At 38.1% G+C, this 72,089-nt stretch overlaps 4 protein-coding genes across 4 annotated transcripts; 2 read left to right on the top strand and 2 right to left on the bottom strand.

The window, feature by feature from the left end:
• The first annotated feature begins 32,729 nt into the window (after positions 1 to 32,729).
• LOC109190879 lies at positions 32,730 to 34,758 on the top strand. The gene is made up of 2 exons (XM_019341481.1): positions 32,730 to 33,107; positions 34,457 to 34,758. The coding sequence occupies exons 1-2, from the start codon at positions 32,816 to 32,818 to the stop codon at positions 34,600 to 34,602; spliced, it is 438 nt and encodes a 145-aa protein (XP_019197026.1). The 5' UTR covers positions 32,730 to 32,815; the 3' UTR covers positions 34,603 to 34,758.
• Positions 34,759 to 39,771: 5,013 nt separating this feature from the next.
• On the top strand, positions 39,772 to 41,128 carry LOC109190886. The gene is made up of 3 exons (XM_019341487.1): positions 39,772 to 40,450; positions 40,548 to 40,720; positions 40,798 to 41,128. Exons 1-3 carry the CDS (start codon positions 39,851 to 39,853, stop codon positions 40,952 to 40,954), a joined length of 930 nt encoding a protein of 309 aa, XP_019197032.1. The 5' UTR covers positions 39,772 to 39,850; the 3' UTR covers positions 40,955 to 41,128.
• Positions 41,129 to 42,715: 1,587 nt separating this feature from the next.
• LOC109190882 (uncharacterized mitochondrial protein AtMg00810-like) lies at positions 42,716 to 43,501 on the bottom strand. The gene has a single exon (XM_019341483.1). The coding sequence runs from the start codon at positions 43,499 to 43,501 to the stop codon at positions 42,716 to 42,718; it is 786 nt and encodes a 261-aa protein (XP_019197028.1).
• An 11,175-nt stretch (positions 43,502 to 54,676) lies between these two features.
• LOC109190881 (RNA-directed DNA polymerase homolog) lies at positions 54,677 to 55,376 on the bottom strand. The gene is made up of 2 exons (XM_019341482.1): positions 55,148 to 55,376; positions 54,677 to 55,104 (listed from the first exon to the last, which is right to left on the bottom strand). Exons 1-2 carry the CDS (start codon positions 55,374 to 55,376, stop codon positions 54,677 to 54,679), a joined length of 657 nt encoding a protein of 218 aa, XP_019197027.1.
• Between the last annotated feature and the right edge of the window lie 16,713 nt (positions 55,377 to 72,089).

Raw genomic sequence — 72,089 nt, 5'->3', positions numbered from 1 at the left:
CGGGGAGAGCCCTACCCGCCGCCCACCCGCCGGTACACGGGAATGTGGGTGTTGTACCCGCGGGCAGAACCACGGGTAGGGGCCTACCCGTGGGTCCACCCGCGGGGAACACGTTGGAGTTGAGATGGGATTTGTTCCCCGTGTTTCGTTTGTCTCGGTCTTTGATCTTTTGGCCTCCCGTTGTTCTTTTGTGGAACTATTTGAGCGTCTTCTTGATGTTTCGTAGGTCTAGAGCTTTATGGTAGGTATCCATGTAGGATCTTTGGTGTTGTGTATCGTGCTAAGTGTTCAACATTGTGTTTCGTTGAACCGTGTGGTGTCTTGTGTGTTCCTCGGAACTATCTTGAGTTTCCTCGTTGTTGAGCTTGCTAGTTATAATCTTAATGCTAGCGTCGTTGTTGTCGATGGGTGGTGACCTGTCTCTTGATTGAGTATGTTTCATACCTTCTTTTGCAATCCGTTGCTTGTTTCGTGTGAGTGGTGGTGCGTGTGTGGCTTTACCTGGATTGCACGATTAGTGGTATGGGACGCTAGTCACCAAGGTATTGCAGCGGTCCTCGTGGTGGCCGTGCCGTGATTTCATGGAGTTGTGGCTGAGTCCACGTGTTTGGGGGATAACATTGTGTTATCCGGGCATGTGTTGCCGTGAATTGGTGGATTTTCGTTGGTGGTTATAGGTGGGGGACGACGGTCCCGGAGGAATAAGGTTGGATTTGGCTGTACAGGGGCTTTCTGGAGGTAATGGTTGGCACCGAAAGTACAAGGTTGGGGGTAGCCATAAGGTTGGAACAGGGCATAAGGAAGGCATATCAACTCGTGATGGGTGATGTCACGAGGGCTTGTGAAGCCGTTGTTGTGGTGAGTTCTCTTCTCTCGTGACGTGTGTAGTCACGGAGGCTTGTGGTGTTTTGGCATGTGTTGCCGTTGGGTGAGTCTTTATCCTTGTGTGTGGTTAACCTTTGTGGTTTGGGATGTGTTCCCGGTTTTATCGTTGTGAGTGGTGAGTCTTGTGTTGTCTTTTGATCTTGGCTTTTGACTTATATATATGTATTCCGTTTCGAAAATGGTTTTTATATTATATATCTACCTATTTATGATACTTAACGGTATTGGTGGGTTACCAGCATCTTTCGCTGACCGGGCGTCGCCCCGATGTTTATCTTTGTATCTTTCAGGTGATGCGTAGTCGAGCGCGATGTCTAGAGTCGGTAGCTTAGCACCTGTATCTTTAGACAGTGTTGTTGAGGCCTGTGTGCCAATGTATTTAGATTGTTCTAGTTTGGTTATTTTTGGGATAGTGTTACACTTGCAGATTGTCGCCGTAGCGTATACCTAGTGTGGTATACGTGGCATAACACCCCGTTTTGGATTCTTTTTATCCAGTTATCTTTTTATCTTCCGCTGTTCTAGTTTTGTGCTTGATCTGCAGGTGTTAAGACTCGTTTTAAGTAGTCTTGTTTTTGGGGGGTGTTACATTCAGTCCAACCAGACCACTTAATAAGCCTAGTAAACTTGCACCACTTAATTAAGGCCCTAATATATAATATAATATATATATTATTAGGGAAAATCTTACATACTATAGTAAATAAATCATTAGACAATTATATTGTAGTTGTTTAGGACAAAAGACATTTAAGTACCTTAACTAATTACATGATTTCACTAAACATTGGAATGAACTTAATTTTGTATATAATATGACTTATAAAATAGAATATTATACATTATTCGTTTTAGTCTTGTTGGTTCTTTCCTCATACCAATAAAAACAGCTGCAGTGCTCACATGTATCATTTGGATCTCCAAAATCTATGTATTGAACTGAAGTTTAAAACAGTTTGTTACAATTTTGGCTACAATAATTTCATTAGAAATTATAAAAAATGTAAACTAACCACCATTAACATTTGTTGTGTTTCTCTGCTGGCTACGGACCCCCCCCCCCCCCCCCTCCCCCCAATTTCTTCGATCATACAATTAAACGTGCTAAGGAATGACACGTTATCTTCACCATTGTTTTGTAGATACATGCGCATTGAATTACAAATACCATTATCAACACCTAAGGAAGAAATTTTTTGATTAAATGTGCTACTAATATAGTAATCATTATTTTTACTTTTTCTTTGATCTATATTATTGATACTTACAATTGAGCATGTTTGATGTAGTTGCATTGCTTACTAAAAAATGAAAAAGTACTATAAGTATTATGCAAGCTAAAATAAATATATACAGGCCAATCTTTGAACAGTTTCCTGTTCAAATATTTAAAAAAGAAGGTATATGAGGCGAGCGACATATATTAACAATCTATATTAATTCGCTTTTTTTTTTAGTATTCACAAATGTCATTACTTTGCATAAAAACTAATATATGAAATCTATACAAACACCAAAGTAATTTTTTCACACCAACAAAATATATTTAAAAATTACAAATGTAACAAAAAATAATAATTTAACGATGTTTCATAGTCAAATACAAATTAGTTTATAAAACATAAAAAAAGGTTCAAGCTCATTTATAACAACAATAATATTTGTAAATAAGAATATAGTAAATTATATAATTTAATGCCTCACCAGAAAAAATTACACTTAGAGGTGTAGATAGTGATGCTTGGAATACAGCGTATACATAATTTTTTGATGTACTATCAACCAAAATATCCCCTGATGCTGTCTTTTTTATCTTAGCACTTAATAAACTTTGATTTTCTAAAAAATCAGTAATAGTATATATCGACAAAAAATAGAACTCCACATAGCATGGTATTGCACATTTACACATTAATAATAATACTAATATTTTATTAACACATTAATACTAATAATATTATCAACACATTTGGACCACAATACTCTTACTAATAATATTATTACTAATAATAATAATAATATTATTATTATTACTTTAAATTTTAAAAATTACAACTGGGTATAATAATAATATTACCAATAATAATAATAATAATAATAATAATAATAATAATAATAATAATAATAATAATAAAATTTCTATATGTTGGAATATATTAAGTAGGTCGGGGCTACGAGCTGGGGCCCGGCGACAAACATAGCTGGTTAGGGCTTCCTGGCTGTTAGCGAACCTTCCGATAGAGCCAATTTTTGTGCAGGCTGCTCCTTTGGCCTCTGCTACATCGCCGGAGGAGGTTGAGGGTGATGTCGTTTTGCATGGTGAAAACAAACGGAGAACGGAGGAGCCCACCGGTGCGGGGGGTAGTGTAGGCAGAGATATTACGATGACGGAGGCGACAAAAAACATGCTATTGGCGGGTCCGGAGTGCCAGCTCACGCCGCACAATGAGCATCATAAGCTGGAACTGCCGGGGTTTGGGTAGCCCCCGGTCGGTTCGTGAATTACTGGACTTGGCGTCTAGACAGCGACCCAACTTAGTCTTTGTAATGGAGACCAAATCGTGTAATATGCAGATGGAACGAGTTCGAGTGAGAATGGGTTTTGATGGTATGCTGGCTGTTGACAATGGGTGGTGGCTTGGTGCTATTCTGAAGAGAAAAGGATATGGAAACTGTACTGGGATATTCTGTGAATCATATCAACGTTTCTGTGCACTTTCCAGAGAAAATTCCGTACAGACTCACATGCTTTTATGGATACCTGGAGCTAGCAAGGAGACAGCAGTCATGGAGCCTACTGCGAGGTCTTAAACCGAACACTGCCATACCTTGGGTTGTGATCGGGGACTTCAACAACATCACCAGCCCTAGTGAGAAAAAGGGCGTGATCTCACACCCTGACGGGCTTATCCGTGGCTTTAATGACGCATTAACTTTCTGTGAGTTGTGCGATTTAGGGATAGTTGGCTACCAGTTCACCTAGGATAGAGGACGGGGCATAGATCACTGGGTGGAGGAGCGGTTAGACAGAGTGGTAGGCAATGTGGAATGGTGCGATGCGTTCCCAGAGGCCACTGTGAGGAATATTCTAATGCTGAATTCGGATCATAGCGCTCTCTTCCTAGACCCTAACGGAAGTCCAGTGCGTAAGGTGCGCAGAAAGTTTAGGTTCGAGGCTGCATGGTTATTGGATGAGGAATGCATGCAGATTGTGGAAAGGGTTTGGGGTCGGTACAATGGACAACCTCTCCAGGCAAAGGTTACTAACTGTGGACAGGAGCTTTGGCGGTGGGGTGGCATGTTATATAAGAAGTTTGGCAGGAGAATGCGGAAACTGCGTGATATGCTGGAGAGATTGCGTGGTGGCAGAGATGCCGCAGCTGTTGCCCAGTTCTGTGACGCTGAGAGTGAGTTGCCGCGGCTGCCGGCTCAGGAGGAGCTGTTTTGGCGGCAACGTTCAAAGCAGTTATGGCTGAAAGACGGGGACCTAAATACCAAATATTTTCACAGGTGTGCGACGACTCGCCGGAGGAACAACCTGCTGCAACGGTTGCAGGACAGCACAGGTTCGTGGGTTGATGGCACGGCTATGAACCAAGAGGTCATGAGGTATTATCGTGATATTTTTACATCTAATATGTTACATGATGTGCCTAGTCGTATCACTCCTGAGTGCAATGTGCAATTGTTAAAGCCCGTGGAGTCTAATAAGGTGAAAATAGCTCTGTTCTCAATGGCTTCTGATAAGGCCCCGAGGCCGGATGGTATGACAACTGCTTTTTATTAATCGTTCTGGAATATTGTAGGACCGGACTTGTGTGATTTTGTTAAAGCAAGTTTGGAGAGTTGCAGTTTACCGCCAGGTATGAATGACACCAATGTAGTCTTAATACCGAAAAAGAAAGAACTGGTAAAGGCTACGGATTTGAGGCCGATAGCGCTGTGTAATGTGGCATATAAGGTGTTACGAAAGTTGTTGCGAACCGAATGAAATTGGTGTTGGACTCTGTTATTTCACCGTCTCAAAGTGTTTTTGTCCCTAACCGTCTCACTACAGATAACATTATTGTCCAGGCAATGCCAATTTTTTCGATGTCAGTTTTTCTGCTGCCTAGGGGGGTATGTACTTTGATAGAGAATGTTATGAACAGGTTCTGGTGGCAACATAGCGGTGCGACCGAGACGGGGCGTGGTATCCATTGGTGTAGCTGGGCTAGAATGGGTCGTGCCAAAGGCGAATGGAGGTCTTGGCTTCAAGTGTCTACATGAATTCAACGTGACATTGCTGGCCAAGTAGCCAAACAAGGATGGCGTATTTTGACAACCCCCGACTCTTTGATGTGCAAAATACTAAAGGTCAGGTATTTCCCCCGTGACTGTTTTTTAAATGCTAAACTGGGTTCTAACCCGAGTTACCTTTGGCGGAGCATCCTTGCGGGGCAGCCATTACTCCGCCATGGTGTTGTGGGTGATGGGTTAGACACACTCGTGTGGGGTTGGCTGATCATTCGAACCCCAACCTGGAAACTGCATGTATTGAAGAATTAAAGCACTCCAAAGTCTCTAATCTCCTAACTGATGCAAGTGTTTTGGATGAAGAAGTCATTACTGACTTGTTCATGCCAGTCTCCTTAAGCTATGTTGATTCCTGGTCTTGGAAGGGTGCCGTGCGTGGGCAGTATACGGTAAGTAATGGCTATCGAATGCTTATGAGTACTGATTCGTTTGTTTCCACCGGGGTTTTTGCTGAATGGAAACAGTTATGGAAACTATCGGTTCCACCCAAAGTTAAGAACTTTTTGTTGCGGTGCATGCGACACATTTTGCCCGTGAAGGATGTGTTACGTTCTAAGCACCTATGGGTGGGAGGGGGCTGCCAGTTTTTCTCTTCAGTCCGAGACTATTTCTCATATACTTTGTGATTGCATTATGGCTAAGCAGGTGTGGGGCACTAATGAGATCTTGCATGATACGAACCCGTATCAAGCCGGCACCACTTTGAGTGGATGCAGACTCCAAAGATGGAATTAGGGGAGGGGAATATCCGAGAGAGAGAGGGAGAGAGAGGGAGAGAGATTTCAGAGAAGGAAGATGATAGTAGAGAAGAAAAAGATAATAATAATTCGCATGTCTTTCCCCCTAGCATGCAGGGTGATTATATACTAAGTTACTCCTATTATGCTTAGGACTATGATTCCTAATTAATATGATATAATAATGTATTAGGACTAAACTAATGTATCCTATTACGAATAAACTTAGTCTAACAAATGTAATCAACCATCCATGCCGGTTTCCTTCGCTTTCTCCTTGGCATAGTAGCATGAGTTGTTTCTTTTCTTTCTCCCAATTCTTGATTTTCACCTTCTTCTACTGTGGATATACTCGTATCACTCCCCTTCCCTTCGACGACCACCTTGTCCTCAAGGTGGAGATTCAGGTACCATCGTTCCATTTCCTCGGCAGCTTCCCAAGTGGCATTTTCTGGACTACTATTTAACCATTACACTAAGACTTGGCGTTGTATTTTTCCATTTTTTTAGAATATTCTGTTCCCCATAGAGTGCTAGTAGAGCTGAAATTGGTGATCGGCCCACAATTTCTTCTGGTAATTGGACCTCTATATTTTCTTCAGTTCCTATGTGTTTCTTGAGTTGTGAGACATGGAATACTGAATGAATTCTTGCATGTGGTAGTAGCTCGAGGCGGTATGCAACTTCCCATATTTTTTCCAAGATGTTGAATGGACCATAATAGCGTCGTGCTAGTTTGTTAGAGCTTCTACGTGGTACTGATATCTGTCTATATAGTTGTAGACGAAGCCAAACCTTATCTCCTACTGAAAATTTCATTTTGCTTTTTTTGGCATTGGCTTTTTGGGCCATGCAATGCTGAGCTTCCCGAAGATTGTGTTTTAGTGGCCTTATCAATCTGTCACGATCCAACAATAATTCATCTAGTGCTTGCACTGTTGGTGTGTCTTTTGTATACGGTGCTAAGGTGGGTGGTGGTCTTGTATATAGTGCTTGAAATGGAGTCATTTTAATGCTGTTGTGGTAGCTTGTATTAGCGCAAAATTCTGCCCATCCCAAGTATGACGTCCAATTGGTTGGTTTGATGTGAGTAAAAGCCCTTAAGTATTGCTCTAAGCCTTGATTCATTACTTCTGTATGCCCGTCAGTCTGTGGATGGTATGATGTGCTTCTCTTCAGTGTTGTGCCACTTAGTGTGACCTTCAAAGTATGTAACTGTAATTGCTCAGCAATTTTGGGTTGCACAAAGTTGTGGGTGCTGCCACTATCTATTAAAATCTGGAACTTTCGGCCATTAACTTCTCCCAAAAGTTTAAGTGATCTGGGATTACCCGGGCCTGCCAATGAGTTTAGACTGGAAATATCTCCTGCGATTATGTCATCTTGCTCATGCACTATGGTTTCTTCTTCTAAGATTGGATCTTCTGTGGTTTGCTGTGTCAATTTTGACAATTTTTCGTGGGAATCCTCAAAACGAGACTCGCCGAACCGCTTTGTGATATTCTGTAAAAATTCCTTCCATGTAGTTAACATTCCATTCCTTTTCATCCATTGATACCACCCAGAAGCAATCCCTTCCATTGTGAATCCCGATATTCGCAATCGATGTGTGTCGGGTGTATCATAAAAATCAAAATATTCTTGAATTCTAAATATCCAACCATGAGGGTCTGAGCCATCAAAGCGAGGTAACTCAAGTTTCATACGAAATCGTTGAGTCCCTTGGCCACTCTCCGGTTGCAAAGATGGTTGTAGATGATTATCAGGTGGAGGCCCTAAAATTCCATGTGTTTGAGGTTGCACTTCTGCATTTTAATTTTTTGTTACCATCGTTTCGAACCGTGACACGGAGGTAATGAGTTGTTGAATGAGTTGGTGATTTGTAACAGTTTGTCTATCAAAATTTTTTTGAAATTCGGCAATTGCCTGCTCCCAAGGACGAGTTGATGTAGATTGGATGTCTGACATAATGAAGTAAGATTACAGTTTTGAGTGTGTAAAAGAACAAGAAAGATGAGTTCGATGCAATGAAAGCACCAATTGATACGAACCCGTATCAAGCCGGCACCGCTTTGAGTGGATGCAGACTCCAAAGATGGAATTAGGGGAGGGGAAAATCCGAGGGAGAGAGAGGGAGAGAGATTTCAGAGAAGGAAGATGATAGTAGAGAAGAAAAAGATAATAATAATTCGCATGTCTTTCCCCCTAGCATAAGTTATTCCTATTATGCTTAGGACTATGATTCCTAATTAATATGATATAATAATGTATTAGGACTAAACTAATGTATCCTATTACGAATAAACTTAGTCTAACAAATGTAATCAACCATCCATGCCGGTTTCCTTCGTTTTCTCCTTGGCCTAGTAGCATGGGTTGTTTCTTTTCTTTCTCCCAATTCTTGATTTTCACCTTCTTCTACTGTGGATATACTCGTATCATTGCATGGGAAAACTTTCAATTCTTTCGTTGAGGGTATCTTACGCAAAGGGGATGTGGATGAGGCGGTGTATATGGCGGCAAGGTTCTGTGTTGTATGGTTGGTTCGCAACGACAGTGTATGGCATGGGAAGGAATGGTATGTGGTAGCAATGATCAACATGGTATGCTCTATGGTAGAAGAGCGGAGAGTCTTGAGGCCTACTTCAATGCAAACGCACCGGTCGAATTCAGGGCCATTAGTGACGAACCTCCCATCACCGGGGATAATTTTGTGTAATGTCAACGCTGCGGTAACCGGGGGAATGGCAACGTTCAGGGCTGTTATCCGAGACCATGGTGGTCGCTTTGTGGCCGCCCGAAGTGGTACGTTGCTGTGTGGAGATGACCCATATCTGGCAAAAGCTTTGGCTATTAAGGAGGCTCTAACGTGGATCAAAGACCGTCCAGCACAGGGCTACATTATTCAGTCGGACTGTTTGAACTTTTGTAATAGCTTTAATTCTCCAAAACCTGATTTTTCTTATGTTGGTTTGACTGTTAAGCAGTGTCTTTTGACTGCTAGTGGCATTGGGAACATCTGTGTTCGCCATGTCAGAAGGTCAGCGAATCAGATTGCTCACACGCTAGCGCAGGTAACTGGTTCATCGTCTGTCCTTGGAGAGTGGCTAATAACACCTCCAAATTGTATTTCGGATCAATTCTAATATATCGGTCTCGTTTGCTTTCAAAATAAAGTAAGCCGGTCAACCCCTTCCCCATCTATGTATTCACTCTTCAATCCAGAAGCTTCCCCATTATCCGTTTCGCCAGTTCGTAGCATTTTAGCCAGAAGATTACTCTGCGCATTCCGTTTCTCCATTTCGAAGGGATGTCACGTGATCTTCAGCATTATTTTGTAGATACATCCGCATTGAATTACAAATACCATTATGAACACCTAAGGAAGAAATTTTCGGATTAAATGTGCTACTAATGTAGGTTTTTTTATTATAAAGTAACATATAGTAATCATTATTTTTACTTTTTCTTAGACCGATATTATTGATGCTTACAATTGAGCGTGTTTAATGTAGTTGCTTGAAAGTCACTCACTTTATCAAATTCAGAATTTAGATTGACATTATGACATTGAGTTAAATCTATTCACCCAACCATTATTAAAATTCCTTTGTTTAAAATGGTCATTCGCATCGCAATCTAAAAAATGAAAAAGTATTATAAGTATTATGCAAGCTAAAATAAATATATACGGACAAATCTTTAAACAGTTAACTATATAGTGAATATATAGTAATACTCGAACGTGGATTATTAGTCGACACTGTATGTAAAACCTCAGTCACTGTACCTAAATCTGTGACCTTGAGTGTTGACCTTGGAAGATAACCTGTAACTACGTTAAAAATCTGGCATTACATATTTGTTTACTAATTGTATTCCATCTTAAATACACTACAGTATTGCGATTACCATTAGTTAGGAGACTAATTTTTTTCAGATGCCATATTGTTCTCTATGCTTGACCTAGCACAACTGGCTGCAGGAGCGGAGTAGTTATTCTCAGTAATTTCATGCCTTTCACCTGTAAAAAGAATATTAATATTCAAAGATTATAAACCCATAACATTGAATATAAAGAAATATTTTAAATGTTAACAAACAAAATTAAATAGTAAGTGTGGCAATGCAACTTACAATTATTAATCAGCAAGTGGTGTAAGTTGTTCCTCTTGATTATTCCTCCTCCAATCTGATGTACGGTTCGGTGACGTATAATATGTGTCACCTATTGTTGTATTTATTAATGTACGTTCTAAAAAAAAAGTATTAGCACTATTAATCTACAAATAAGAATTTAGTAAATTATACAGTTTAATACCTCACCAGAAGAAATTACACTAAGGGGTGTAGATAGAAATGTTTGGAATACACCGTATACATGATTTTTAGATGTACTATCGACCAAAATACCCCTTGATGTTGTCTTTTTTATCTTAGCACATGATAAATTTTGATTTTTTGAAAATCAATAATAATATATATTATAAAAAAAATAAGACTCCACATATACATATTTTAACATTGAACATAAATAAATCCATAATTAAGACTCTAATTATGTGTATGAATATATTCAACAATAATTACAACCATACAAAATAAAGAAGTATTGTTGATTGGTCAATACAATTTAGCCGTTGAAAATTGATCTAAAATATATTTATTTAAACCTTTCAATATACATATTCTAATTTATTTTAATTTGAATTATACGCTGTTCTGTCCCCTAAAAAAAAAAAGATAAAAAAAGTATATGTTGCTCTGTCTCTCTCCAAAATGTTCTTCTCAGCCTTCATTCTCCGACATCTCTCTAAATCTCTAAATCTCATTTATGAAAACTGTAGTGACACTGATTTTGCAGCGGTGGATGTCGCCAGATTATTCATCGGAGAATAGCTCTTCGACAGATAAAAGCAACCAGTGGTCTCTCTGACCGTCAATGACGGTAACTGTTTGTTTCTACAAATTTTGGTTTGTTTTTTCTCTACAAATTTAGTGTAAGATTTGAACATGCATAGTTGTATACTGCAAAAAAAAAAAAAAAAAAAAAAAAAAAAAATTATCCTAAAACATAAGTATCACGGGTCTCCAGTCTTTTGTTCTCTGTTTGGTTCTTAAAGGACTATAATTTTTCAATCTATGTTTATAAATTTTATTTTTCAAATTTTATGCTTTTTGTCGAATTTAGAACCGTTTTTCACTAATGGGTTGTTTCCTAGGACCACCGTTGTTCGTCTGAGCTCCAATCTATGTTTGGTAGGTTAGATTGTTAAAATTTGTTTGTTCTAACACTGATTTTACAGCGGCTGGGGTCATCGGATTATTCATCGGAGAAGAGCTCTCCGACATATGAAGGCAACCCGTTGATTCTCTGACCATTAATTATGGTAACTATTTGTTTCTACAAATTGTGATTTTTTTATCATAAATATTCTACTAATTCAGGTCGTATTTATTTAATAATGATCTATTTAGTGTAAGATTTGAACATGCATGGTTATATATTGCAAAATAATTTATCCAAAAACATAAGTATGGCGGGTCTCTAGTCTTTCGTTTATTCTATGAACTTTATTTTTTTAATTTTAAGCTTTCTGTCAAATTTACTCTATGAATATGATTTTTGAAATATTAAGCTTTATGTCAGATTTTGTAAAATTATGTTTACTCTATGAATTTTATTTTTCTTGTTCTTCTACGTATTGAATCCAAAAATGAATTACATAAGTGTTCAACAAACTTTTAAAATGATATTTCAAGTCTTATGGATATTAAGATGCTTTTTACAATGGCAAACAAAGTTATAATAGAATTACATATGTCATCCTCAGCTTGTCTCCTTTTTGATCCTATATGTATTCTCCATGTGAGTTTCTTCGTCTCTACTATACAGTGATGGATTCATGTATTATTAATACAGATGCTTTTGATTGCACGTTTTTTTGTTCTGGATTCAGACAACTCATACGTGTGCTGATAAAGATGGATTTGAGACCCAAGAACAAAGTGGCTAGACATCAAGCTTCAATTGTTGGGCTTTATAGTTGAACAACCTCAGCACTCGTTTTTTTGTTTCCTTGTAACCCTTTTCTATATATAAGCAAAGGTTTATGTGTTTGTAAATTGTAAAACATGATGCTGTGTAGATGATTACCAAAGGTTCACGCCAACTCTGACAAAAAAAACAATGGCTCAAAAGTCAAAACATTGGGAATGGGTATATGAAAACCACACGTTACATTGATATTTAATAGGAAAAAGTACAAAATACTCAACCACTCAGCAATAAGAATGGCTAAAAAATAGTCTAAAAGTTAATAGCCATGAGAATAGATAAACGATGACGTTTTCACCTGTTTCCCATGGGCGGGAAAACAATTTTTTTTTTTTTTATTTACCAAAAATGTTTGGCTTTATTATAGTAGAGATTCCTTCACTACTAACCTTAATCATTATCATATCATAATACAATCTTCCCTATAAATTTTTCGACCTTAACAGATTTACTTTCTCAAGACTTTAATCTTACTCAAACCAAACAATCCGTCTTGAAAACCAATAGTTCGTGTCCTGAAAACTTGGAGTCCCAACACTTCTTCTCGATAACATAGCGACGCTACAGAAACCGCCTCTAATTACTAACGATTGCATACCGCAATCCTATTCTACAACCTTATACACATAAAAAGGCATACGAACACATACCAACATATAATTCTCTAATTCACATGTATTCCTATCCAAATTGCATATTAAGCAAGAAAAACACAACTTGCCTAAGAGGCAACGACTCACCAATTAGATGCACACCTTTTGGGTGCAAAAACCACAAGCTACAAAATCAATACAAGGCATATATATATATATATATATATATATGAATCAACAAGCATGCGCAAATAACTCATCACCTCACTGCGTTTCCTAAAGATATTTAGAAACCCCCAAAGAAATCATAAAACTTAAAGGAATCTTAAACATTAAGGTCTCAAACTGAAGGGTTTATCAAGTCGACTTTCCTAGACTCATATATTCAATCCTTAACTAGCCTAGGACTTCAACCTAGAGCTCTGATACAAACTGTAACACCCCCACTTTTCAAACACTTGAGCCTAGTATTAATCACTCTTAAAGGGGTAGAGTTGCGGAATAAAGAAAGGGGTAAAAGACTATTTACCCACACATACAACCAAAAGGGGATGCTACTCTGTAGCTACCCTCAATAGAGTAACTATACGGAAAGAACTAACTAATCATAACATAACCTCATCATCATAAAACATCATATAGGCCCACATATCCAAACATCTAGAGTCTAAGCTCGAAACAAAAGATATGGCTCACAAGCCTAATTGTCAACGCACTTCAAAACATAAGAGGGTAGTTTGAACTACACAAGGTCTAACATCATGATAAGTCTAAGAGGTTTGACAAATAGCTAGGAACTAGCATCAAAACTCTATACTATACTAGCCCCTTCTAAACGCGCTCAACAATCATCTGTCATACCTGAAAGGGGGTTAAATAAAAAGTGAACAAAAATAACCCGTTAGCACGAATGCTAAGTATAAACCACTCAATCCTGTAAAATACGTATAGATATAGATTGGGAAATGGTTTGTTTTACACATAACACGTTAGCCAATCAAGTCATAGATATACGTCAAATAGGTTCACGAGTGTATAGATATACATATACAATAACAATACTCATCTTATGAGTATAAAGTTCATATGCAAGTGAAATCCATATTCAGCGTAATTATGCAATTCATTCTCAAGAACATATATGCTAAACAATTATAACAAGACGTGAATCTAGTTGACCCAATAATTCAAGAATAGATTAAATGTCATGTAATCATGCGAACAACCAAATTAATAAAGAAGATAATTCCGGGAGTGTTCCACCGAGTCTCATCACAATATAATTCCGGGAGTATTCCACCAGGTCTCATCACAACATAACATTTCCAGGAGTGTTCCACCGGGTCTCATCACAACATAACATTTCCGAGAGTGTACCACCGGGTCTCATCACAACAAAACATTTCCGAGAAGGTTCCACCGGCTCTCATTACTTCCCCACATAATAGTATATCACAACATAGCACACAAGCGGCATAATATTTCAAAATGGGCTTCATTTAAAAAGGCATGCTAAAACCACATTCAAGCTACAAATCACGCTCAACACTTATAACACGTTCAAGGTTGATTGATACATCAAATAAGTCGATACATCATTATTTTGTTGGTAAAATCATTTTTGGACAAGTAGTACATAACACATAGTACTTTAGAACAACTCCCCGAGTCCCACGGATCACGAAAACCCGCAAGACGCCAAGTGGCCGGACCCGCGGTAGTGTACACTGCCGCAGGGGCCCCTAGGCCATGCGGGCTAGGCGGCGGGTCTTGCGAGACCTGCCGCGCCAACCACGCGGCTTGGGCGAAGTGGCAGGCTGCAAGGGGCCTGCTACCAGGCACGCAGGCCTGCCGGCGGGTCTCCCGGGACCCGCGAAAAGGCCTGAGCGCCTTCGATGAGGGACGAGGCAATCGCCTCGTCTCTTTGTTTCCTTCATCCTTTGGGCATTTTGCCCACTTCCAGACCTGATGCAATACCCCAAACACCACTCACAGCAAGATATCAACAATACAACATTATTCAACACATTCCACACATTAAACACAATAATAATATTATTATAAAGGCACATTCACCATCAACAACACCAAATAGACATATATTACACACTTAACAGGAAATGGAAGGAAAATAGATATATTTTAGATGTCCATGGGTTATACCTCAAACTTTTCAACCTCAAGAGTCCTTATATCTCCATTCTCAAGCTAAACCTTCTCCTTCACAATCTTCTAAGACTCCAGCCAACAACATAAACATACATACATAAGCACAAGAAATGTTCAAATACCACATTTATTCCAGCTAAGGAGATGAGAGAAAATGATGGGAAATCTTGGAAATGGAATAGAACATGAAGAGTCTTACCATTGGTGTTGCTCTCTTTCCTCTTAGCTCTCTCAATAGAAGGAAAAATGAAATGTGATGGAATGGAGAGGCAAGGCAATGGAATAGTGAACATTTATACTTAGGGCACAAAACCCTAGGACATATAATCAACCCACTATCACGCCAAAATGAAGGGTAAAATTGGGAATTTGGGTTTTGAACTTTGGGTTATAATTTTGGGTCAAAATTTGGGTTAAATTCGGACTAAGATACAATATAAAAAATATAGAAATAAGATAGGTTTATTTTGAAATCCAGTTTTGAAAGAAACTTGGCTATCAGGTTCACAGGTTCCTCTCAGATTGACTTTTGGATAAAAGAATTTGTTTCCCTATATATATATATATATATATATATATATATATATATATATATATATATATATATATATATATATATAGCATTCATTCATTCTTGGCATTTAAACTCTGTCTGTAACCTTCAAAACTGAAATTAATTCTGTAACTGAAGTAATCCTCCCAACAGGAGGGAACGTACCGCGCGCGGCGCACTATACCTACCGGTGGGTGCTCATTGGAAAAGCCGGCGTACACAAGTTTAAGCCTAAGCGCACTATACCGGGGGTGCTCATTGGAAAAGCCGGCGTACACAAGTTTAAGCCTAAGTCAAGCCTTCTCAGGCTCACTTAGGGATTTGATGCTTAAAATACCATTTTATGCCAATCTCTTCGTCTCACTACGAAGAACCCGAATCCACTTTGACCCGACCCAAATCAGATGTGGACACACTAATATTTATACCACAAAATAGATGCTTAAAATACCATTTTATGCCAATTTTATGCTATTTTTTCCAACAATCCCCCACATGAATGAAAAATTGATTTTCAGGGTATTTTAAAATCAGAAACAACTGTGTTCAACGGTCGATCCCAGCATAGGATAGGTAGGGGTCACCCTTTGAACCTTCCCTTGTGAAGATATGTTTACTCTATTGGATGTACGGTAGAACGCGATGTCTTTGAACCGGCTGTCGTTTGTGTAGACGATGACATATTTCACATAGGAACCTCCCAACCATCCTATGTTCTCATGACTGTGCCCGTTTTGGTCGTGGGTCACCGTTCCTGGTTCTGTAAGAGTTTCTAAAGAATTTAGCCCATAAATTCTCCTCTGAAGCGACCCGCACTTCTTTCTCATATAGGTGATTATTTTTCGAGTATCCCGCATACTCACACATGTCAACCGACATTCAAATCATTAAAGCATCAACGTGCTAGCCTCGTACGGGAGTCACTGTTCTAACGAGGTGTGATAGGGAGTCCGAGACCCCTATAGTGACACGCTCCGTTCCATAATTTAGTTGTCTCATTGAACCTAGGTGCTAGCTAGGTTGGGTATCCACTATAGAACTTTTTAGTCCAAGAGCTTTAGACCCATTTCTCGTGTCAGCTTCTCCACAACTTCTTTTCCTAACCCTTTGGTTAGCGGATCCGCTATATTGTGTTTTGACTTCACGTCGTCAATCGAGACAACACCAGTTGTGAGAAGTTGTCTAATGGTATTGTGTCTACGACGCATGTGTCTAGACTTACCATTATATATATGCCTCTGTACTCTCCCAATTGTGGCTTGACTATCGCAATGCACACATATTGGAGGTACAGGTCTTTCCTAATTAGGAATATCCTCTAGAAAATGGTGTAGCCATTCAGTCTCTTCACAACCTTTGTCTAAGGCTATCAGCTCAGATTCCATCGTGGATCTAGCTATCACAGTTTGCTTAGAGGATTTCCATGCAACGGCTGCACCGCTAGTGTAAACACATAGCCACTCGTGGACTTAGAGTCCTTAATATCAGATATCCAGTTAGCGTCGCTATATCCTTCAAGTACAGCAGGATATCTCCCGTAGTGCAGTCCAAGGTCACGAGTATACCTCAAGTATCTCATAACTTTTACTATTGCCTTCCAATGCATAGCACCGGGGTTACTCGTATATCTACTGAGTTTACTAACCGCAAAGGCAATATCCGGTCTAGTACAACTCATAAGATACATTAAACTACCAATAACCCGAGCATATTCTACTTGAGAAATGAACTCTCAGTGGTTCTTGGTTAGATGAACGTTTGTATCAAACGGTGTCTTAGCCAATTGATCATCATCCTTGTTAAATTTTGCAAGGATTTTGTCAATATAATGTGATTGGCTCAACTCAAGACCATCAGGTCTTCTAAAGATTTTAATCCCGAGGATTAAATACCCCAATCCTATATCCTTCATGTCAAATCTCACATTTAACATGTTTTTGGTAGACTTGATCATCCGATCGTTACTACCAACGATGAGCATATCATCTACGTATAAACAAAGAATGACATAGTCGTCTATTGTTTCCTTAACGCAGACACATTTGTCACTTTCGTTTATTTTAAACCCATTGGTTAACATCGCGTGGTCAAACTTCTCGTGCCACTGCTTAGGTGCTTGTTTTAAACCATATAGCGATTTAACCAACTTACACACTTTCTTTTCTTCGCCTGGAACCACGAACCCTTCGGGTTGTTCCATATAGATTTCTCATCTAACTTGCCATTTCAGAAAGCAGTTTTAACGTTTATTTGATGAACTTCCAAATTGCGCAACGCGTTTATGGAAAGTTTTATCCTAATGGATTTTATTCTCGTCACGGGAGAATACGTGTCCAACTGGTTTTTATCTTCCGATACGTGATCCATTAGGATCCAAAGGTTTTACAACCTGGAGGAAGAACAACCAGTTCCAAGTATGATTCTCTTAAGATAGAATCTACTTCACTTTTTGCAGCCTCTTTCACATTGGTCATCTCCGTAGAAATCACAGCTTCTACATACGTTTGAGGCTAATTTTCTAACAACACTTGTCAGAAAAATTGATTCATTTTCTAGTAAACAAGTTAGAATATGCGCATCACATTCTAACATGTATGTCAGAAAATATGGACCAAAGGATTTTCCAATCCTAGCTCTCTTGCTACGTCTAGCTTTGAGCTCAGGTTCTTTTTCATACTCTTCAACCATAGCTACGTCGAAAGTTCATTTCAACATGTTAGGTCCTATATTGAACCTTCACAGAAATACATCTTCAAAGAACGATGAATTTCTTGATTCAATTTATTGTGTTCTTATGTACATCCAAACTATAGGACTCGTGTACTAAGAACCAATTACCGTCTTTGGCAAGACACCCCACATTTCAGGTGTTAGTAGGAAAGCTCCCTACGTATCCATAACCCATAACAAGCCTTATTGAGTTTCATGCGGGTAACCTTATTTAAAAGATACTTACTTCTCCAAAGTATTGTCTCACCCCACATACTTTGAGGTAGACCCGAACTTATCAATGTATTGATATTTATGTTCAGCAATAACATTCGATTGAGGTAAATACCGTGCCGTATGCTCGAGTACGATACCAATGCTTGCACAAAAATCACCAATAGGTGTTAAATGTTCACCACATCGATCGTTCGTAACCGCATTAATTCACGATTAATTGGGTTTTCTCTTTTATTCTTACAAAGAATAAACATGTGCTACATGTTAGCACATCTCGTAGGTGAGAACAAATTAGCACTTACAAATCCATTCGGAATTGACTGAAAGGTCAAAACAACGAATCAGTGCTTCCGACATTGAAGCATTATTCGGTGCTTAGCAATGCACCACTCAGTTGCTATCGACATTTATCACCGTTTGGTTACCAAGGCACCAAACCGGTTCTGTGAATTTTAAAGAACCAATCGGTTGCTTTATAATTCAACAACACAAAGAGTTGCTAATTATCTTAAGCACACTCCAGTATTATTCAACTTCATGATTAATCAAAACTTAATCACAAATGTGATTAGGTATTGCCACGTACCATTCATCCATTAGCAAACTCCTTAATTGCTAATCACATAACACTTTACAATTTAATTATTAGCCCTTCGCAGAGTGCTAATACAACATATTTGGACGTCCAATGCTATTAAGCACTACAATTAGCACTTCAACAATGCTAAATTCAATTAGCATTTTTCATTAAGATCAAGCTTAATTTTGACGTCCCAACAATTTGTCTCAAGTTACATCTCATACTAGAATAATTTGGAATTTTTGATCAAGTTAATTCTAACACAATTAACAATATCAAATCAACCAAATTTTCGGACTAGTTGAATCAAGCTTATATAATTGTACTAAGAATATTATTTAAAATATTCAACACTTGAGCTGTAACGCTCATGATTATATAGTTATCCCAATTTTTGACAAATTGATTCTCCTTGAAATCTATATCGTTCAACATGAACTAGAACCGAAGTCCTTACAAGATTTCAAACATGTAACGCGTTTGTTACATTTCGTTCGTCCGTTAAGCGCTTTTAGCATTTTTTTTTCCAAATAATGCTACTTGATGCACTATGCATCCATATTGAATCATTTCATAATTTAACATTATTTCATCAAATAATTCGTATGTACTATGATTCAATAACTCAATGGAACAATTCATTTTTATTCAACAATAAAAATGTATCACAAGGACACTACAGCATTTATTTAATAAATAAATAGGAAAATTCATTGGAAACAAATTTCCTTATTCCTATCTCGTAGCAGTTCTTCAAACCCGTGTGCCTAGTTCCATTTTCCAACATGTCCACTCCACGAAGGGTGGTCCCTTCACGCACATCGGGGGTATGTACCTGTTAAAGAAACCTCCGTTGTGACCTCACTCGTCCAACCATCCACATTCTTTAACACTAGCGAAATTGTCCACAACCTTTTCACCAGGATGACGGGTCGCTTCGTAGTGGCTGTTCATCTCCTCCTCATAATCATCTTCAGGACTAAACTTCCGTTGGCCTTTTCTTTGATTATGGTTGAGGTCGTTGTTCACACTACAATAATCCTCAGACCATGTAGTGATCACACCATCATTGGATCCTTCGTGGATTTTAGCCAATCCACTAGGCATCACAATAGGTACCAAATGTGTGGCATTAGCCACTAGTCTACCGGTTCATGAACCAAAGTTCTCCGGAGCACTATCGTGTGATTTTGCAACTCCCATGGAAATATCATTTCCAACGTTGCTGCCATCACCCGGCATCACGGAATGTGCAACATCGTTGCCATTCCGATCATTTGAATGTGCACCACAAGCAACATTCACTGATCCAACACTTTTGGAATCTGTCGACTTGTTCATTATCAAAAGACAATAAGGTTTTAAGATTGTTGGATACCTGTTGGTAAAACCCGAATAATAATCCTACGAAAAGATTATTATTTTATGGAAGAAAATGGAAGGAAAGGGTGAAGAAATATGGCTCGTGTTTGGTGTTAGGTTTTTAGCACGAGTCGAGCGACCACCCTTTCCTTAAAACCTTATTTGCTACCTCCCACAAGTGCTAGGAGCGTTGTAGCCTAGGTTTTCAAGGATAAAACGTGCTACGATTCAGTGTTTGAGCACCCAAACAAAAAAAACCCAGCGAACTAGAGCAAAGCTTAGAACACAGTAGGCTAAGAAATGAGTAGAAGCATAGATTTTGAAGCTGAAAATATTATTTCGTTGTGTGTTTTTCTACTCTTTCTTGTAAATTCTGCTGCTACTACTACTTCTTATATAGGAGAAGGTGGTGTAAATAGCATTCATTTTTGGCATTTAAATTTTGTTTGTAACCTTCAAAACTGGCTATTAAACATGAGGATTAATTCTAGAATTCAAAATTGGAATTAATCTGAAATTAATTCCATAACAGCTGAACTAATCCTCCCAACAGCCATTTGAACTAATCTGAAATTAATTCCGTAACAGCTGAATTAATCCTCCCAACAGTCATTTGAACTGTACAGATATGAACCGTTCCGGAAAAAACAGTAAACGTGTATCGCAGCGGAACGTACCGGACCGCGTACTGCTGTACACTGGCATACAGCAGCGGCACACTAGTAGCTCGTTGGAAAAATTGTTCGAAAAGGCCTGCCAATCTCCGGACGCCACTCGTGCTCGCAGGTGCCGATGTACACGAGTTTAAGCCTAAGTCAAGCTTTTTCAGGCTCACTTTGCGATTTGATTTGTGTTAGCAATATTATTATCCTTTTGGAATTCAATTATCAAACAATTATCTCATCATTTGCACGCCAATTTTATGCAATTTTTTCCAACACAAGTGTCATTTTGTAAGAATATGTTTTTGAAATGCCAAAATTTCCTTTTTACATGCCACCTGTAACACATTTTTGTGCTTGATATTGTTGAAAAACTGATTGGCAATTGACCTGGGTTCTGATTGAAGCCAATGTTATACAATCGTGATTAATTTTTTTAAATAATATTAGTCTTGTTTTCATTGACATAATTCAAAAACGGGGCGGGGATTCCCCGTCCTCGAAAAATCCCCACGGAGACGTGGATGGCTAATAATTTCTCATCCCCGCCAGAAAACGAGGCGGAGTCAGGGAATGGGAAGCTATTTAAAGGATGGGAATGGGGACCCCATTCCCCGCCCCACCCCACCCCGTTGCCATCCTTATTCAAAACTACTCACTTCTCATTGAGTTCAAGATATAATTCACTCTTGAGAAGAAAGTTATTCAAATCACTACAAACTTGGCTATCAGGTTCACAGGTTCCTCTCAGATTGACTTTTGGATAAAAGAATTTGTTTCCCTATATATATATATATATATATATATATATATAGCATTCATTCATTCTTGGCATTTAAACTCTGTCTGTAACCTTCAAAACTGAAATTAATTCTGTAACTGAAGTAATCCTCCAACAGGAGGGAACGTACGCGCGCGGCGCACTATACCTACCGGTGGGTGCTCATTGGAAAAGCCGGCGTACACAAGTTTAAGCCTAAGCGCACTATACCGGGGGTGCTCATTGGAAAAGCCGGCGTACACAAGTTTAAGCCTAAGTCAAGCCTTCTCAGGCTCACTTAGGGATTTGATGCTTAAAATACCATTTTATGCCAATCTCTTCGTCTCACTACGAAGAACCCGAATCCACTTTGACCCGACCCAAATCAGATGTGGACACACTAATATTTATACCACAAAAATAGATGCTTAAAATACCATTTTATGCCAATTTTATGCTATTTTTCCAACAATCCCCACATGAATGAAAAATTGATTTTCAGGGTATTTTAAAATCAGAAACAACTGTGTTTCAACGGTCGATCCCAGCATAGGATAGGTAGGGGTCACCCTTTGAACCTTCCCTTGTGAAGATATGTTTACTCTATTGGATGTACGGTAGAACGCGATGTCTTTGAACCGGCTGTCGTTTGTGTAGACGATGACATATTTCACATAGGAACCCCCCAACCATCCTATTTCTCATGACTGTGCCCGTTTTGGTCGTGGGTCACCGTTCCTGGTTCTGTAAGAGTTTCTAAAGAATTTAGCCCATAAATTCTCCTCTGAAGCGACCCGCACTTCTTTCTCATATAGGTGATTATTTTTCGAGTATCCCGCATACTCACACATGTCAACCGACATTCAAATCATTAAAGCATCAACGTGCTAGCCTCGTACGGGAGTCACTGTTCTAACGAGGTGTGATAGGGAGTCCGAGACCCCTATAGTGACACGCTCCGTTCCATAATTTAGTTGTCTCATTGAACCTAGGTGCTAGCTAGGTTGGGTATCCACTATAGAACTTTTTAGTCCAAGAGCTTTAGACCATTTCTCGTGTCAGCTTCTCCACAACTTCTTTTCCTAACCTTTGGTTAGCGATCCGCTATATTGTGTTTTGACTTCACGTCGTCAATCGAGACAACACCAGTTGTGAGAAGTTGTCTAATGGTATTGTGTCTACGACGCATGTGTCTAGACTTACCATTATATATATGCCTCTGTACTCTCCCAATTGTGGCTTGACTATCGCAATGCACACATATTGGAGGTACAGGTCTTTCCTAATTAGGAATATCCTCTAGAAAATGGTGTAGCCATTCAGTCTCTTCACAACCTTTGTCTAAGGCTATCAGCTCAGATTCCATCGTGGATCTAGCTATCACAGTTTGCTTAGAGGATTTCATGCAACGGCTGCACCGCTAGTGTAAACACATAGCCACTCGTGGACTTAGAGTCCTTAATATCAGATATCCAGTTAGCGTCGCTATATCCTTCAAGTACAGCAGGATATCTCCCGTAGTGCAGTCCAAGGTCACGAGTATACCTCAAGTATCTCATAACTTTTACTATTGCCTTCCAATGCATAGCACCGGGGTTACTCGTATATCTACTGAGTTTACTAACCGCAAAGGCAATATCCGGTCTAGTACAACTCATAAGATACATTAAACTACCAATAACCCGAGCATATTCTACTTGAGAAATGAACTCTCAGTGGTTCTTGGTTAGATGAACGTTTGTATCAAACGGTGTCTTAGCCAATTGATCATCATCCTTGTTAAATTTTGCAAGGATTTTGTCAATAATGTGATTGGCTCAACTCAAGACCATCAGGTCTTCTAAAGATTTTAATCCGAGGATTTACCCCAATCCTATATCCTTCATGTCAAATCTCACATTTAACATGTTTTTGGTAGACTTGATCATCCGATCGTTACTACCAACGATGAGCATATCATCTACGTATAAACAAAGAATGACATAGTCGTCTATTGTTTCCTTAACGCAGACACATTTGTCACTTTCGTTTATTTTAAACCCATTGGTTAACATCGCGTGGTCAAACTTCTCGTGCCACTGCTTAGGTGCTTGTTTTAAACCATATAGCGATTTAACCAACTTACACACTTTCTTTTCTTCGCCTGGAACCACGAACCCTTCGGGTTGTTCCATATAGATTTCTCATCTAACTTGCCATTTCAGAAAGCAGTTTTAACGTTTATTTGATGAACTTCCAAATTGCGCAACGCGTTTATGGAAAGTTTTATCCTAATGGATTTTATTCTCGTCACGGGAGAATACGTGTCCAACTGGTTTTTATCTTCCGATACGTGATCCATTAGGATCCAAAGGTTTTACAACCTGGAGAAGAACAACCAGTTCCAAGTATGATTCTCTTAAGATAGAATCTACTTCACTTTTTGCAGCCTCTTTCACATTGGTCATCTCCGTAGAAATCACAGCTTCTACATACGTTTGAGGCTAATTTTCTAACAACACTTGTCAGAAAAATTGATTCATTTTCTAGTAAACAAGTTAGAATATGCGCATCACATTCTAACATGTATGTCAGAAAATATGGACCAAAGGATTTTCCAATCCTAGCTCTCTTGCTACGTCTAGCTTTGAGCTCAGGTTCTTTTCATACTCTTCAACCATAGCTACGTCGAAAGTTCATTTCAACATGTTAGGTCCTATATTGAACCTTCACAGAAATACATCTTCAAAGAACGATGAATTTCTTGATTCAATTTATTGTGTTCTTATGTACATCCAAACTATAGGACTCGTGTACTAAGAACCAATTACCGTCTTTGGCAAGACACCCCACATTTCAGGTGTTAGTAGGAAAGCTCCTACGTATCCATAACCCATAACAAGCCTTATTGAGTTTCATGCGGGTAACCTTATTTAAAAGATACTTACTTCTCCAAAGTATTGTCTCACCCCATACTTTGAGGTAGACCGAACTTATCAATGTATTGATATTTATGTTCAGCAATAACATTCGATTGAGGTAAATACCGTGCCGTATGCTCGAGTACGATACCAATGCTTGCACAAAAATCACCAATAGGTGTTAAATGTTCACCACATCGATCGTTCGTAACCGCATTAATTCACGATTAATTGGGTTTTCTCTTTTATTCTTACAAAGAATAAACATGTGCTACATGTTAGCACATCTCGTAGGTGAGAACAAATTAGCACTTACAAATCCATTCGGAATTGACTGAAAGGTCAAAACAACGAATCAGTGCTTCCGACATTGAAGCATTATTCGGTGCTTAGCAATGCACACTCAGTTGCTATCGACATTTATCACCGTTTGGTTACCAAGGCACCAAACCGGTTCTGTGAATTTTAAAGAACCAATCGGTTGCTTTAATTCAACAACACAAAGAGTTGCTAATTATCTTAAGCACACTCCAGTATTATTCAACTTCATGATTAATCAAAACTTAATCACAAATGTGATTAGGTATTGCCACGTACCATTCATCCATTAGCAAACTCCTTAATTGCTAATCACATAACACTTTACAATTTAATTATTAGCCCTTCGCAGAGTGCTAATACACATATTTGGACGTCCAATGCTATTAAGCACTACAATTAGCACTTCAACAATGCTAAATTCAATTAGCATTTTTCATTAAGATCAAGCTTAATTTTGACGTCCCAACAATTTGTCTCAAGTTACATCTCATACTAGAATAATTTGGAATTTTTGATCAAGTTAATTCTAACACAATTAACAATATCAAATCAACCAAATTTTCGGACTAGTTGAATCAAGCTTATATAATTGTACTAAGAATATTATTTAAAATATTCAACACTTGAGCTGTAACGCTCATGATTATATAGTTATCCCAATTTTTGACAAATTGATTCTCCTTGAAATCTATATCGTTCAACATGAACTAGAACCGAAGTCCTTACAAGATTTCAAACATGTAACGCGTTTGTTACATTTCGTTCGTCCGTTAAGCGCTTTTAGCATTTTTTTTTCCAAATAATGCTACTTGATGCACTATGCATCCATATTGAATCATTTCATAATTTAACATTATTTCATCAAATAATTCGTATGTACTATGATTCAATAACTCAATGGAACAATTCATTTTTATTCAACAATAAAAATGTATCACAAGGACACTACAGCATTTATTTAATAAATAAATAGGAAAATTCATTGGAAACAAATTTCCTTATTCCTATCTCGTAGCAGTTCTTCAAACCCGTGTGCCTAGTTCCATTTTCCAACATGTCCACTCCACGAAGGGTGGTCCCTTCACGCACATCGGGGGTATGTACCTGTTAAAGAAACCTCCGTTGTGACCTCACTCGTCCAACCATCCACATTCTTTAACACTAGCGAAATTGTCCACAACCTTTTCACCAGGATGACGGGTCGCTTCGTAGTGGCTGTTCATCTCCTCCTCATAATCATCTTCAGGACTAAACTTCCGTTGGCCTTTTCTTTGATTATGGTTGAGGTCGTTGTTCACACTACAATAATCCTCAGACCATGTAGTGATCACACCATCATTGGATCCTTCGTGGATTTTAGCCAATCCACTAGGCATCACAATAGGTACCAAATGTGTGGCATTAGCCACTAGTCTACCGGTTCATGAACCAAAGTTCTCCGGAGCACTATCGTGTGATTTTGCAACTCCCATGGAAATATCATTTCCAACGTTGCTGCCATCACCCGGCATCACGGAATGTGCAACATCGTTGCCATTCCGATCATTTGAATGTGCACCACAAGCAACATTCACTGATCCAACACTTTTGGAATCTGTCGACTTGTTCATTATCAAAAGACAATAAGGTTTTAAGATTGTTGGATACCTGTTGGTAAAACCCCGAATAATAATCCTACGAAAAGATTATTATTTTATGGAAGAAAATGGGAAGGAAAGGGTGAAGAAATATGGCTCGTGTTTGGTGTTAGGTTTTTAGCACGAGTCGAGCGACCACCCTTTCCTTAAAACCTTATTTGCTACTCCCACAAGTGCTAGGAGCGTTGTAGCCTAGGTTTTCAAGGATAAAACGTGCTACGATTCAGTGTTTGAGCCACCCAAACAAAAAAAACCCAGCGAACTAGAGCAAAGCTTTAGAACACAGTAGGCTTAAGAAATGAGTAGAAGCATAGATTTTGAAGCTGAAAATATTATTTCGTTGTGTGTTTTTCTACTCTTTCTTGTAAATTCTGCTGCTACTACTACTTCTTATATAGGAGAAGGTGGTGTAAATAGCATTCATTTTTGGCATTTAAATTTTGTTTGTAACCTTCAAAACTGGGCTATTAAACATGAGGATTAATTCTAGAATTCAAAATTGGAATTAATCTGAAATTAATTCCATAACAGCTGAACTAATCCTCCCAACAGCCATTTGAACTAATCTGAAATTAATTCCGTAACAGCTGAATTAATCCTCCCAACAGTCATTTGAACTGTACAGATATGAACCGTTCCGGAAAAACAGTAAACGTGTATCGCAGCGGAACGTACCGGGACCGCGTACTGCTGTACACTGGCATACAGCAGCGGCACACTAGTAGCTCGTTGGAAAAATTGTTCGAAAAGGCCTGCCAATCTCCGGACGCCACTCGTGCTCGCAGGTGCCGATGTACACGAGTTTAAGCCTAAGTCAAGCTTTTTCAGGCTCACTTTGCGATTTGATTTGTGTTAGCAATATTATTATCCTTTTGGAATTCAATTATCAAACAATTATCTCATCATTTGCCACGCCAATTTTATGCAATTTTTTCCAACACAAGTGTCATTTTGTAAGAATATGTTTTTGAAATGCCAAAATTTCCTTTTTACATGCCACCTGTAACACATTTTTGTGCTTGATATTGTTGAAAAACTGATTGGCAATTGACCTGGGTTCTGATTGAAGCCAATGTTATACAATCGTGATTAATTTTTTTAAATAATATTAGTCTTGTTTTCATTGACATAATTCAAAAACGGGGCGGGGATTCCCCGTCCTCGAAAAATCCCCACGGAGACGTGGATGGCTAATAATTTCTCATCCCCGCCAGAAAACGAGGCGGAGTCAGGGAATGGGAAGCTATTTAAAGGATGGGAATGGGGACCCCATTCCCCGCCCCACCCCACCCCGTTGCCATCCTTATTCAAAACTACTCACTTCTCATTGAGTTCAAGATATAATTCACTCTTGAGAAGAAAGTTATTCAAATCACTACGTGTCAGTTCAAGTTTAACACCGGCATTAAGGTTAGCTTTTGTGTTTTGCTCATACATCGTTCGTTCCTGCATCTTATTTGAATGTGGGGGAAATTGTTGGATAAAACATTCAAAATGGTGTAGCTTTTTAATAACTCTTATCCCAAATTGCTTTTTAAGGAGAACGTTTCCCTCTTTTTAAATACCAATGCAACCTTTTTAGAGACTTTTTATTATTATGGAAGGATAGAACGGGGAATCTCATGCGCGCGCCGCCACCGCTTGGTTCGGTTAGTACGTGCGGGCATCACCTGAATATATGATCAACAGACTCCACCTCGTCACGGAAATACAACGATCATGTTGGATAAATTTTATTTGGAAACTTTAATCTTCTAAATTAAAATTCTCTCCCAATAATCACTTCTTTCACAACCTGCAAAATTCTGATTAATATTATAAGCAAAGGCCAGGTATGGTAATTGTAAACTTACCGTCCTGAGAGTGGCTCCATGTCAGCCCATCATCTACAAGAGCAAGCCATATAATTCTAGAGTCCTCACAAGCTAAGCTTTCGTGCCCTTTCTTTGTGAACTCCGATCCCTTGGCTTTGACAATCCCTTATATATTTCAATTCATTTTTATGAATGGAAGGATCATTATATTGTTGTTATCTTTATCTCCTAAATAATTAACAATATCAAATCAACCAAATTTTTGGACTAGTTGAATAAAGCTTATATAATTGTACTAAGAATATTATTTAAAATATTCAACACTTGAGCTGTAACGCTCACGATTATATAGTTATCCCAATTTTTGACAAATTGATTCTCCTTGAAATCTATATCGTTCAACATGAACTATAACCGAAGTCCTTACAAGATTTCAAACATGTAACGCGTTTGTTACATTTCGTTTCGTCCGTTAAGCCCTTTTAGCATTTTTTTTTTCCAAATAATGCTACTTGATGCACTATGCATCCATATTGAATCATTTCATAATTTAACATTATTTCATCAAATAATTTGTATGTACCATGATTCAATAACTCAATGGAACAATTCATTTTTATTCAACAATAAAAATGTATCACAAGGATACTATAGCATTTATTTAATAAATAAATAGGAAAATTCATTGAAAACAAATTTCCTTATTCCTATCTCGTAGTAGTTCTTCAAACCAGTGTGCCTAGTTCCATTTTCCAACATGTCCACTCCACGAAGGGTGGTCCCTTCACGCACATCGAGGGTATGTACCTGTTAAAGAAACCTCTGTTGTGACCTCACTCGTCCAACCATCCGCATTCTTTAACACTGGCGAAATTGTCCGCAACCTTTTCACCAGGATGACGGGTCGCATCGTAGTGGCTGCTCATCTTCTCCTCATAATCATCTTCAGGACTAAACTTCCGTTTGCCTTTTCTTTGATTATGGTTGTGATCGTTGTTCACACTACAATAATCCTCAGACCTGTAGTGATCACACCATCATTGGATCCTTCTTAGCTTTTAGCCAATCCATTAGGCATCACAATAGGTACCAAATGTGTGGCGTTAGCCACTAGTCTACCAGTTCGTGAACCAAAGTTCTCCGGAGCACTGTCGTGTGATTTTGCAACTCCCATGGAAATATCATTTCCAACGTTGCTGTCATCACCCGGCATCACGGAATGTGCAATATCGTTGCCGTTCCGATCATTTGAATGTGCACCACAAGCAACATTCACGGATCCAACACTTTTGGAATCCGTCGACTTGTTCATTATCAAAAGACAATAAGGTTTTAAGATTGTTGGATACCTGTTGGTAAAACCCGAATAATAATCCTACGAAAATGTTATTATTTTATGGAAGAAAAGGGAAGCAAAGGGTGAAGAAATATGGCTCGTGTTTGGTGTTAGGTTTTTAGCACGAGTCGAGCGACCACCCTTTCCTTAAAACCTTATTTACTACCTCCCACAAGTGTTAGGAGCGTTTTAACCTAGGTTTTCCAAGATAAAACGTGCTACGATTCAGTGTTTGAGCACCCAAACAAAAACCTAGCGAACTAGAGCAAAGCTTAGAACACAGTAGGCTAAGAAATGAGTAGATGCATAGATTTTGAAGCTGAAAATATTTTTTCGTTGTGTGTTTTTCTACTCTTTCTTGTAAATTCTGCTACTACTACTACTTCTTATATAGGAGAAGGTGGTGTAAATAGCATTCATTTTTTGCATTTAAATTTTGTTTGTAACCTTCAAAACTGGCTATTAAACATGAGGATTAATTCTAGAATTCAAAATTGGAATTAATATGAAATTAATTCCGTAACAGCTGAATTAATCCTCCCAACAGTCATTTGAACTGTACAGATATGAACCGTTCCGGAAAAACAGTAAACGTGTACCGCAGCGGAACGTACCGGACCGCGTACTGCTGTACACTGGCATACAGCAGCGGTACACTAGTAGCTCGTTGGAAAAATTGTTCGAAAAGGCCTGCCAATCTCCTGACACCACTCGTGCCCGCAGGTGCCAATGTACACGAGTTTAAGCCTAAGTCAAGCTTTTTCAGGCTCACTTCGCGATTTGATTTGTGTTAGCAATATTATTATCCTTTTGGAATTCAATTATCAAACAATTATCTCATCATTTGCACGCCAATTTTATGCAATTTTTTCGAACACAAGTGTCATTTTTAAGAATATGTTTTTGAAATGCCAAAATTTCCTTTTTACATGCCACCTGTAACACATTTTTGTGCTTGATATTGTTGAAAAACTGATTGGCAATTGACCTGGGTTATGATTGAAGCCAATGTTATACAATCGTGATTAATTTTTTAAATAATATTAGTCTTTTTTTCATTGACATAATTCAAAAACGGGGCGAGGATTCCCCGTCCTCGAAAAATCCCCACGGAGACGTGGATGGCGAATAATTTCTCATCCCCGCCAGAAAACGAGGCGGAGTCATGGAATGGGAAGCTATTTAAGGGATGGGAATGGGGACCCATTCCCCGCCCCACCCCACCCCGTTGCCATCCTTATTCAAAACTACTCACTTCTCATTGAGTTCAAGATATAATTCACTCTTGAGAAGAAAGTTATTCAAATCACTACGTGTCAGTTCAAGTTTAACACCGGCATTAAGGTTAGCTTTTGTGTTTTGCTCATACATCGTTCGTTCCTGCACCTTATTTGAATGTGGGGGAAATTGTTGGATAAAACATTCAAAATGGTGTAGCTTTTTAATAACTCTTATCCCACATTGCTTTTTATGGACAACGTTTCCCTCTTTTTAAATACCAATGCAACCTTTTTAGAGGCTTTTTATTATTATGGAAGGAAAGAATGGGGAATCTCATGCGCGCGCCGCCACCGCTTGATTCGGTTAGTACGTGCGGGCATCACCTGAATATATGATCAACAGACTCCACCTCGTCACGGTAATACAATGATCATGTTGGATAAATTTTATTTGGAAACTTTAATCTTTTAAATTAAAATTTTCTCTCAATAATCACTTCTTTCACGACCTGCAAAATTCTGAATAATATTATAAGCAAAGGCCATGTAAGGTAATTGTAAACTTACCGTCCTGAGAGAGGCTCCATGTCAGCTCATCATCCACGAGAGCAAACCATATAATTCTAGAGTCCACAAGCTAAGCTTTCGCGCCCTTTCTTTGTGAACTCCGATCCCTTGACTTTGACAATCCCTTATATATTTCAATTCATTTTTATGAATGGAAGGATCATTATATTGTTGTTATCTTTATCTCATAAATAATTAATGAGGTAATCCCATAATTGAAATTCACTGTAAATAGTATATTGAAATTGTAATAATTGTCGGGCCAAAAGAATAAAGTATAAGTAAAAAATAAGGGTCATTTTGTAAATAAAATTTGGGTGAAATTTGAAAATTATAATACTCCGTATTATTTTTATTTTTTTTGAAAGGTACTCTGTATTATCTTTATCTCTTTATATATATATATATATATATATATATATATATATATATATATATATATATATATATATATATATATATATATATATATATATATGTATGTATATATATATATATATATATATATGATGGATTTAATTCCCCGGGGGTAGCCCGAATTATTAAACCCGGATAAGTATACGTACGAAATAAATAATACAACGCAGAGATATAATAAGGTCGCAGGGACCGTATATTGTATTAATTATCGCTAATAAGCAATTACAAGGCTTGATTAGGACAATAAGGCTAGAAGGTAGCAATTTAGGAATCTGTTGTGTTGTGTAATGATCAGGTCCCCTGTTAGGACAAGAGGGAGTCCTTTTATATCAGCTCAAACTCCCCAACCGTACCCCTAGAATCGGGGTTAGTTGGATCGGCCCGCCTTGACAGCGCCCCCCCCCCCCCCCCCCCCCCCCGGGGACCTGGCGGGCCAACTCGACATGGCCGAGCTGCCGAGCTCGGCCTAGCCGAGTCCACCATGGACCGGCCCGACAGTGGCCGAGTCCATGGTGGTGGGCTCGGGTGTTACTCCAATATTAGTATATATTTAATATTTTATACTCTAATTTTTATTTGCTATCCCTTATGTCTCATATTTGGTTTCAACCATACCTATGCAATTATTTTATTGACAATTATAATCAATCTTGACTATATTACCTTGCATTTGTAAATTTAGAATTGTCTATTTAAATACGTAAATTTAACATTCAAGTATTTATGCATGAACAATTTTAATATAATCTTGCCTTGATATATTTTTTTTAATGCTGCCTTAATATATTTTAAAGTACTTATTTAAAAAAAGAAAAAAAAAACATTAGGTATTATTCCAATCGTGCAATGGTCCAAGAATACAAAAGAGTATTGGTCTATATGGTCCAAGAATACAATAGCCAAATTGGCGAAGGGGATTTCTGGAGTACAAAAGATTCCACGTTCAAAATATATTCTGTCAAAAGCAAGCCAGAAATAAAAGCAATTTTTTTTAAAAAAATGGCCACGTGGCTTTCTCCGACGAACGTTCACTCTCCGTTGCCGGAAACTGCTACCTCCACCACTTCAGCTGCCGCCGGTTCCGTCCTACGCCCTTGCCGCTTCCCTCGACTCTTAATCTCTTCATTTTGCTACAGTAATAAGAGCTTCTTATCATTCACGCCTCATATTCACCGTTCAATTCCTCGCTCCGCCGCCAATCGTAACGGCTGGCCTTTCCGCTGCTCGTCTGGCATTCCCAGGCCGCAACCCGACCCACCCAATACAGAAAACCCGCCTCCATCATCTTCAGGTACTCTTTCTTCACATTAATTTTGTTCTTCTGCTGAATTAAACTCCTTTCTGTTGAAATTATATTGTTTTTATTCCTTTTTGCCGCTGTAATAAAAAACCTCATTCAATTACATCCTACCCTGTAATGTAATTTATGTGAAAACTTGCACCTATTCAACGGAGAAGACACCTATTGAAGTGGGATTTCAAAGCTTAAAAGAAATACAATTTTGAGTAATATAGGCTTTAATGGTTTGGCTTCAGGTTTATGGAATGGAAAAATAGAGGTTGCCTTTCTAGTTTGTAGATTTTTGTATTGATAACGGAGAATCAGTCATCTGATATAGGATTGTAATTACGTTAACAATTCTAGTTACATTCTCTCAGAAAACATATTAGTGTAGGGCTTATATATAGGATTATAGGACTCTGTCCTCTTGGTTCTAATTTGATTGCAGTTTATGGATATTTTCCGATATAGTAATTGTTTGTGGTTATGTTCTGAAATGCTATGGGATTTAATCAATAACTTGGATGAGTTTCTCCGAATATTATATCGTTATGTTGTCTTTTTGTTTTGAAAGGGTATGTCATTGACCTTAAGGTCAAAATATGATCACAAAGTTGCAATTTTGTGCCGAGTAAGCTGTAAAAGCATGGAGTTGGAGAAGTTTTATAACCTATTGTGTTGTTATTGTTTGATATATAAAGAGCATAAGTTAACATATTTGAAGAAGTTAAGTGACGTATAGTGGAGGAAAATGGTCAGGAAAGACACTAAAATGGAAGTTAATGCCATAAAGAGATCTAGAAATGAAGAACTGGAGAAGAGGTGTGTTTAAATGTCATAACTCGACTCCATGCTGGAAGTCATTGCTAGATGGTTACTGTTGGTGTTTATTTATTTATTATATCTTTGTGCCCCTTTAACATGTAGGAACATTCTGAATTAATTAAGGAACTCATTGACACATGACTGAATTAATGAACTGAATGTTGGAAGAAAAGTAGATATGGAGTTTGTTATGATTTTAAAATACTAAGATCATTTTATCTTATTGTAGTAATATCTTAGGTTCAAAGTATGATAGTTGTACTGCTGACTGCATTCATTCATCCCTTGGTGGCTTAAACTTTGAGTCGTCTTTGTAATACGAATACAAGTTTGAACTTTGAAGTTTATTTGTTGGTTTGCAAGTTTGTGGCTGCACATACACAAACACACAGTTAGCCATCGGGTAGCAACCTCTTACAGACCTCCATTCCCTACCCCATACTACAAATTTGCAATCAATATCTCATATCTGTAGTCCGTAGTGAGATACTAATCTGGAAAATCCCTGACACTATATTTTATTACCAAATCAGGTGTTAGAGAAAATATGTCCAAAGCGCAAGACACAGTACGGATCTTCTTTGCAGTTTTATTTTGGATGTCCCTTTTCTTCTGGTATTCTGTATGGGATGGAAAGAATGATGGGGGACCAACTAAGGGATCTCAATTTAGAAGGTGATCACATGAGCTGTGAGCACTTAATCTTGTGTTTTAGCAATACAAGTAGAGAGAACAAGAAGATTCAGTGTGTAAAATAGCTCTAAAATACAGAGACATGAAGAAAATTTATGCACTTGTGTAAATTTAATTTAGTTATCCTTTTGCTTTGCAATCATTGCTTAATTTGCTTTTCTAGCAATAGTCTAATGATTATTTGGTGCTTATCAGGTTATCTCACTTTACTAATCAAAATAATTATGCCCTATATTTCATCATTCAACTTTAAGGCCATGTTTGGTTTGGGAGATGAGTGGATACTGGGTTACCAATCCTGTTATTCCTGTTTGGTACTGTGGGTTACAAGCAGTGAAGCAAACCCCCAATCCAACTCAAACTCCACCATTAAAGTATGAGCCCACCTAAATTTTATGGATGCCATCCCAATCTCTCAGTCATTTAAACCAAATGAGAGATTGATAGTCTAAATCTTTAATGCATCCAAAACAATACTGTTAATCCATCTTTCATCCTCTGAAATCCGTGATTCACAACACGATCTTATCCCTTGATTTGAGCCAAACGATCACTGAGGGATTAGTGCCTGATCCGACGGAGTCTTTTACTCTAGTTTCATGGCTACTAACTTCTGATGTTTCTTTTTGATTTTATTGTTATTCTTGTCATAATTGTTGTCAGTTGTTTCATTCTTGAATTCCTTAAATGTTTGAAAATGGAGATTCATTGGTTAATAGTCAAATAGATGTAGTTTGATGATATTGCCATTGATTTTTATGCATGATCCATAGAAATAGGAAACTGCCAAAAGATCTACAGCCTTGTCTTAACTGAATTCTTTTTCATATATTCTCGAGCTGCTGATTCCATTTATGAAAACTTGAATGAATATGGCATGAAGAACATGGAGTCATAGACATGGAATATCTATGAACATAAATGGGACTCACTACATCCTATTTCTTGATAGATATGCTACAAAAAAAAAAAAAAAAAAAAAAAAAAAAAAAAAAAAAAAAAAAAAAAAGACTCTGGAGTCTAGTGTGACTGGAACATAGTGCTTTAATTTAAAAAAAAACAAGAACATAGTACCCATTCGAGTAGGCCTTGCACCTTTCTGTTCGAGTACTTGTCTTTTACCCTTGGTGCACAATTATTGATTAGTGAGTTTGAAATTGCTAGAGTTGGAACAAAGATAGTGGTCCCTTGTAATGTGAAAGGGCTTTTTCACCTTGTATAGGTGGTTAGATGTAAGTGGAGGTCTTGTGATTGAATGATTATGATTCCTAGTAAAGGTGTCGCATGGTTATTGTTCTAAGATAACTTTGATGCTTTTATGGTACAATGGTCCTGACTCCCCATCCCTACCACCCTCAACAGAGGGTAGAGAAGAACAAATACATGTGAATGTGTCTCATATGATACATTAATTTTAATTTTGGTTTGGTTTGGTTTATGCTATGTTTGGATAATTGAAAATGTGTTCCAGGTAAAACAAAATGCATGTGATAGATTATGATTGTGAATAACATCTTAAACCACCATGCGTGAAAGGTAGTTCAGACATAACTCACCTGGTTAACCACCGTCAGTGAAATGTACTTTGGATATAATTCACTTGGTTAACCACCATTAGTAAAAGCTACTTTGGATATAATTCACCTAATTAACCAATCTAAAAAGAAGAGTTTATAGTCCTCCTTTATTGGCAATTGTAAGGTGTAAAATTTGATTCTTTCTCGGTGGGTACCAATATTTGAGGAACTCATAGACTATTGAAACATATTCTACAATTTGCATTCTCTATCAAGGTTTCAGGGTAAGGCAATGTGAGGACTTTCATTTTTTTTTTTTTTTTTTTTTTTTTTTGTGAAAAGAGTTGGGTGGAAACTGCATAGATAGAGCTTTCCAAAATTGGAAAAATAAGATGAAAATTGGAAAAATGAGATGTGACATTATATCTAAGTGAGATTCATTTATACATTTGCCTTTTTTCTAAGGTTATGGTGTATGTGAATGTAGACCAGGAGCCTACACAGGAACGAGGAGGTACACTTGTTTGGTAGTCTCTTTCAGCTACTAAAAAAAAAATCTGCCCCCATTTGCCTATTGCTACGAGAAAGTTGAGATTATTTCTTACTTAGTGGAGCCCTCTGTTCCAAAAATATCAATTTCTAATCAAATTGATTTTTGCTTTATAAACCCAACACTGTTACCTTATCAACTTATCCTACAACACCAACTTTGAAACGTTTATCCTCTCCCAAATCATAATTTGGCTTTACATTATTAGTTATCCCTTTGGATTTTAATTATTTATATAGAAAAATTATGAAGTGCCGGTCAACATCAGTCTCGATTGTACTTAGTATCTCCATAAAGTGAATGAGGAAGGTTTTGAGTTAGGACCATATATTTTGGGTGTCCTCAAAGTATTCAATACAAATCTAAACTCTGCCTTGTACATTAGGTATAATATAATTTCATATAAATACTAGCTCAGTATATAAATAATTAATTAATTAATTATTATGAATATAAAAACTAGCACAATTTACTTCTGTGAGGTAAATTTTACTACAGACCATGCTTCAAAATATATAAACACAAATAGTGAACTTTATGCATACAAATAGTAAACCTTATGTATACAAACAATGAACCTAAATTTATTGAATATCATATTTTTAAGTAAAATGGGTGGAATTTAGCTGTCCAAGTTAAGCTGGGTGAAGTTAGGCTCATTATGTTCATAAGTAGACAGTTGAGTGTGGGCCTCAAAGCTTGATAGGAGACTTGATTTACCGATCGTTATATTGTAGAATAAGGTGGACACGGTTATATGTTCATAATTATAAAGCTATATATTTATAATTTTTGAACTTTATATTCATAATTATTGAGCTGCTCTATATTCACAATTACAGAACTATATGTTTATTTACTGAACTATATATTCATAATTATAAAGTTATATATTCATAATTTTTAAACTTCATATTCACAATTATTAAATTTCTATATTCATAATTACATAACTATATGTTCATAATTATGTTCACAACTCTATGTTCATAATTATAGAATTATATGTTCATAATTTTTGAACTATATATTCATAATTATAAACAATTTTGAAATCAAGGTGTACACAGTTTCACGGGATAATTTGCCCGATTTACTTCTAGAAAGTGGACTCGTAACATTTAGGATACAACTTGGCAAAATTGGGAAACTTATTTTATAAAAAATAATAATAATAAAAATGTTAAATACTATTTTGGTATCATTAAAATATGCAAATCTTTTATTCTTTTCGGGAGTTTTCTTCTTTTTTTTTTTTTAACAAAAAAGGTCTTGATTTTTAAGGAAAGTAGGAAATTACTCATATTGGCTAAAACATATCTTGATTTGTCAGAAGAATCATATCTTCAAATTCTTCTGTGTATCGGTGCCATAATCTAAATATTTTAAATATTTTTTAGTACATTTTTATTTTTCTTCTTTTTAGCAAGCAGTAGCAGAGCAATTATTATTTTACACACATTTTCCATTTTTTCTATATTTTTCTTTTTTCACTACTATTTGTTAATTTACGTAATGTTATATGAGTAATGCTAGAGTCTCTCAATATTTTTTCTCTCCAATTCATTTTTCATGATGTGACAATATCTAATTGGTAATTATACAAATATCACATTCCAGAGAGGCAGAGAAAATATTGAATGTAAATTTAGAAGAGAAATAAATCATTTTCATGGCATATATATACCCCCAATCTCATCAATCATTATTGTATGGACCGTGGTCTACACAGTTGTGTGAACCATATTATCAAATAATTTATAGTCAATAAACAAATAATTTAATTTTAGTATATTAAAAATGTACACTATATTTAAAAAATATATATTATTTGAGTACTGAAAATATATTATTTTATATAATGTACATTCAATACACAGAATAATATATTTTTAGCATTAAAAATGTACTATTTGTTTTGTTCTACACAACTCTGTAATTTGCCCAATCTCATATTGTCATGGAATATGGCAATAATATTGCATGCTACAATTCCAACCAATCATATATTAAATAATACTCCGTATCCGTAAAAAGTATTTGAAATAAATAATAATTTTCATAATTTTTTTAGGGAAAATGGCAGTTTTTCTCTTTGAGTTATATACTTATAGCACTTTTTCCCCCTCAATTATTTAGGTAAGCACATTAGCCCCCTCAATTATTCTAAATGTGGTGGTTCCCTCCCCCTCCCCCAATATATTAAATTGACATTTCTACCCTTAAAGTGAACATTTTATTTATTTTACTTCTCCAACAAATTATTGCGTATACGTAGGGATGATCACGGTTCGGTTCAAACTGAACCAGATACTATAGCAATTGAATTAAAAGTTTTCGGTTATGATTCAGATCTAGAACCTAATATTTGGATTTCAATTTATTAAAATTATGAATAAAAAAAATGGATCCTGAACCGTGAACCGGCGATTTCAGATCCGGTTCGCGATTTTGAACCGTCTTTATGTTAAAATTTTATTTTTTATTTTAAAATAGTCTAAATTCAACAATAAATGTATTTTATTTTTTCCGTTCAGAACATGAACCGTCCGTTCCGGTTCACGATTTTAATAAACTCTAAATATCGAGTTTCGATTCTAAATTGTATTTGGAATATTTCGGTTTGGTTGGTATAGTGTTTGTTTGGTTTGAACCAAATTATGGTCATAATTTGTTGGAGAAGGAAAATAAATAAAATATTTATTTTAAATATTTATTTTAAGGGTAAATATGTCCCTTTAACATTTCTGGGGAAAAACAGCTACTTGAATAATTCAGGGGAAAATAGTGCTATGAATATATAACTCAGCTGAATAAGTGTCATTTTCCCTTTTTTTTACTTTTCAGTAATTCCTTGGGGCATTTTAGGCCGTTGAATCTGAAATGGCCACAAATCAATAATACATAACCCAGGGTTAAGGTGGGCCCCCTTCAGAGGTGGTCAGCAGCGGAGTATGGGTCAGGTGGCCCACCCCAAATGTATCTTATATTTTTTCCATCACGGCCGTCAAAGCCAACGGCTCAGATTAACTCAGAATGATGATGTGTCGTAACAGATCTATATAGACCTTCCAACTACGCCCACCAAATTCTCTCTCCTATCGAAGGAGCAGCTGAGAGGCTTTCACTTCCTTTCTCTCTGTTCTCTGTTTTCTGTTGCTTCGAAGATGTTACTGAGGAGCTCATCCACGCCGTTGCTGAATTCATTGATACCGAACTGCAATGGATCGTCGCCGGATTCCGACGTCTTCCCCTTGCCGGCGCCGAAGCTGTCGCGGACGCGATCGGTTTGTTTCGCGACGTTGTGCGGCGTTGAGGACGCCTTGAAGAGGCACGCTTCGATCAGATCCATGTGCGAATCTGAACTGGGTAGCCCGCTCGCTCCGAGGAAGAATAAGAGCAGCGTAAAGCGAGCTACGACGGCGAATCCGCCGAAGGTGAAGGAGGTGGTGGTTTTCACCGAGGTCGACAGGTTGCTGTCGAATTCGGGGCTGGGAGAGGTGGAGCAGGAAGGATGCGCCGCTTTCGCCGAGGAGAGGGCTCTGCAGACGCTGGTGGTGGGCGGGGGCGACGGTGGCGGGGGCGGGAGAGTGTGCGGCGGGGGACGAGGATCGGACGGCGGTGATGGCCCCGGCTCTGGCTCCAATTCCCATGACTCCGACAGCTGGCACGGCCATGATAGTACGGACGCGTACTATCAGAAAATGATCGAAGCCAACCCCGGCAATGCCCTCTTGCTGGCAAACTATGCTAAATTCCTAAAAGAGGTAACCACAATTTCACAATAAAAATTTCAATCCCAGAGCCTTCACTGATAAACATAAATCTAATCTAATCTAATCTTGTGTTGTTAACCTCTAACAGGTTAGAGGGGACACAGTAAAAGCAGAGGAGTATTGTGGCAGAGCAATTCTGGCTAATCCCAGTGATGGGAGTGTGCTGTCACTGTATGCTGATCTTATTTGGCAAACCCATAAAGATTCAGCTCGTGCCCAATCTTACTTTGATCAAGCCGTCAAATCTGACCCAGATGACTGGTAAAAATAACATAATGAATCTTGAATTAATACGAATATGAATCTGGAAATAACATGTGTAATCGGATTGATTGCAGCTATGTTCTAGCTTCCTATGCTCGGTTTCTCTGGGATGCAGAAGAAGAATTGGAGCAGGAAGAAGAAGAAGAATGTGAGGGGAAAAGGCAGTGTGGAATTCAGAGTGGGAATGCAGCATCTGATCTGTTTCAAGGCGCATCTCCGTTGACAGCTTAATTAATGGTCTCCACTCTCTAAGCCTGTAAATAGAATGAATCATGAATGGGATTAGCCTAATAATGGATAAGAGCATGGTTAAATTTCCATATTTTTGTAGGAACTTGTAATAACTATATATATGGTAATGGTAACATCGTAACTTGTTATTTTAATCTTGTGGAACAAATAAAACCCAAAAAAGTGTTGAACGTGCTCAAACCTAGAAGACTATTGTGGTTACTAAACTAATGGGCGTAAGTTTATGAGCCTATTAAGCAAGATTTTTCTTTCTTCCAAAAGGTTGAATCTCTAATCTTAAGGGTCTCTCACACTCTGGTTAATGACGGTGCGCATGTTGGTACGCACAAGAAATATGCCCATACTGCATCGAGTTTCCAACAAAATATTTCTAATTGCACAAGTTATTGTAAGTTAATCATCACAAAGCTCTCTGAGTAGGTCCAAATGAATCTAAAACAGCTCAGAGCTCCCTTATTATCCGGAGTTGAGGTCACAACCAAATCATCATTCTTATCAATCACTAGAATAATCGGGATGGAATCACTCTGTATTTCAACTTTTTTTTCTTTTTTTTTTTTTGATAGCGTAAATTGAATCGGGGGTTACAATTACACTACGAATACGTATGTTTATGAATGAGCAGAATAGAGCGCCGTAGGTCAGTCGGTCGGTCGGTTTACCGGGCGACGACTGAGCGATCTGAGGCTGAGTAGTATTGCAAGTAACAAGTAGTAGGTTACAATGTAGTGAGTAGATGTTGTCATCGGATGAAGATATCAGAAATGAGGAGGAGACCCTCCTATTTATACTGTCTAAGTCGGTCTACGCATTTAATGCGCCAGCTGCAAGTGGATCGATGTGGAGTCTTCCCGTTGGGTTAGTCAGGCGGTCGCTCTGCAACTATGCATAGGTTGACTGATTGATGAGGCAGAGCCGCTACTTTTGCAGGACGTCAGCCGCCACTCTGCAGGCGCAAGTTGGCCCTTATGACTTGTCGTGTAAGTTACGTTTTCGGCTCTGAAGGCTACGTCATACTGCAGGCCGACCGGTCACCCTACGGTAGACTGGCCGGGTGACTTTCCATCGCGGCGATTCCAAGGGTGTTCCGAGAGCATCTTCTCTTGTCACGAGGCCTATCGGTACGTACGGTACGGTTGAGAACAAGTGTTTTAGTCCTGTCGGGTTGATGATTGTGATGGACCGGTTGGATGATTTCTTGACAGACCGGCTATACGGATCAGTCTTTTGTGCGTATTTACCCATCACGAGTCCCCACTCCTTGAATCCGCAAGAATCATCGAGTTCGAGAAGTGAGAACTATTTTCTTCGTAATTCTTCTAATCAGCTTGTCACGAACAAAGTGCCATCGATCGGCCTACCGTAGGGTGACCGGTCGTCCTATCGTGCTCCTTCTAGTCTACCGGACAATTTTTGGTAATTTTCAAAAATTTCCATAAGCCTTGATCGGACGGTGCATGCGCAATGTTGTGACACGTGTCGCAATCTGGACCTTCCATGTAATCGGGCCGACCCTTCATCTTCCAATCCCATCATCCACCTATAAATAGTCCCCTTAATGAGAATTCAAATCTGATTCAGATAATCAACGATAAGGTTACAGGAGAGTATATCTCAGTCTACCTCTAACTACTCTTATCTAATAGGATACAGATAGTAGACTTATTCTAACCATAGAAAACTAACCATAGGTTATACAAATATAAACATATACAATAATATTAATACTCACACACCCCCTCAAGCACACGGTGTTAGAGACACAACGTTGAGCTTGTCCTGGAGAGCTATAAACCTGGGTCCTGGAAGAGGCTTGGTGAAGACATCGGCTAGCTGATCTTTGGTCGAAACAAAATTGACTACAAATTCCCCGCTGGCAACCTTATCACGAATGAAGTGGTAGTCGATTTCAACATGATTCGTCCTGGCGTGAAAAACTGGATTAGCACATAGATATGTTGCCTCTAAATTATCACACCATAGGGTAGAAGGCTGCCTAGTATGTAGACCAAGCTCACGGAGTAGAGATACAACCCAAGTAACCTCAGCAGCAACATCAGCTAAGGCTTTATACTCTGCTTCAGTCGAAGAGCGAGCCACTGTCCGTTGTTTCCGCGACAGCCAGGAGATGAGGTTGGTCCCGAGAAACACCGCATACCCGCTAGTGCTCCTCCTATCAATCGGACAGTCAGCCCAGTCGGAGTCGGAATAGGCGTGAATGGAAGCAATAGGAGAGCAGCTGAGACGGAGCCCATAGTCCAAGGTGCCTTTGATATACCGTAATACCCGCTTGACCATAGCCCAGTGTTCAACCGCCGGAGTATGCATAAACTGACACAAGCGATTCACTACGTATAACAGATTCAGACGAGTAATAGTAAGGTACTGCAAAGCCCCAACAATCCGACGATACTGTGTGGGACTATCGAACAGTTCATCATACGGAGTAACTGCCTGTGTGGTCGATGCAGGTGTGGCCAGTGGTTTGCAGTCAACCATACCAGCTCGATTCAACAAATCAGACATATAACGGCGCTAGGACAAGACCATGCCGTCTATAGTATCTACTGTCTCAATGCCTAAGAAAAACCCTGGCTTGCCGAGATCCTGGATCTTGAAAGCAGTAGCGAGATGGCTTAATAAAGCGTTGACCAACGTAGCATTGCTCCCCATCATAATTATGTCATCGACGTAAACAAGAAGAAACACCTGACACCCATCTGCACTGTAGTAGAAGAGAGAAACGTCCGTCTTTGATGCATTAAACCCCGTGGTAAGAAGGAAGTCATGTAGCCTCATGAACCATCCCCTCGGAGCCTGTTTCAGACCATAAAGAGATCTTTGCAAGTGACAGACATGATTAGGGTGAGTCGGGTCCTCGTATCCCAGTGGTTGCTTCATATAGACTGTTTCGGCCAGATGCCCATTAAGGAAGGCGTTATGCACATCTAGCTGTCGTAGAGTCCACTTGTTGGTGATGGCCAACGAAAACAGGAGCCAAACCGTGGTTGGCTTGACCACTGGACTGAAGGTGTCGAAGAAGTCTTCTCCAGCTACCTGGTTATAACCTTTTGCTACAAGGCGAGCTTTGTGTCGTTCTACCGAGCCGTCTGCAGTACATTTGGTGCGAAACACCCACTTACACCCGATGATATTCATGGTGGGATCAGGTGAGACCAGGCGCTAGGTGTTGTTATGCAGTAGAGCATTGAACTCCTGGTCCATAGCATCCCGCCACTGTGGGTGGCCAACAACTTGAGAATAACATGTTGGATCAGCGGTGACTGCAATTAGTGCTTGAAATTCTTCATTAGTGCCCTGTGTCATACGGCGGAAACGCATAACATGACCCCGCTTTTGAGGTTGTGCCCGACCCCGACCCCGGCCCCGTGGCCGACCCCGCCCCCGAGAAGCCAGGACAGCGGGCTCAATGGCCAATTGCGGCACGTCTTGAGCTATTGGCTGGGGATCAGAGTCGTGTGGTACAGTAGAGATAGGGTGAACCTCAAGTTCACTATAAACTGGTACTACGGGGCTAGCTGCCCATGGCACAGGCGGAGGCTCAACAACTCGTGGTGATGTACCTGTGGCAAAGGGAAAAATAAACTCGTCAAACCGCACATGGCGACAGATATAAGTCTTCCCACTAGTTAAGTCCATGCATCTATACCCTCGAAAAGACGGACGGTACCCCAGAAAGACACACGGGGTGGAACGAAACTATATCTTATGCCGGTTATAAGGCCTTAGATAGGGGTAACATAAGCACCCGAAGACACGTAGAAACTGGTATAGTGGTAACTTTTTATGAAGACGGTAATATGGACTTTCAAAATTTAGTGCTGAGGAATGTAGATAATTGATTAGACACGTAGCTGTTTCGAAAGCATGATCCCAATATTGTTGTGGGACAGCCCCTTGAGCGAGAAGAGCCAAGCCCGTTTCGACAATATGTCTATTACGGCGCTCAACTTTTCCATTTTGCTCATGCGTGTAAACACATGATTGACGGTGATTAATTCCAAGGGATTGAAAGGTGGTATGAAGTTTGCGGTACTCATCCCCTAGATCTGACTGTATAGACTTGATAGAGCGCGAAAATTGTTGCTCTATCAACACACGAAACACATCAAATATTTTGTAGATGTCTGATTTTACCCTTAATGGATAAAACCAGCAATATTGGGAATGATCATCAACAAATAGAAGAAAGTAACGAAAGCCACTAGACGAGATAACTGGTGCAGGCCCCCAGATATCCGTATACAATAGATCTAGTACATTGTTGATAGAATCTTTTATTCGATCTAATTGAAAACGAGAGGACTTGCCGAGGTGGCAAGCCGTACATGACCCGAAACTAGTTTTATTTTGAGTGACTGAACAATGCTGCAGAATTTTATACTGGACAAGACTATGTGGATGACTGAGCCTGCGATGCCAGATTGCGGGCGTTGCACGGGAACTGACGAACGCAAAATGACTCCGGGACACAGGTAGCTTGTATAGACCTCCAGAAGTCGAGTCTTTAAGAAGCACCGCCTTGGTTTTGGAATCCTTCACAATGAAACAACTGTCATGAAATTAAAAAAAAAAAACACCATTTTCTTTAGCGAATTTTTGTACAGACAATAAGAGAACAGTTAATTTCGAGACGTGTAACACATTAGATAGAAACAATTGTTTTAACAAGGAGGGGATCGATGGATGGCCAACCCGTGAGATTACTAAACCTGTACCATTTCCCACCCGGAGCGTATCCAGGCCATTATACTCCTCCGCGGATGTTATCATGCCGGCATCGGGAGTGGCATGAGCCGTGGCGCCCGTGTCAGGATACCACGTGTCAGCCGGTGGTACGGGTGTGCCCGGGGATTCACCGGACACGGCAACATGGTCTTGGGCGGGTGGTTGCGTCGTGTAGCGTTTATAACAGTAGACCGCGGTATGTCCTTGCGACCTGCAAATCTGACAATGCGGTGTACCTCGCTGATTCCGGCCACCGTGGTGATTTCTACCACCACGTCCGCCACGCCCCTGTGACTGCCGACCTCCATCACCACCATTGTGATGGCCACTGGAGTGCCGTCCACCACTGCCTCGGACTGCATAGAGCGCCGAGGGCGAACCAGTACTGCCGCCGTCCGGGAAATCATCCGCTAGAATAAAATTAGCAGCTTGTAGGTGATCGGCGAGGTGCAGCAGTGACACCGGCGCATGAGCAGTGAGGGAAGCGGCGTATGCCCGGTACTCCGGTCGCAGTCCTCGCAGAACGTAGAGGTTCTGTTCCGCCATGGACAACGGCTGCCCGGCCTGCGCAAGTGCATCAACCAAGAGTTCCGCCATTCCGAGGTAGTCGCCCGGCCTTGCATTTCCTTTCCGGAGTGCCTGGAATTGGCCCAGTAGACTCAAGCAACGTGCCTGCGTGTTGGAGCCGAGCGCGGTGCAGATGGAGTTCCAAACGTCGGCGGCGGTATTCTGGCCAACCGCGAGATGCAGGACCTCGTCGGACATCGAGGAAATTAGTAGAGATAGGCTTGACTGATCCTGGAGTATCCATGTTTTGTAGGCTGGGTTGGGGGTCGTCGTTGTGGTGGTTGCGCCGGTACCGGAGTCGCCGGAGACCGTGGTGAGAGTCACTGCCGGACACGGGGTGGTTCCGTCTACAAAGCCGATCAAATCTTGGCCTCTAAGAAAGGGTATAAGTTGTGTTCTCCAGAATAAAAAGTTTCTGGAGGTGAGTTTCATGGATATAAAATGGTGGGTGCCGACCAGTGGGTTGGGGTTCGCCGGAGATGAGCCGCCGGCGGCGGACGGAGTACGCTCCGATGAGTTCGATGACATGGGTGAGAGAGGGTAGCGTGTTTGCGGTGGAGGATCGTGTTTAGGCTGATACCAGATGAGAATTCAAATCTTATTCAGATAATCAACGATAAGGTTACAGGAGAGTGTATCTCAGTCTACCTCTAACTACTCCTATCTAATAGGATACAAATAGTAGACTTATTCTAACCATAGAAAACTAACCATAGGTTATACAAATATAAACATATACAATAATATTAATACTCACATACCCTTAGTATTTTTCATTTTTCACTTCCACCTTCTTTGACTGACCAGGATCCATTGAAAATTTTCTCTAATTTTGCAAGGTAAAAATCTCCCTTTTCCTTTAATTTTACGCTTCTTTCTATTTAGCTTTGTTGCCTTTTTATTTTGTCCTCTTTGTTATCCGACCGAAACCCTATTTTTCCCGAGGTAAAAATTATTTTTCCTTTCTTTGTGTTGCTCCGTCGCACCGCATTAGCTGACCACCTGCTCCCTTGCCAATCGGCCGACCGCTTGCCAACGCCAGGTATGCTTTCTCCTTCTTTTCTTATTCTTTAACATATTTACATGCATGCTTCCTTTTCTTTGCTAAAGTCAAAGTCAAAAAAAAAAAAATGTAGATGTGTCTAATTCTTATATATACTACAAGGCATGCTTATATTTTTCTATTTGCTAAATATATATATGTTGTTTCCAGGGACGGAGCCAGGATTTCTGTTGGGGGGGGGGGGGGGGGGGGGGGCGAAATAGGAACAGATTTGGAAATATTTTCCAGTAAAGGCGAAACATTAAAATAAAAGAGATATTTAAAAAATAAATAAATAAAGTACCTAAGAAATATAGGTGTAAATATTATTGGATATGAGCGAAAAATAAAACACATCGAAACTTTATAAAAATATTCATAACAAAATATGAAACATAACTAATTTGATAAAATAATTTGAATATATATGTATGTATGTGTATTAAATATTAAAAAACTATTAAAACTATAAAACTATATTGACAACCAAAAGGTTCAAACCCTTAACCTTTATTATTATAACCAAATACATGTTCTACCAACTCATCTAACTCATTTCTTATTGACAATTAACAGTTTTTATATACTAATAGTCTAATATTCAAACATGTACTATATATACATACAAAGATTATATATGAGGTGGGGGTGGGGTGAGGGGGGCGGCTGACCCCCCTGCCCCCCCCTTTGGCTCCGCCCATGGTTGTTTGCATACAGCCATCATGCACCACTTTCGATCACTAAAATAATATATATGTTGTTGTTGCTGCTTTGCTTCTTATCATTTCATTTTTTTTAATTTTTTTTTTTTTGCTAATTTGGCTGAACGCCAAATTTCATTGCAAGAGTATGAGTTATGAGTTAATACCTGTTGATATGAGAACATAGGTTGTTGATCATATATATATATATATATATATATATATATATATATATATATATATATATATATATATATATATATATCTATTGGGATCTATTGACTAAGTGTCTTGATTGTTCATGTTCATACTTGATAATGTGTATGAATGCAAAATGTTTTCCAACCTATATCTATAGTATTTTACAAGGTTGAGTGACTTTATACTTAGCATTATATGCTAACGGGTTTATTTCCTACATGTTTTATAACCCCTTTCAGGTGAGCCCACCTCATGATGAGAGCACACATCGTATAGTAGTATGTGTAGCTCTAGTGACTTTGTTTTGAAGCTAGATTAGTGTCTCTCCTATGTTAACAGTTCGGTGGCTTTTGTAGTAGCTAGATTTCAGTTGTCTATTGATGGTGCGTAGACACCGGGGATTGCTTCCCCTTTTATGATGTTTTATGAGCTTAGATGCCAGTAGTAGCAGCTTTTGTTAGCCTGTGCAGTTACTCATGAGCGGGTAATTGTGGCGGTAACACTTCCCCTCAGATTATGTTTTGGATTCTATCCTAGTTTAATTAATCTTACCTTGATTAATCCTGTTTAGATTGTTTATTTATGGGCTCTAGAGTTTAGAAAAAAAGGGTGTTACAAGGGCCTCCCCAGGGTCCTGCTTGACTGCATTCAGATAGGTATATGGCTTCTTTTTCGATCTGCTAATAGCGAAATGCCTCACGAACTTGTCTGCTAGCTAGCTAAAGTTCCCAATCGACTGGCGCTCCAACTTTCTGAACCATTCGGCCGCATTACCTTCCGAAGTGGCAAAGAAGGCTCTACATGTGACCGCATCATTTACCCCCAACATCAACATGCTGCCATAATACATATCGATGTGTTCGTGAGGATCAGACCGCCCGACGTAGATTCACATCAACGGGATCCTGAGATCTTGCGAGTAATGCGTGTTCATGACGTCGTCGGTGAAGGGAGTGGCGATTAGTGGACTGGACGGTTCTTTGCTCGCGTCGTTTTTTACCACAGAGCTCTTTCTGTAAACGGTCTATCCTCTCTTGCATCCTGGCTAGCTGACGACGTGGATTATCTTCTCTGCTTGGGTGCCTTCTCTCCCAACCGGTCGGTTACCAATCCGACCGGCCAGTCCCGCATCCTTCACTTCCTTTTGTTTCCGTGGTCCTTCCGAATTTCTGTCTTGAGCGGTCCTGGTTGTCTTGGGGTCCTAGTCGGGACCTTGCACATTTCCGAATATGATCGAGGACACTCCCACATTGAGAGGCGTCAGGTTGACGATGATATTGGCGTTCTTCTTTGTTAGATCTTCACGACCGATCTGCTGACTAGATTTCCTCAGGGTCACGATCTTGAGGTTGCGGGTGCAAATGCCCCTGGGAAGGTTGAGCCGCCGGTTGTTGTTGCTTTACGACAGGAATTTGGGGGGTCACCATCTGTAGCACCCTCTTTTTTAAACAAGTAAACTGAGGCAAAACAACTAAGTAAAACAGTAATTATAAACAAAACGTTGCGGAAGCTTAAACCAAATTCTTACGAGGGTGCTACGCCACATATGGGCCAAACTACCTAAATGCTAACTACAACTGTCAAGTCAAAAGGCATAATCCCAAAATAAACTAGTTAATATCTATTTATTACATCATCAAGGGCTCACAGGCTAAAGTCTGGGCAAAAACATAACAAGCTAATAGAGATATTAGTCTACTCGACATATAGAATATATTCCAACAAACCAACTCAATAACAGTTTTCAAAGCATAGATACAACAATTCGAGCACGCAAGTCCAAGACAATTCCAAAGAGGACTTCAAGATAGGATTCCAACTCAATAATACCCAGTTCACAAGATAAGACTCAATCAATAGAATACTCAACAATTACAGGTCAAGGGGAAAGCCAACAAGAATTCACTTAGACTCAACTTAGATCAATGACCAACAACGGGGTAACAATTCAACCTGACTCAAGTGTATAAGTCCACAAAGGGGAATAACCAAGTACTTAACAATAAGGTTTTCAAGAGTCAAACACAACAACAAGCATAGTGGTTTATATATATATATATATATATATATATATATATATATATATATATATATATATATATATATATATATAAAATCAAGGGATACATATATCAAGTATCAAATTCAATATTTATACAATATCCAACCTTTACTCCAGTCCAACCTGTACACCAGAAGACCACCCTGTACACCAGTCCAACCGTATCCACCAAAGAGCCTAAGCTCATTCCGGCAATCTCAAGTGGAGCCGAAGCTCAATTCTGCCAATCTCAAATGGAGCCGAAGCTCATTTCCGCCAATCTCAAATGGAGCCGAAGCTCATTTCCGCCAATCTCAAATGGAGCCTAAGCTCAATTCTTCCAATATCAATAATACAATATATACTCAATCAAAGTTTTATATATATAACCACATATGACTCACAATCAAACAGGAATCAAGGCTAAGATTCAAGGTGAAATAGCGATCCACAAAGAAGTCAAAAGGGAATACAATGAACCAAAATACTCAACAATGCACCAAAGAAAAACCAGCAATGCACGAAGAGAAAATCGCTTTTTGGAAGCCAACTCTCAACAATTCATGGGAGAGGGTGACGGGTGCCAAGTACCTGCCCTCTCTCTGAGTTACAAGCACGGGAGTGCATGGCGGGCACTAGCTACCCGCCACCACCTCCTGCTCCCTTCTTGCGGGTTGGGCTCACGGGCACCAACCACCCGTGAGTTCCACCCACAAGCACAAAGGAAATGGCCAAAACAGTGACCTTTCTCAAAAGAACACTCAGGAGCAATCTCAACTCATCAGCAACACACAAGGAATTAAACTGAAGCAAAAAACCACCAAGAACAAGCTAAGACACTATCAACATCAACATGGAATCCAAGAGTAAGAATAGGGATTTGGGCTCTTTATATTATATGTAGCATAAGGTTCAATCTTATGAATTTTTGGGCCAACTATATTATACTCTTAGTAGAAATAATTTATTATGGTCCAAGAGCAATTGGGTTTAGGAATGTTAGGCATTTATAAAATCCTTCTAGGATTTGGGCTTCTCAAATAAATGTATATACATACATATATCAAAGATTATTTAATTGAAGGAATTGGGCTATTAGGAATAAATAATTAATCCCTTACAATAATAATTACAAACTACTAGTATTAGGATATTTTACAAACCAGGACTATGTGGTTTAATGGTATCCGGGTTGGACTTCCATTTGGAAGATTATGAGTTCAAGCCTCAGTGGAGGCGTTAATGGTTCTTTGTGTTTTAGTAGGTTGAGAAAGTATATGAACAGATACTACAATGTAATAGAGCCAGTAACTTTCAAAAAAAAAAAGGATATTTTACAAACTTAGCCAAAGCCTCATTCTCAACTGGGATGCTACGCTAGCCTCATTCTCAACTGGGATGCTACGCTTAGGGTAAGTATTCACCTCTGGTTGAATAACGTGAGATGCGTCATGAACATACTTCCTTCTTTAGCTAGGACACGTGAAACACGTAGTGTACACGGTCCAACTCTATCGGTAGAGCTAAGCAATAGGCCATGCTCCCTATCCTCTCTAAGATCTCGTAGGGGCCAATGAACCTAGGGCTTAACTTGCCATTCTTTCGGAACCTCATCACGCCTCTCGTGGTTGAGATTCTCAGTAACACCTAGAATTTTCATTTTAATTAGTCCAAAAACTTTAAACTTTTGAGCTATTGTGCTCGTAAGGTAGGTGTTTACCTTCTCTCCTTCGAGGAATTCCGTGAACTTCCTCCCCAAATCGGCGTATGATCTCTGACAGTCTTGGGCGACTTTCATCCTTTCTTGGATTACCTTAACCTTCTCCATTGTCTCTTGCAAGTACTGCGGCCCCAAGGTTACCGGATTTACTAAGTCTTCCCAATACAAGGGGCTTCTACACTTTTGTCCGTACAATGCTTCATAGGGTGCCATCCGAATGCTCGCATGATAGTTGTTGTTGTAGGAGAACTCGATCAAGTCCAGATGGTCATCCCAAGAACCTTGAAAATCCATTACACACGCCCTTAGCATATCCTCTAGGGTCTGTATCATCCTCTCTGTCTGACCATCGGTGGCTGGATGAAAAGAGATACTTAATTTGAGCTTGGTTCCTAAAGCTGATTGCAAGGCCTTCCAAAACTGGGATAGGAACTTGGAGTCTCTATCCAATACGATTTCAAGAGGTATGCCATGATATTTAACCACTTGGCTCACATAAGCCTTTGCCAATTGATTCATGGTCCAAGTTTCTTCCATTGCAATGAACCTCGTTGTTTTAGTGAGCCGGTCCACAATAACCCATATCTTGTCCTTTCCAATCTTGGTCGAGGGTTGACCTTCCACGAAGTCCATTTTTATTGAATCCCACTTCCCATTCGGTATTTCCAACAATTGAACCAGTCCTTTAGGCTTGCACCTTTCCGCTTTAACTTTCTGACAGTTCAAACACTTGCTCACAAACTCTGCCACTTCCTTCTTCATGTTTGGCCACCAAAATTGCTTCTTTATGTCCTTGTACAATTTATCACCTCCAGGATGGACAGAATATGGAGCATTATGCCCTTCTTCCAGTATTTGCCTTTTTACTTGAGTACATGACTTGGGTATACACCAACGACCCTTATAGTGTAAACTACCATATTCGGCTAACTCGAAATGTCCACACTCACCATTGATCACCTTAGCTCTTATCTTGATTAATTCTGTGTCCTCCAATTGCTCTTTCCTAATTTCATCATAGATAGATGGCATGATCCTCATGCTGTAAAGCCGGATCTCTACATCTACTTGCCCTTGATCCTTTACCTCGAGATTTAGCCTTTGGAAATCCTTGCATATCTCGTCGTCTACAACCCATGTGGCTTTGAGTGAGTTCTTTGGTTTCCTACTTAGTGCGTCGGCCACAACATTAGCTTTACCCTCATGGTATTGAACGACCAAGTCGTAGTCCTTAATGAGTTCCACCCAACGCCTTTGCCGCATATTCAAGTCCTTTTGGGTAAAGATGTACTTCAAGCGCTTATGGTCAGTGTAGATCTTACATTGAACCCCATATAAATAGTGCCTCTAAATCTTCAAAGCAAAAACCACTGCTGCTAGCTCCAAGTCGTGAGTAGGATAATTTCCCTCATGAATCTTGAGTTGCCTTGAACCTAGGTTATTACTCTTCCATCCTGCATCAGAACACAGCGCAAACCTTTCTTCGAAGCATCACTGTACACCTCGAAGCCCTCAGTTCCAGAAGGTAAGACCAAGACAGGAGCTGAAGTCAGCCTTTCCTTTAGTTCTTGAAATGCCGCCTCGCAATTCTCGTCCCACTTGAATGTTGTATCCTTCTTCATCAGATTAGTCATATGTTGGGCTATCTTTAAGAGATCTTGGACAAATCTCTGTTAGTAACCTGCCAATCCTAGAAAACTCCTGTGACACCCGGGTTTTCTAGCCTCTCTAAAATTCAAAATTCTTCCTTTTCTCAATTATTACTTCTTTCTTTCTGATCAAGTCATTTTGATTGAGCCATTAGAAAATCTCATCTCTACTATTATTGTCGTTATAAATACAAAAAAATAAAAATAATAATAAGTGTACAATTGTTATTTTGTACATAAGTATGTATATATTATTTTTGAACTACAAACTAATTATTTTAGAACAAGTGTGTTATATTATTTTGAATTGTAAAATTATATATGTGCGTTTTATATACTTATGTATTATGTATTGTATGTGTAACGTATTTACATATATTATTTGTATGTAACATATATTATTTTTGTATGTAAATAATATATATATAGAATATTTGAAGTATATGTGTATGTGGCGTGTAGTATACATATTTATGTATATATATATATTATCAGGGTAACAATTATCTAGTATAGTATATAAAGTATAGTCTAAATTATTTTATATATAATATAATTATAATTATTTTGATTTGATTTTGATTTTGATTAGTAGTTACAATTTATAGATTGAGAGTTACAATCTAGATTATTCTCCCATTAAATATTGATTTACTAAAGATAAAAGTGAAGATAAAGATAAAAGTGAACAGGGATTTATGAAGCTTGAAGTGAAAGAGCGCGTTAGAAGAAGAAGAGAATAAATGTAATAGATGTAAATGAAGTATTTGACGGTTTTGTGACGAGCCTTGCATCTAGTCTTGATAGGTTAGATGTGGCAGTAGCACCCTATAAATGTTAGAATTTGAATTACGAATTATTTGAGACTTGAATTGAAGTACAATTTATAAGAAAATTTAGTTTTAGTAATTCTATTTATATTAAGTTTCGAATTGTAATGTCATTTAATGAAAGTTTGAGAAGTCAAATTTTGGGGTGTTACAACTCCGAACCTCCGAAACCGATGATGGCATGGGCCAATCCATTACCGCTCAGATCTTAGCTGGGTCCACAGAGATTCCATCCTTGGCTATTAAATGCCCCAAGAATGCAACGCTATCCTTCCAGAAGTCGCACTTGGACAACTTTGCATACAACTGCTTTTCCCTTAAAGTCTGTAGCACAGTCCTAAGATGGCTTTCATGCTCAACAGGGTCCCGAGAGTAAACCAAAATGTCATCAATGAATACTATCACGAATTCATCGAGATAGGGTCGGAAAACATGGTTCATTAAGTCCATGAACACCGCCGGAGCATTTGTAAAACCGAACGGCATGACCGTGAATTCATAGTGTCCATACCTGGTACGGATAACAGTCTTCGGTATGTCCTTATCGGCCACCTTCAGTTGATGATATCCTAACCTCAGATCTATCTTAGAGAAAGTACCTACTCCCTTCAATTGGTCAAATAGGTCATCTATTCGAATATCCTGACCTCAGATCTATCTTAGAGAAAGTACTTGTTCCCCTCAATTGGTCAAATAGGCCATCTATTCGAGGAAGGGGATACTTGTTCTTGACGGTCACTTGATTCAGTTTACAATAATCGATGCAAAGCCGCATACTACTATCCTTTTTCTTTACAAAAAGTACCGGAGCTCCCCACGGTGACACACTAGGGCGAATGTAGCCCTTATCCAACAGATCTTGCAACTGCTCTTTCAACTCTTGCATTTCCTTCGGCACCATTCAATATGGAGTCTTTGAAATGGGCGCGGTACCAGGCATTAGGTCAATGGTGAACTCCACCTCCCTCGGTGGGGTATACCGGGAATTTCCTCGGGAAAAACGTCTGGGAACTCACATACAACTGGGATCTGCTGATTCCCCTCCTTCTTAGCATTCAAGTCTTCCACAGTGCACAAGAACGTCTTGTGACCCTTCTCTAGATATCTCCCCATCTTGATCATAGAAACTAATCGCACATCTGGCCTACTAGTAGTCCCCTTGTATGATACCCGCTTCCTGCTAAAACTCCGCAACACCACCTTTTATTCATTACATAAGATCTGAGCCTTGTAACTGCCCAAACAATCCATCCCCAAGACTACCTCGACGCCGTTTTTGCAACTGTGTGCACCAGGCATGGTGCACACGGTTGCACAACATAATTTGCCCATTAAAATGGAGCATTATACTGTGCAACCGTGTGCACCATGCAAGGTGCATACGAAATTGGATTCATAATTTCTATACTATAAATTCATAATTTCTATACTGCAGATTCATAATATCGGTACTGTAGGTTCATAATTTCTGTACTGTAGATTCATAATTTCTAAACTGTATAGTTATCAAATTATGAACGTATAGTTCTGTGATTTGTGAATACAGAGTTCAACAATTGGAAATATGAACATTGAAACTATGAACACTGAAAATTATGAACATAGAGTTTTGTAATTGTGAATATAGAGTTCAATAATTATGACTCTATAGTATAGAAATTATGGATATATAGTATAGAAATTATGAATCTAATTCCATGTGCACCATGCATGGTGCACACGGTTGCACATCATAATTTTGGGTAGATAAACTAGCAATCATTATTGCATGGACCTGTATGGACCATAAATAAAAAGTACATTTTTAATATACTTAGGGTACATTATTTTATATAATGTACCTTCAGTACAAAAATAATGTACTTTTAATATATTAAAAATGTACCTAATATTCATGGTCCATACAATTGTGTGGACCATGATCCATGCAATAATATGCCCTAAACTAGAGGTCGGACTGCAGGTTTTAGATTGGCTTAACTCAATTTAGGCCCAACTTCGAAGCCCATATATACTATTGTCAGTCGTTATATCGTGCACCGTGGTGTATAATCGATTATGCACCGCGCGTCAAAACGGCGCCGTTTCTGCAGTTATAATGGAGTGACACTACAGTGTATCTAAACCAACACTGTCTCACGTATTATTTTTATATTATCAAATGAAACTGCAGTTATATCAAAATGATACTGTACTGTAGTTGTGGTGAAATGAAACTACAGTATATATAAAATGAAATTGAATAACATTTCACATATTTGAGTGTATATTGTACAATGAAGCTGTAATTACATTGAAATGATCATGTAGTTGTGTTTTAATGAAACTATAGTTGTATATAAAATAAAATTAAATAACATTTTCGCATATTTGAGTGTATAAATATTTAATGAAACTATAGTTATATCGAAATGAAACTGTAGTTGTGTTGAACTGAAATTGCAGTGTATACAAAATGAAACTGAAGAACAGAGTTATTTTTTGCGAAGATTTTGTTTCTTTTCATTAAACAAAACGATGTCGTTTTGATGCGCGGTGCATGATATAATTTGCGTACTATTGTAAAAATAATATCACAAAATGCAAGCTTATATATATATATATATATATATATATATATATATATATATATATATATATATATATATATTCTATACCGGAGAAGATATTATTCTATAAACTAGGTAAAAAAGGAATGATACAATCATGGGGATCCAGTGCAGTTTGATTGGTAGTCACCCTAGCTAAGGAGTGTGCAATCTGGTTGGCTGACCTATTGATGTGAATGACAGATATAGTGTGGAAACTTTCCATGAGAGTTGTACAGAATTGGAAAATGGAAGCTAAAAATGACCTGTTTGCGATAGCTAGGGTGATGTAGTTCATTGACAGTACTTAAGCAATGAGTGTAGGTCTTTGATACACTGCTGAAAATTATGGAATTTCCGACCACCTGAAAGTGATCTTAAATCAAGTCGGAAATAGCAACAAAGGTTTTTCCGAATACCAAAAGTGGTCGGAACAAGGCTTTCGACTTGATTTGAGATCACTTTCAGGTGGTCGGAAATTCCATAATTTCCAGCAGTGATTTTTGGAGCTCTAAGCCAAGATAAGGCTTTTTTACAGCCTGCTGCTTCAGCTAAGCCTTAGGGATTTAGACAGTTGATGGTGACCGCAATAAAGGCTCCATCATCATAGGATAATAACACTGCTCCAAAGGTAACCAACCTTGTTCACCTCGGGAAAGAGAGCTGGTGAAAGTTCCTTCCATTCCTGGGATGACTGAACAGTTGATTGTAGTTCTGTTACGTGCCGATGTCTAGGTTATAAGTTAATCCTAAAACATAAGATCTTCAGAACACATGTCTTTCACATACTGTATTTAAATAGCATTCTGGGAACATACTTGGCTCCATTGTTTTCCCGTAGTTGCTTGAGTTAGAAACTTGATTTCTCCCTCCAGACCTTTAACATTCACTTAATCTAATTCTTTGATGGAGAGAGTTTCAGTTTTTAGAGAGGCTAGGGAGAGGACCAGAGTCTCAGAATGGAATATAAATAATAATACGTTCCATCAACGTAAACCTGATGATATGCAGTTGAAACTGCAATCTTATCTTCTTAACTGACCAATCATAGGATTATCTCATTATTAAATTATAAATAGATATTTAATTATGAGCCACAATAAATCATAATGAACCATAGAATAATAATTATTCTAACATTCTCCCACGTGGCTCATAAGTCATAAATTTAATAATGAACTTGAAACATAATATGCATAGTATAAGTTAATTCCTTCGTTATATTGGTCAGAACATAAGTCATCGTTAAGTTAGAAATTAATAAGAATCATGGCGGTAATACGTCACTAATTTAACGCAGTCTCTTCCATGTATCACAATATTAATTTCAAACTCAATATGATTCATAATGAACTTTTTCATAATGGTCCACGATAATTTCTTTGTCAAAGAGAAATCCTGTTTATATTAACATAAAACATTCATGTATATATGCTTCATAAACTAAACAGGATACTTTGATACAAAAACGAAACTATATTGAGCTCCAAGTATCAAATATTTCAAAACACAACCTTAACATAACGTTAACAGTTTCCAATAACGCCCATTCTTTCAACATGCTCACGAAATGCCTTCGGTGGTAATGCTTTAGTTAATGGGTCTGCAATCATTAATCTAGTGCTTACGTGTTCAATAGATACTCTTCGTTCCCGAACATCTTCTTTAACGGCAAGATACTTCAGATCAATATGTTTAGCACTACTAGTATACTTGTCGTTTTTAGAAAAGAAGACTGCTGCGGCATTATCACATTAAATTTTCAGCGGCTTGGAAATACTGTAGACAATTCCAAGTCCTGAAATAAAATTTCGCAGCCATAATCCATGATTTGTGGCCATAAAACATGCCACAAACTCAGCTTCCATAGTGGATGCAGCAATGACAGTCTGCTTCGCACTTTTCCAAGAAATAGCCCCCTCGGCTAAAAGGAATAGATAACCAAATGTGGACTTCCTTGTGTCCAAACACCCGGCAAAATCTGAATCTGTGAATCCTATCACCTCAAGGTGATCAGATCGCTTATAAGTAAGCATGTGCTCCTTTGTACCTTGCAAGTACCTTAATACCTTCTTTGCAGCCTTCCAGTGATTCATACCAGGATTACTTTGATAATGACCAAACATCCCAATAGCAAAGCTAATGTCTGGTCGGGTACATGCTTGGGCATACATCAAACTCCCAACGACAGATGCATAAGGAATATTATCCATTTCCTTACGCTCCAATTCATTCTTAGGGCATTGCATAAGGCTGAACTTATCTCCCTTTTGAATTGGAGCAACTGATGCAGAGCATTTTTCCATTCTAAATCTTTCTAAGACTTTGTTAATATATGTTCTCCGAGACAATCCTAACACTCCTTGTGATCTATTACGAAATATTTCAATTCCAATCACAAAGGATGCCTCACCCATATCTTTCATTTCAAAGTGCTTAGAAAGAAATTGCTTGGTCTCATGCATTAAACCAAGATCATTAGTAGCAAGCAAAATGTCATCGACATACAGAATGAAAAATATAAACTTGCTCCCACTGACCTTCAGATATATACACTGATCAACAGTGTTTTCCTTAAATTCAAAGGTCGTTACAGTATCATTAAACTTAAGATACCATTGTCGGGAAGCTTGTCTAAGTCCATATATCGATCTGTTATGTTTACACACCATGTGTTCCTTTCCTTCAATTGAAAAACCCTCAGGTTGGTTCATGTAAATTTCTTCTTCCAAATTTCCATTCAGAAATGCGGTTTTCACATCCATCTGTTGTAGCTCTCTAAGTCATAATGAGCTACTAACGCCATAATTATTCTAAATGAATCTTTCTTCGAAACAGGTGAAAATGTTTCATTAAAATCAATACCATCCTTTTGAGTAAAACCTTTGGCAACAAGTCTGGCCTTGTATCGTTCGATATTGCCATTTAAGTCGTGTTTGGTCTTAAAAACCCATTTACAGCCAACTAGCTTACAACCTTTAGGCAATTCAACAAGATCCCATACTTCATTATGTTCCATTATTGATTTTAACTCATATTTCATGGCTTCGACCCATTTAGAAGAATTAGGACTATTTATATCATGCGAAAATGAAACTGGATCTTCATCAATACCAATGTCAAAATCTGATTCTTGAAGATAAACCACATAATCACCAGATATAGCAGATCTCCTTTGTCTTTGAGATCTCCTTAATGCTACTTCTGTAGGAATATCATTTGTGGGTTCATTGTTAACTTCATCATGGAGTGGTTGATCATTAATCTCTTGATCATTAATTTTTTGTTCAGGCAAGTGACTAAATTGTTCAACCATTGCAGGATGAGAAATTTGAGTAACTCCAGGTAGAGTAATTTGTCACACAGGAACAACAAATTGAGAAGAAGATATCAGAGAATCTTGCACTGTAAGTTCTTTAAGTTCCACTTTTCGTGGTTCAACGCTCTCACTTATGTTATCATTCTCAATGAACTTGGCATTTCCAGTCTCAACAATTCTAGTAGTATGGCTAGGACAGTAGAATCTACACCCTTTAGATTTATCTGGATAACTAACGAAAAACCCACTAGTTGTTCTTGAGTCCAGTTTCTTTTCATGTGGATTATAAATGCGTATCTCCGCTGGGCATCCCCAAACATGAAGGTGCCTTAAACCAGGTTTCCTTCCTGTCCACAATTCAAAGGGTGTTTTTGAAACTGCCTTACTAGGAACCCTGTTTAATAAATAGGTAGCGGTTTTTAAAGCATATGTCCACAATGATAAGGGTAAAGAAGAATAACTCATCATACTCCTAACCATTTTCATCAATGTACGATTACGCCTTTCTGCAACGCCAATTTGTTGTGGCGTACCGGGCATTGTGTATTGAGTACAAATACACATTTTTCAAGAAACTTAGCAAATGGACCTGGGCATTGTCCATTTTCAGTATACCTTCCATAATATTCACCACCCCTATCAGATCTTATAATTTTCACCCTTTTGTCCAATTGTCTTTCAACCTCATCCACAAATACCTCTAAGGCATTTATTAATTGAGACTTTTCATGCAACAAATAGACATAACCATAACGTGAAAAATCATCAATAAATGTGATGAAATATTTTTCTTTTCCGAAAGTTGGGACACCAAAAGGTCCACATATATCAGTGTGTATAATTTCAAGGAGCTGTGTGCTTCTTGTGGCTGCATTCTTATTTGTGTGGTTTGAATGTTTTCCTTTAATACAGTCCACACAAATACCTAGATTAGTAAAATCTAATTCAGGAAGGATTTCATTCTTTACAAGTCTTTGAATCCTTTCCTTAGATATGTGACCCAAACGTTTATGCCACAAGTAAGCTGATCTTTCATTCACTAAACTTCGTTTATTTCCAATACAATGATGCAGGGTTAATAGAGTTTCAGCAAAAAGATTGTCAAGCTTTAGTTTGTACGAACCATCGGAAAGAATACCAGAACCAATAAAATGATTTTGTTTGAATAAACTAAAACATCCATTTCCAAATTTAAAGGAAAAACCATAAGAGTCCAGTTTTGACAAAGAAATTAAATTCCTAGAAAATGAAGGAACATAAAGAGTTTCAAACAAATCCAAATGATTTCCAGTATATAATATTAAACGGTAAGTTCCAATGGCTTCTACTGGAGCTTTGACACGATTCCCCATGAACACAAATTTTTTTCATTTGGCTTTATGGTTTGGGTCATAAGGAATCCCTGCATAGTATTTGAAACATGAGTAGTGTAACCAGAATCTATCCACCAAGCATTATAAGGAACTTCGGTTAAATTTGATTCGAAACGTACTGATATATAATGTATACCTTTCTTTTCGAATCATTCCTTACGCTTAAGGCAATCTTTCTGAAAATGCCCAGATTTCTTACAGAAATGACACTTGTCATTCTTATGTTCCTTTTTGTGGATTTGAGAAGAGGACTCATTAGTCTTCATTAGTCCTTTCTTACCATTTTGATTCTTCTTTCCAAACTTCTTACCAGCCCTTGACTGACCCATGAGATTAATTGAGTGGATTCCTTGTCTCTTAAGCCTTGTTTCCTCTCGAGTTAGCATTGCATGCAATTTGAATACATTCCACTTATCTTTAATGGAATTGTAATTCACTTGGAATGTCTCATACTCAAGAGGCAAAGAGTTTAAAATAAATTGTACAAGGAAAGTGTCATTCACGTCCATTCCCATGGACTTTAATTTTGCTGCTAAGCTCAACATCTCAGTGACATGATCATGCATGGAACACGAACCATCAAATTTCATGTTGGTTAGTTTACTCATAAGAGTGCCTGCTTGGGCCTTATCAGCACATTCAGAATGTGAATTTTCCTCCACATGTTTCAACATATCCTTAACACTGTCAAATTTGGGAATAGTGGACTTAATGTTGTTTCCAAGTGTCATTCGCATAAGCATTAAGCTGAGTTTATTCGATTTTTCACATGCTTGATGGAAAGCTACATTATCATCACTGCTATTATCATCAATAGTAGCGGGCTTGTCATTCAAGATTGCTAAATCAAGATCCAAAACACTGAGGTGAAACTGGATTTGTTCATGCCACTCAGCAAAATTCAGTCCATTATACTTAATAATAGACGCAGCTTGCGAATGAATTGAAACACAACTAGATGCTGCAATGCATATAAAATACTCAAACATTAATTATATTTCAATACATAAACAGATAAACAGATTTAATCAACATAATCATAAACAATTAGGTACATTGAAGGTCTCCTTTGGGTGATCCAACAACATATAACTTTAAACATAATCCGATGCAAAAATAATTCATATAATTGGCCATTAAATATATTATGACTGGACTTGTTTGCTATCTTTGGATATGCTAAACAACCCAATCAAATATAAATAATTAACCACTATTATGTTTATAATTATGAAATAATTGATCACCTTTGGGTGACTCTTAAATATTTCAAAATTATTAAACTTCAATTTACCCAATACTATAGAAAATAAAAACATGTCATCTCATTATAAGCATCACATAATCATGGGTAATTGAATTTTATTTAAATTTGTTATCTATAAAACATTATAATTTAGCCACTTTGGTGACTAACAAATTAATCATAATTAGATACCAAATAAAAATACTATAATAATAAAATAAATAAAAACATGAAAATTATACAGAATTACAGTTTAAATGAAATACATCATATACGCAATCATCAGTCCATACGTAACTTCTTAATCCTTGAGGAAGAATTCAGTAAGGATTAATATTCTATACTGTAATCCATATATATAATGAAACACTGCACTAAAAAGGTGAATCAAACAAATTGAATTACTGTAATTCATATTTCAAATATGCAGCAATATTACGAAAGCGACAAACACATCATGGATACTTCATTTAATATGTGAAAGCATATGCAGTTACTGATACTGTAAACAAATTAGATATGCTTGGAAGCATCTGATACATGAAAACATCCAACAAATTACATAAGTTTGCTGCATGATTTGACTCACAAGTCACAAGGCAAGTAATGAACCATCGGATGTGACCAGTGCATACATACATATGCAAAACAAAATCAACAGTTTGTAAGAGATACATAATCTAATTCTAACATAATAAGAATTCTAATATAATAACATCACTGCATGATGAATATATATTATGCTCTTAGCAATTCTAATACGTATATATATATATATATATACATACTGTAGCACTATTAGCAATTTGCATATAAAACAACACAAATAGATTGGAATAGTAGCTATTCATGTGTTTAGTACTTTAAACATATCTAATTCATACTATCATGCACATACGAAAAACTTGAATACATATATGCAGTGAGTACATATACAGGCAAATGAACTCAACAGTACATACATACGTACATATAACCTTTCATCATAATATATGGAAAAAGCATATGTTCTACAACCAGGCTCCTAATACCACAGAGCTACGAAGGCCTTTCGTGAGCATGTTGAAAGAATGGGCGTTATTGGAAACTGTTAACGTTATGTTAAGGTTGTGTTTTGAAATATTTGATACTTAGAGCTCAATATAGTTTCATTTCTGTATTAAAGAATCCTGTTTAGTTTATGAAGTATATATACATGAATGTTTTATGTTAATATAAACAGGATTTGTCTTTGAATACTATGAATACTATCACTAATACCGAGAGTAAACCAAAATGTCATCAATGAATACTATCACGAATTCATCGAGATAGGGTCGGAAAACACGGTTCATTAAGTCCATGAACACAGCCGGAGCATTTGTCAAACCGAACGGCATGACCGTGAATTCATAGTGTCCATATCTGGTATGGATAACAGTCTTCGGTATGTCCTTATCTGCCACCTTCAGTTGATGATATCTTGACCTCAGATCTATCTTAGAGAAAATACCAGCTCCCTTCAATTGGTCAAATAGGTCATCTATTCGAATATCCTAACCTCAGATCTATCTTAGAGAAAGTACCTGCTCCCTTCAATTCGTCAAATAGGTTATCTATCCGAGGAAGGGGATACTTGTTCTTGACGGTCACTTGATTCAGTTCACGATAATCGATGCAAAGCCGCATACTACCATCCTTATTCTTTACAAAAAGTACCGGAGCTCCCCACGGTGACACACTAGGGCGAATATAGCCCTTATCCAACAGATCTCGCAACTGCTCTTTCAACTCTTGCATTTCCTTCGGCACCATTCAATATGGAGTCTTTGAAATGGGCGCGGTACCAGGCATTAGGTCAATGGTGAACTCCACCTCCCTCGGTGGGGGTATACCGGGAATTTCCTCGGGAAAAACGTCTGGGAACTCACATACAACTGGGATCTGCTGATTCCCCTCCTTCTTGGCATTCAAGTCTTCCACAGTGCACAAGAACGCTTTGTGTCCCTTCTCTAGATATCTCCCCATCTTGATCATAGAAATTAATCGCACATCTGGCCTACTAGCTGTCCCCTTGTATGATACCCGCTTCCCACTAAAACTCCGCAACACTACCTTTTGTTCATTACATAAGATCTGAGCCTTGTAACGGCCCAGCCAATCCATCCCCAAGACTACCTCGACGCCGTTTTTGCAACTGTGTGCACCATGCATGGTGCACACAGTTGCACAGCATAATTTGCCCATTAAAATGGAGCGTTATGCTGTGCAACCGTGTGTACCATGCAAGGTGCATACGAAATTGGATTCATAATTTCTATACTATAGATTCATAATTTCTATACTGTAGATTCATAATTTCTATACTGCAGATTCATAATATATGTACTGTAGGTTCATAATTTCTGTACTCTAGATTCATAATTTCTAAACTGTATAGTTGTCAAATTATGAACGTATAGTTCTGCGATTTGTGAATACAGAGTGCAACAATTGGAAATATGAACATTGAAAATTATGAACATAGAGTTTTGTAATTGTGAATATAGAGTTCAATAATTATGACTCTATAGTATAGAAATTATGGATATATAGTATAGAAATTATGAATCTATTTCCGTGTGCACCGGTTGCACATCATATTTTGGGTACATAAACTAGCAATCCTTATTGCATGGACCTGTGGGGACCATATATAAAAAGTACATTTTTAATATACTAAGGGTACATTATTTTATATAATGTACCTTCAATACAAAAATAATGTACTTTTAATATATTAAAAATGTACCTAATATTCATGGTTCATACAATTGTGTGGACCATGCTCCATGCAACAATATATTCATGGTTCATACAATTTAGGCCCAACTTCGAAGCCCATATATACTATTGTCAGTCGTTATATCGTGCACCGTGGTTCATAATCGATTACGCACCCCGCGTCGAAACGGCGCCGTTTCTGCAGTTATAATGGAGTGACACTACAGTGTATCTAAACCGACACTGTCTCACGTATTATTTTTATATTATCAAATGAAACTGCAGTTATATCAAAATGATACTGTACTGTAGTTGTGGTGAAATGTAACTACAGTATATATAAAATGAAACTGAATAACATTTCACATATTTGAGTGTATATTGTAAATGAAGCTGTAATTACATTGAAATGATCATGTAGTTGTGTTTTAATGAAACTATAGTGTATATAAAATAAAATTAAATAACATTTTCGCATATTTGAGTGTATAAATATTGAATGAAACTGTAGTTATATCGAAATGAAACTGTAGTTGTGTTGAACTGAAACTGCAGTGTATACAAAATCAAACTGAAGAACAGAGTTATTTTTTCGAAGATTTTGTTTTTCATTTAACAAAACGACGTCGTTTTGATGCGCGGTGCATGATCGATCATGCACCGCGTTGCACAATATAATTTTCGTACTATTGTAATAATAAAATCACAAAATCCAAGTCTACCCACATGCCACAAGAATCCAAAATTGCCTGAAAGACATTTGATCGATATATATATAAATTCCTTCGAATTAATCCAATTTCTGATCATCTTGCTTCTTTGCCACATTGTGCTCCTTTGACTTGAACATCGTGCTCCTTGACTTGAGCATTGTGCTTTTCTGATTTGGTCACATTGTGCTTCTTTTGGACACATCGTGCTTGTTCACATTGTACTCCTTTAGATACATTATGCTCCTTTTGAACATTGTGCTCCTTAGCACACATTATGCTTGTCCGCATCGTGCTCTTTTGGTAGCATTGTGCTCCTTAGCACATTGTGCTCTTTTTAATACATTGTGCTCTTTTGGACATTGTGCTTGTCCGAAAACTTGACTTGTAAAAATTAAGTCCTTGGGGGGAATCAATCTCGGGTGTGATCGTTTTGAGTAAGGACTTCTACCATTTCGCCATTAGGCTCATCCAGTCATTCTTTGCAACGCCATTCCTTTACGCTTCTTTCTCAGATGAATACTCGTAGGACAAAAATTAATTTCTCAAATTAATTTTGTTCTTCCTATGGTAGATTCCTTTTGACTCGATATTCTGATTTATGATGCCTGTACTAAAAGACCTAAAAATTAAGGGGATCTAAAGTACATTTGGCTCATCAAAACTTACAAAAATATTCCTATCAATTTTCTCCCTTTTGATGACGCCAAAACCTATACTCAGTCATTTGGCTTGTCTTTTAAAAACAATTATTTTTCAAAAGATTTTATTAACTTAGACATAGCCAAGACGAGTTTAACATTTGATTTTGACTCTAGGAAAGGTATTTTTAGCAACTAAAATTCCTATTCGCATTTTTGGATTTTAATAATAATGAATTTTTGCATTTTTCCAATTTATGCGATTTGATACAATCTAAGCTAAAAATGTTACCTTTCAAGACAAATAAAATAAATAAATAACAAGGAAAACTTAATAGCATCATAATCAGATATTTCGAATCATTCCAACTTGTTCCAAAATGTTCATGGATTCATGTTCCCGTGGACCATACAAAATAAATGTGACAATCATACAAATCATCTAATGACTTTGTTTCTCTTCTCTTTAAGCACATGATTTATATGATTTTGAACATCAATGAAATTGTCACTAATGGCATAATTGTTGCATACCTGCCCAACTGAATAATAGTTGAATGCTTCGATGATGTTGTTTCCGGGCAATATACCTTCTTCATACCATATGATGCATTCTTCTAGGCTTCTTCCATTTTGTAGCTCGGCATCATTGACTTTGATATAGTCCTTTAGAACCATGATCATCAAAGCTCTAGCATAGCTTTGGATTCTTCTGAAATTCTCGTTTGAAACCCACAAATTTTGATCACTTGGCCCACTCTTCTTCATACCCTTTGGTAGATCATTCAAAGTAACCAACTTTGGCATTTCAACTCTACCATCTCTTGGTGTGGATTCCAAATAGAGAGCTGCACGGTTATACCAATTGATTTTCTCAACATTTCCTCCTGCACAAACAATGTCACGAAAAGAACGGTTAGTGGTATTTGCGCTGCTTGATCCTCCTGGACTGCCAGCCTCACCACCACCGAACCAATATTCTAAACCTCCTCTTCTAGCAACATTTCTGCCAGCAGATCTGCCTCCTCCACCTCTACTACTGCTTGTGCCAACATTTCGGGTGGCCATGGCAGTCATCATCATTTCAAGCATGCCTTCCAAATGACTGAATCTCTCTTCCCCCTTTTTGGCGTAATCAAGGAGTGTATGAACCGATTCTCGAAGAGATGAAATAGATTTGGAAATATTCTCATATGATCCTCGAAGGCAGCCTACTTTGGTGTTGACGGAGATGAGATCCGTGTGGACATCACTAATCTGCTTCTCATGTTGATGAACAACATTGAGAATTCCTTGGCCTTGACTCACGGCAATTGCTTCATTTGCCTTTCCAGAATTCTTGAGGATTTGAGAGAGTTGGATGTAGAACTCATTGAGTTGCCCCTTGACATTTGCATTCAATCCTCCAACTTGTCTCTCAAGTGCTTGGTGGGTGTCGATCAAATGTTGTTGACTCCTCCGATTTTCATCAAAAGATGTTTCAAATTTTCCACCTTGAGTATTGACAGCATGATCCACATGAGTGTAGATGCCTTGAAACATGCTTTCCATTCGGTCAACAAGGCTTAGTACAACTTTCTCCAGATTTTCCAATTTTTCCTTTGAGGTTGTGCCATCAATGTCTTGCTCTTCTCGGGTTGTGGGAACACACCTTGCTCCTTCTTGAGCAGAATTGACTTCAAGCATGTGAGATTGTGCTTGATTTTCCACTTGATATCCTTCTCTTTCCGGTGTGTGTAACACGTGCGTGTTACCTTGTCCACTTTCTGCATGAATGGATTGAATTTCCTCCGTGTGTTGGCTAGCTTGCATGGCATTTTGATCTTGACTTATTTCAGTGAAATTCAAAACACTCACATCATATAACCCACTGTCCATTAAATGTGCACCACATGTGACATTTTCTTCTTCTACATTCCTTGTGACAAATTCCTCAATATCAACTAGGAAATCGTCTTCCGTAGGCATTTCTCCTTGGACTGTGACATCAACAGTAGCTTCGGCCAACTTAGCTTTTAATTTATTCACAAATATTCCATTCACCGTAGACATCAAAGTTGCATGGCCAACATCAAAATTACCAATCCAATTCAAGGAAAATAATTCTTCTTCTTGCATACTTGGTCCTTTTGTCATCAAATCTTGATAGGAACCAAGTCTCCATTTTCTCCAATTTAGGACTCTTCGGTATTCACTCACCAACACCAAATCAAGTCCATCAACTTGATGAATCTCCTCATTCAACATTGTTTCCAATTCGGCAATTTGGGAAAATGAATTTATGAAACTTTGGCTTGTATTGGGATTGTGACTTATGGTAGGATTTTGGCTTGTGTTTGGATTTTGGCTTGAGGTAGGATTTTGGCTTGTGTTTGGATTTTGGCTTGAGGTAGGGTTTTCATGGGATTGAGTTGAGGGTTGAGAGGATAAACCAAGAATTTCTACAATTGGCCTTTTCCTAGCAGAAATGCCTCTCGGTTTCCTTTTTCTTTTGGAGCTCAAATCAGTTGATTCCTCATGATCCTTAAACAGTATCCGGTTACTTCCAAAAGGCTTTCTTGATCTCATTGGTAACCCTTTCATTTTTATAATTTCACCAATAAGCAAACCGAACCCTAGGATACGGTTGAACTTCCCATTCCTAATTTTTGCACCTTTCACAAAATGTGCAATCCGGCTCAAGATAAGTTTACTCCAGTCTCCACTAACTCCATTTATCACAGCATGCAAATATCCAATTCTCACGGGTGATATATCCTCCATACTATTCAATTTGCACAACACACATTTATAGAGAATTCTAACTAGCATCTCATACTCATTCTTCAAGTCAGATTTTTGACCGGAAAGATTTGGTTCGAGAGAAGCATTCTCATTCCGAATTTCTGACCAAATTTCCGTGTGATCATATGTGTGAACATCTAAGTCCAACAGTGGTTGTTCTGGACTAGATATAGGCAGTCCAAAGATTGTGTGCAACTCATGTTCATCAATGGTGATGAGAGTTCCATTCACGGTGGACTCAATGGTCCATCCAACAACCTTGGCATTCATATAAAAATCTGCTACATCTTCATCATAAAATCCTGAGTATGGATAAGAACATAACCTCATGAGATTACTATGTTGAAGTGCATGGATGATTCTTTGTGCAAGATGAGAGTTCTCGGCTTCTTTTAGAAATCTTTGAGGGTCAAAACTTCCTCCGGCCTTGATTCCAACTGCTAGCTTCGAGAGGTTGAGTTGTGTAGAGTGTTCTTCATTCGGTTGAGAGCTTGAATCTCCAATGGCAGCCATAATGTGCTTGGTATTTTTAGAGATTGAGGGATTGAAGATTTTGAAAGAGATGAAGATTGAGTGTTTCGGCTATGGAAGGTGAAAAGATTTTGAGAGTTTTGAGTGTAATAGTGGCTCTTCCAACCGGTTGGGTGGAAGGGAGGTGTCTTTACACAAATATCCTCACAACTTAAATGTTGACTTTTAATAAGTGAGGGGTATTTTTGATATTCCAATAGCTTCCAACCTTTGACCTAACTGATAGTTAGTTTAGGTTATATATTCTCCATCTAATTTGTCTGCTGATGTGGCGCCAAAAATTTAGATACTCGGACTGATTTTACCTGAAATAAAATTCATAGAGCACTAAATCTGTTCCGAAAATAATATGTATATATCTACACGTTTTATGTAGATGGAAGAAAGAGAAATTCATTCTTTCTAGACTATTTATTATGCACAACTACCATAAAAAGGTGTTCTTATTTAAGGCTACTTATCACCACACCATCTTGTCACTCTTAAATGGTAAGATTGTGTAGATCTAAATGATTTTTATTTATGCATATATGTATATAGATACACGGTTGAAATAGAGATACATGCAATTGAGATAGGTAGACTTTAAATGTAAAGATGTGACAACTTTTGCATGTGTGACACCTAGGCACGAAATAAAATCAGATAAAGTATCAAAATTTCATATGAAAATTGAGCTTATAATTTAAATAGAGTTTAGAGACTTAGCTCAATTCAATCATGCCCATCTCGTGTCTTAATTTCGAAAATCTTGATTCACACAGAGGCTTTGTGAGAATATCAGCTAATTGATTCTCGTCGGGATGTATTCGATTGATAATTCCTTCTTTTCAACATGATCCCGGATAAAATGATGTCTCACGTCAATGTGTTTTGTTCTTGAATGTAACACGGGATTGTGTGTTATGGCTATGGCACTTGTATTGTCACACAGTATGTTGACATTTTCACAATTCACGCCATAATCTTTCAGCTGTTGTTTCATCCAAAGAATTTGCGCGCAACAACTCCCAGCAGCTATATATTCAGCTTCGGATGTACTCGTGGCTATGGAGTTTTGCTTTTTGCTAAACCATGATACCAATCTTCCCCCTAAGAACTGGCATGTCCCTGAGGTACTTTTTCGATCGATTTTACATCCTGCAAAATCTGCATCTGAGAAACCAGTTAGTGTAAAATTACCTTCTTTGGGATACCATAATCCCACATTGACTGTTCCTTTTAGGTATCGGATGATTTTTTTGGTAGCAAGAAAATGACTTTCTTTTGGCTTTGACTGGAACCTGGCACATACTCCCACTGAATAAGATATATCTGGTCGACTTGCAGTGAGGTATAGTAATGATCCAATCATTCCTCGATATTTTGTCTCGTCAACGTCCTTGCCTTCATCATCTTTATCCAATCTTAAAGATGTGCTCATCGGGATCTTGATTGAGGATTTTCCATCTTGACCGAATTTCTTTATAAGATCTTTCGTGTATTTGGCCTGATTGATGAATATTCCTTCATTGAGTTGCTTTACTTGTAATCCAAGAAAGTAGTTCAACTCTCCCATCATGCTCATCTCGAACTTATTCTGCATTAGCTTGGAAAATTTCTCACATAAAGTTTTATTAGTACTACCAAATATAATATCATCGACATAAATTTGTACCAATAAAATGTGATCATTTTCTT

Source organism: Ipomoea nil, unplaced genomic scaffold (assembly GCF_001879475.1).
Source record: "Ipomoea nil cultivar Tokyo-kokei standard unplaced genomic scaffold, Asagao_1.1 scaffold1590, whole genome shotgun sequence".
In the NCBI taxonomy this organism is placed as follows: Eukaryota; Viridiplantae; Streptophyta; class Magnoliopsida; order Solanales; family Convolvulaceae; genus Ipomoea; species Ipomoea nil.
This window is presented reverse-complemented; position numbering and strand designations above follow the sequence as displayed.

Coding starts and splice junctions, on each gene's coding strand:
- LOC109190879 (XM_019341481.1), top strand. CDS start 32,816: ATGGCCACGTGGCTTTCTCCGACGAACGTTCACTCTCCGTTGCCGGAA. Junction 33,108..34,456: donor CCCGCCTCCATCATCTTCAG/GTACTCTTTCTT, acceptor TTACCAAATCAG/GTGTTAGAGAAAATATGTCC.
- LOC109190886 (XM_019341487.1), top strand. CDS start 39,851: ATGTTACTGAGGAGCTCATCCACGCCGTTGCTGAATTCATTGATACCG. Junction 40,451..40,547: donor ATGCTAAATTCCTAAAAGAG/GTAACCACAATT, acceptor AACCTCTAACAG/GTTAGAGGGGACACAGTAAA. Junction 40,721..40,797: donor AAATCTGACCCAGATGACTG/GTAAAAATAACA, acceptor GATTGATTGCAG/CTATGTTCTAGCTTCCTATG.
- LOC109190882 (XM_019341483.1), bottom strand. CDS start 43,501: ATGTCTGATTTGTTGAATCGAGCTGGTATGGTTGACTGCAAACCACTG.
- LOC109190881 (XM_019341482.1), bottom strand. CDS start 55,376: ATGGTGCCGAAGGAAATGCAAGAGTTGAAAGAGCAGTTGCAAGATCTG. Junction 55,105..55,147: donor TGACCAATTGAGGGGAACAA/GTACTTTCTCTA, acceptor ATATTCGAATAG/ATGACCTATTTGACCAATTG.